Source organism: Lissotriton vulgaris, chromosome 11 (assembly GCF_964263255.1).
Source record: "Lissotriton vulgaris chromosome 11, aLisVul1.2, whole genome shotgun sequence".
Taxonomy (NCBI): domain Eukaryota; kingdom Metazoa; phylum Chordata; class Amphibia; order Caudata; family Salamandridae; genus Lissotriton; species Lissotriton vulgaris.
The window spans coordinates 622,910,322-622,982,410 of NC_141699.1; the positions used below are offsets into that span (position 1 = coordinate 622,910,322).

The following is a 72,089-nucleotide window of genomic DNA, read 5'->3' on the forward strand; positions in this document are numbered from 1 at the left end:
CACCACCAACTTGTAAACCATCAGCTGCCACAAGCGCAGCCCAATCGCCACCTAATTCGTTCGCATGATTCTCCTGACGAATCTTTGTCCATACCGGTTGCGGCACGACATTGCCAAACAGCATATCGATATCGGCAAGATTCATTATCGTAGCGTCCACGAGCTGCGATAATTCTTTATAATACCCTGCAGGATTTTTGCGAGGGTCAGGCAAAGATTGCTTCACCTTTAAAACTTCTGATCGTTTCCATGGAAGATGGATCCACACTCTCTGGAAGTGCGGCAAGATCGGAGGTTGAGCGGCAGCATTACCCGGCATCAATACTGGAGGAACCTCACACATGGGATACTGACCAGGTACTCCTAACGGTCCTTCAATGTCCTCTACGAACAATGCTCGAGGCATTATAGAAGGACGAAGAGATAGTAATTGCTCGACTGCACGTCGAACATTGGTACCTATTATCATTCCGCTCGAAAACTGAAGCTGTAGATTAGTCAAGGCAGTCATTACATCATCGGATGCGTCAGCCGATATTAGGTCACGCAAAGCCTTGCACATTTCTTCAAAAACATATCTTTGTGTCGGTATATTGAATTGATCGAACGTTTTCAATACCGCACGCGGAGGATTCCTAACGGGGCATTTCATCCAACCCGTAGCCATATTACATAATGAGTCACGCTCCCTACCACCAGGAAGCTGACTACGTCTTTGAGGACCGTCCGAACCAGCGGACTCAAGAATAGGACCAAGAGAATTGAAGAAGTTAGCAGCTACAGAGGGAGTACGACGTCGAACAGACGGAGACAAAGAATAGCCCAGAGGGGTAACAAGAGAAGTACCAGAAACAGAAGGAACGGCAGGAGAAACCAGAACAGTAGAGGCAGCGGGAGCAGGAGTATGAGGAAGTACAAGTGGAGGAGCAGTAGGGACAGAAACAGGCAGAGGAGCGGGAACAGCTGGAAGCGCAGGGACAGGAGCTGGTTGAGGAGCAGGATCAGGGGGAACCACAGGAACTGCGGTACCCTGTACATACGGAGGTGGTGACTTCATGAGATAAGACATTAAGGGGTCCTCGATACCTTCCTCCTTTTTGTCCGTATCCGCCGGTAAAGCAGGATAGCACCTATCTACAGACATACGTTGCAATCTATCGAAGACTTCCTTTTCCTTTTCCTCCTTATCTCGCTGAAACTGCTCTGCTTTCTTTACTATGGTAGCAACTCCATCTCTCTGACTACGTTTTAACAGCCTGATTTCTCTCTGTTTGGCTTCTTTACGCCACAACCGAAAGGCATCAAACATGGCCGGCCTTGATTTTTTCTTAAACAATTTAGTCTCGAGGTTATCTAAGATCGGGGTCTCGAAACTACCGTGAGGTGGCCAACTAAGGACACCATCTTTTTTAGTATAGCGGATCCAATATTCGTTAAAAGTAATCGGACCTAGTCCGTGCTTGCTGTAGAGCTCATATGTTGGAGTTCCAACCGGAGGTATCGGACACGAGTCCTCCAATCGGGAATCTGTACCACAACGACGAAAACAACTGAACAAAGTACTACGGCTAGGCATCTTGCACACTAGCTGAGTTTCACAAACTTCAAGGGTTACGGGATTTACCAAGTCCCAGCAATGAGCAAAAACCCTCGGTTTTGGCGTCTGCAGGCGTCAAATATTACAACAAAGAACCAAGTACTAAGGACCACAAATGCAATGGAACCATGCAACAACTAAGCAACCACAACTAAGGACTCTGGGAGCGACCCACAAATACTTAACTCAAAGATCGATGGCGTCACCAGGAAGGCCCGTCAATCGTCTCGCTGTACCAAGGTCTACGCCAGGCGCCAAAACAGGTCTACAGTCAGGGCAGCAGTCCATCGCAGCCGTCAGGAGGCGGGAATCTTCGCGGGAAAAGTCGTATGGCCACTTGTTTCGACAACAGGATCGATGAAGCGGGGTGCACCTTCCCTCAGAGATTTCACACGAAGTTCCTCACGATCGTCGGGCTTGGACCGGTACCACTGATGCAGCCCCACGGTGGGCGCCAACTGAAGGACTGGGTTATTCTAAGACCCAGCGGTGCCAGGGGACAACACCTGAAACCTTCGTGGGTAACCTGTTCCGGCGTACAAATGACAGAGACACGGGACACTTCCTTCGGCGTCAAAGATTCGAGGTTTATTTACTGCAGGGAACACAGAAGTCACGTGAAGTACACAGCATGTAGGTTCGCGGGATCTGATTCAAATTGCTACTGTGGGTCGCTCCTTTTATACACATTTCTCTCATAGGTTAACATGGTACACAAAGGTTTACAACTTGGTTCCCATCATTATCCCCAAGAGGGGTCGCTTTGATGCATCCAGGGCCCTGAACATAAGTACGGGAACACTTGGTGGTTCCCAACTGTAAAAACCCATCTTCCCACCATTAGTACATTCCAATCAGCAGTAAACAGATCAAAGAAGGAACAAGGACAGGTGCAGAGGAAGACAGAAACAGTGGGGAGATCTGAAAGGGTGTAAAAGGGGTGGTATCGGGAAACACGAGCTGCAGGCATCAAAGGGACGCGCCTAATGAGATGCACGGCTGAGACAATAGACCGGCACGGCAAGATGTGCCTCGAGCGGGCCATCCGCTTTACAGTCTCATCCCCCTCATCATAAAGACACTTTCAAAGGAACATGTGTCTTCCGCAAGAGTCTTGGGAATCCCAGGGTCGCGAAGCGGACAGCGTCCGTTCGCTGGCTACTTGAGGGCAAGAGACAAAATGGATGCCATATCTAAGATGGAACCCGTGGGCTCGGATGTAGAAACCCACGAAACAAACGAACGGTGTAGGCTAGTACAGCGAAAACGCGTACACCCACTAAACTCGTCATTTGCGGTTCATAGATACCAGACTCGACCATATTCGTGCGAGTCGAAAACATCACTTACGATCGTCACGGAACCTCAGCATTTTGGATCCTCTGTAGCCGGTTCAGGGTGGCCTCAGGAGCACCCAGGTAGATGGAATTGCTGTAGTCGATCCTGGAGAGTATTAGGCCTTGGACCAGTAGTTTTTTTGCGGTAGGAGGGAGTAAGGGCTGGATTTTTCGGATTGATTTAAGAAGTCCAAAGCATGTCCCGGCTACTTTTTTAGTCTGTGTGGCGAACGAAAGGTCTTTTTCGAGCCAGACGCCCAAGCTCTTAATCTCGGGCTTAGGGTCTGGGGGCGGGCCTAAGCAGGGTGGCCAGATGTTCTGTGACCAGATGTTCGGTGACAGGGAGAGTCCCTTCTGACCCAGGAGGAGGATGTCGGTTTTTGAGCCGTTGAATTTGAGATGGGACCGGTTCATCCATCCTTGTATCTGCGTGAGACAGTTGTAGAGGTCCGCAGGTTGTTGAGTTGGGTGAGATAGGGAGACCACTAGTTGTGTGTCGTCAGCGTAGCTGACGATGCTCACTCCGAAAGGAGTGACAACCTCCTCCAGCGGGGACATGTAGATGTTAAACAATGTGGGGCTCAGCGATGAGCCCTGAGGTACGCCACACTGGAGGGGTCTTTCGGAGGAGCGGGTGTTGTTCTCCCAGATTTGAAAGGACCGATGACCTAGGAAGGAGGATAGCCAAGACAGTGCTTTTCCTTCCACGCTGACCCTCCTAAGGCGATGAATCAGGAGTTGGTGGTTGACGGTGTCGAAGGCCGCACTGAGGTCGAGGAGGATCACTGCCACTGATCCTCCTTACACTGAACGATGTGTCCCTAGCGCTCACAGCTGTTATCAACGCTACAGTTCGGTTGGCCGCCCAGATTCTTGGGCTTTATCGACTATAGTCCCGGTATTTAAATAGGGATATCTGGACAGCGCCTCTTGTTACAGGCCCATTTCCCTCTTAGACTCTGTGGTGAAGTTTGCGGGTCACATGATTCTTGACACAGTTGTATCCTGGGCTGACGAAAGTTACTTTCTATCCGAGATCCAATACGGCTTCCGCCCTGGTCGTTACACCGTGGAACAGTGTTTAAATCTATACCAGGTCCTGAATAAGTATACAGTGGCTCGCTCCAGCCCAATACACCTAGCCTTTATGGACCTGTCCTCAGCATTTGACTTTGTCAACAGGTCCAAGCTGTGGCAGTTGATGTCATCCAATGGCATTGACAGTAATATTATTTTTTTCCTGAGGGATCTTCCCCAGGACTCTAGGGTGGCTGTTTGTTATTCTAAGGACTTGAAAGTGTCCAGCCAGTTTAACATTAAGAGAGGGGTGTATCCTAGCACCCTTTGTTTTTAATCTATATATAAACTCCCTAGAGAAGGCCCTTTTGGCAACAAAAGCTGACTGTCCGCAGGTAGGCAAGCGTAGCCTGCCTGTCCTCCTATATGCAGACAATGCAGTCCACCTAGCGAGGACAGCAATGGACCTAAAACTTCCCCTGAACTCTTTTGCCTTATTTATGGAGAGCCTGGACCTGTCGATTAATCACTCCAAATCTTACATTATGCAGGTGGGACCTCATAAGGCAAAGCAGCCTACTTTTAAACTAGGTTGTTCGTTGTCGAAGGGAAGGTCGGAAACAGAAGCGAGGAGGCCGTATGGGGTTAATATTGTAGGTTTCTTAGGGAAGAATGACAGTGGCTAGGGAGAAGGTAATTAGGAAAGAGTTGTCGGATTGGCCAAAACAGGTAAGGAAAGTGCTGCAGGGTTCTTTCTGTTGTCCTCTGTTGTAGGGTCCGGTCTTCTAATCTTCTTTCCCTGGTTGTAGGTCCACGGGGTACTGGCGAGCTCGAAAGAAGAGAGAACAGCAGTCACTATTTAGTTTCCCTAAAGAAGGAGGGGATTGTCCGTCACCACACTGTGCAGCTAAGGGACAAGGTATTTCCAAGGTGAAGGAGGTAGGGTGAGAAATCATACAAGGTTGCTAACCTACTTATGGCAATTAGATTGGGTCGGGGTTTTGTGCAAGGTGAAGGGAGCGCCTATAGCGGTATCAATCAGTGCCCGGTGACCCGTTCCACCACCCACCTCCCAGCTGCCCACTCTCCCACCCTTTTCTTCCTCCCTTGTAACCCAAGGTAACGTTCAAATACCGCTGTTTGCCACAACTCTCCTGAGCTGTGGCGGCTCGTGCATGTCCCCCGGGTTCCACCAGTCTTTGGTTCAGACTTCCGGATCCTCGAGGTCGGCCGCAGCAGCCTTCTCCTTTTCTCCTTCGTTGTCGTCCGTGGTCTTGTTTCCCGGCTTCCCAGCGACGTTGAAGGGGTCCGTTGTAGGTTCGGCGTCTCCTCCCGGCGTTGCAGTCCCAGGTCCAGCGAGCGCGCCTACTGCATTCTCTTCCGGCTTTTTCTGCCCCTCCTGATTCTCTCATGTCGTTCCTGATTGGGCCGTTTGCCAGGGTCCGCCTTCTGGAATGACCGCTTCCGGGTCAGGCGCTGCGTACTGTGGGGCGGGGAAAAGAGGCTTAGTTACGGAACAAGCCGACTGATAGAAGTTGCCGTCTTGATTGTCATCTGGGCGGTAAGGAATCGAGCATGTATTCCCCACTACTTCCTCACACTCATCAATACCCAAGACCAATGTTTTCTCCTACTTGGGAGTAGTGTTTGATAATTCCTTGAGCTGGTACCCCTTGCTGAATTGGAAGAAAGGGGACCTACACTGCAGCTGTCTTTAACGTTGCCAGCAGAGTGGGAGGGAAGCCAATGGGGGCCCTCTTGAAGATTTATCAAGCCAAATGTATCTCAAAGGTTAGTTACGGGAGCAAGATAGGGGGCCACAGTGAGTTAGGGACTATGCAAAGTGCTGAAAACTAATTTTTGAGAAGGGTTCTTTCCGTCCCGCAATGCATCCCAGCTTATGTTGTCCATGAATAATTTGGGATGTCTTTCCTCTCAGATGAATTGGCCTTCCAGCCCTTGGCTTTGTGGCTTAAGATTTGGGCCAAGCAAGAGAACACACTTAGTAAAGACATCCTTTGGGATTGCCTTTCTCTTGATCATGTATCACGTATCCGATGGCTCCAGTACATCAGAGTCGGCCTCGTCAGGCTAGGCAGAGTAGAACTATTTACGAACCCTGAGCGTACATATAAGAGGGACCATATTTGGGCCCAAGGGTGTTTTTCTAAGAACGCGTCATTTTGAATAAGAGGGAAAAGAGCTGTGTAAGCTCAGTGTACGTAAGTACATTACGCTGAAAACTGTGCATACTACAGAGCCATATATCATAGGGCTTAAAAGCATTTATGATTGTTTTTTATTGATGAGGTTTTGGCTTGACCTCTTCAACTACCTATTGGCAAACACCCGTGGTTCCCACAGAGGTCAGTGCCTCATGCCCTGCAGCTGCGATGGTGAGTCTCCTCAGGACATGATGCACTTTTTAATATTTTGACGTTTTTATGCTGTTCCATGAAAGTTATGTATTATCCCCATTCTTAAAAAACTGGGCTTTACGAGAGTGTGACTAGCTTTTGTTTTTTTACAACTCATCTCTAGTGATACTGTTTTGTACACTCGTAACTTTTTTACTGGTCGCAGTTAGACTCAGGGCAGGTTGTGATTAATTTTCAGTATTGCAAATCATGCATTTTTATCTAGATTACCCGGGACTTATCATATTGTCAAACTGTACCCTGAAAGATGTTTCATTGATGTTTGTATCATTTTTATGGTTTTACTTTTAAAGCCGAATAACGTTTTTTGATGATGATAAACTGGTATCGAAATAACAAAGTCATTGCTAAAATGTCTATTTTTTCTTATATCAAAAACACAAATATCACAACCAAATACATTTTACTTTTAAATAAACATATACGTCAAAAATATTGATTCACACAATATCAACTCCAGTAATATTCAAACAAAATAAATTATCATTAATAAAAATACAAATATAATTTTTACGTATAACAATTATTTGAAATAAACCCAAAACATTTTATGCACATGTTTAACGTGTTTTCCCAATTACATTTTCCATAGGGACCTTTAGGCACGGCTACAGTCTGAACTGCTGAGCGGAACTACACCAAATTTGGCAAAAAGGTAGAGTCTGGTTCACAGTTCATGCTTTTTGTTAAATGGTGTAAATCCGTGCAGTAGTTCCTGAGAAAATCAAAAGTAAAATCATAGATATATCAATGGGCATTTAGGGTACGCCTATCCTCCAAGTACCATTACGAGCACGAGCTGCATGCTAATTGGCTGTCAACTGTCTGTCAACACTCCAAACCTGGAAGTGTTGGCAGCCATCTTGTGTCTCGGTAGAACCGAGGCACAAGAAAACTGAAAAACAAGTGCGCAAAAGACGCAAAGGGGGCATGTTAGAAACATCCTGACCCCTAGGCCTGCTCAGGGGGTCCCACAAGGGGGATGTGGGATGTGGGATGCGCGTAGGATACGTGTATCCCGTGAAAAAAACAAAAAGAGCTGCTTTTTTTAAAATTGCCCCCGGGTGGGACAAATCCTGGGGGCAATGTATTTAATTATACCGCCACCCCCAGGACTTTAATGTTATGTATGCGGGGGCTCACAGCCCCCCTGCAGCCCCGGGGACTGCCACCCCCAGGGCTTCTTTTTTTTAATACTAATGGGGGGCCCCCCAGCCCCAGGGACCGCCACCCCCCGGGGCTTTATTTTTTCAAAATTTAAATTAAAAAATCCTGTGTGGAGGGTTCAAGCCCCCCCAGGGACCACCACCCCTGGGGCTTTTAAATGTTGCACAGGGGCCAGGCGGCCCCCATTCCTAGAGCCGCGTGGCTGCCCTGGGGACCGCCACCCCCCAGGGCCGGATCTTGCAGTGTCCCAGGGCACCCACCCCGCGACACTGTAGTTTGCTATGGTTTTTGGAAGAGAGAGCAGGAAACCTGATCTCTCTTCCAAAAACCAAAGACTATTGCTTTTCTACATGGGAAGCAGCATGTTAGCTGCTCCCCATGTAGAAAAGCAATGCCGGCCCCTGCAGGATGCTGGTAGCCGGCAAGGACCATGGGGGGATTGGGGACTCCCCACGGTCCCCACCAAGAGGCCAGGCCCCGGGGGGTTGGGGTCCCCAGAGCCAAAAGTGGCCCGGGAGGGGGGCCATGTGGCCCCCCTCCCCAAATTGAAAAAACAAACAAAACAAAGGCCCGCCCCGGGGGATGGGGTCCCGGGGCCATAAGTGGCCACAGGAGGGCCACAAGTAATGTTTTTTAAAAAACGAGGCAGAGCCCCGGGGGATGGGGTTCCCAGGGCTAAAAGAAGCCCCAGGAGGGGGGCCAGGCAGCCCCCCTCCCCATTTTGTTATTTAAAAAAATGTAATTAGGGGGTAAGTCCTGGGGGATGGAGGTTCCCTGGGGGCCAACTAGACCACCAGGTACCTCCAGTAACACATAATCCAACACCAGTACAATAAACCAAACAGAAAATTTCATATAACTGAAAAACTTTTTCTACAAAGAGCAAATATATATATTTATATACATTTACAGCATTCAAATGAACTTTATCAAATTTGCACAAATCCTTTTGTTAAAAAAAAACGAGGCAGAGCCCCGGGGGATGGGGTTCCCAGGGCTAAAAGAAGCCCCAGGAGGGGGCCAGGCAGCCCCCCTCACCATTTTGTTATTAAAAAAAAAAATTAGGGGGTAAGTCCTGGGGGATGGAGGTTCCCTAGGGGCCAACTAGACCACCAGGTACCTCCAGTAAGAGCCACGGAGCTGCTGTGCAAACACGCCTGTGGCGTATTTTAAATTGGGGAATTCCTTTTTTTCAATACTGATGGTCCCTGAGGGCCAAATAGCCCAGTACTGATCCTGAAAAGTAATTCCAACCATATGTACAGTAACTTGGATTTCCTTCCATAGGCTAACATTAACTGGTTTCACTTGGAAATTCTTCTAAGTGTGGAGTTTTGGAACTTTAAAATATTCCTATAAAATCAGCCGAACTACGAATTCAGATTTACTCACCTGTTATCAGGAGAGACCGCAGTGCTGCATCTTTCAGCTCACGACTGATCCTGAAAAGTAATTCTAACTGTACTTACCAGTGACTTGTATTTCCTTCCAAAGGAATCCATTATGTGGTTTTCAGCAGAAAAGTTTTCAAGTGTTGATTTTTGAAACGTACAAATATTCCTCTAAAATCAGCCGAACTACGAATTTCGATTTACTCAACTGTTAACAGGAGTGACCTCAGTGTTGCTTCTTTTAGCCCACCAATCAAAAAACAATTGCCAATACTGCTACAAATTACTACACTGAATCGATAATGATATAAGAACTGACCATCACTATATCATAAAACTCATGAATTGCTTTTAATTGTGTACTCTTATTTCATTTTTTAGAAAAACCTTTGTCAATTTTTACATACACATAATACATTTAAAAAAAAACCACAAATTAACTGTACACAATAACACATAATCCAACACCATCACATCAAGCATTCTTCTTCAAGCATACATCATTCATAACCATACCCTATAATACATCAAGTACAATAAACCAAACAGAAAATTTCATATAACGGAAAAACTTTTTCTACAAGGAACAAATATATACAGTTATATACATTTACAGCATTCAAATGAACTTTATCAAATTTGCACAAATCCTTTTGCTATAAAAGATAACCCTTAGTGCACACAAAAATGGTTTGGTTTATCCTAAGGTCTACGCGTTTCAAACCCCTCCGGTTCTGGGGGTTCTCATCAGGACCAAAACTTCACTAAAAAAGAACAAGAAAAAAAGAAAGCTAATCAGAAGATGACCTTCTTTATATCATTGCCAAGGCTCAACCAGCATGGGCGCCAACAACAGCTTACCTTTACGTGAAGTCAATTAGGCATGTGCCCACTAGTGGCACGAGTTGAAAATGATGATTTCTATAAAATCAAAATAAACAGAAAAGAAGAGGGAAGAAGGAAGAAAACCGTCATGTTTCAGTGACTTCCCTATAGTCAATAAACGGTGGTGAGGACTCCAACATTTGGATATACAAGCACATACGTGGAGCTTTTAGGCCATGCGGTATAGAAAAATGAATTTGTTCGAACAACAGTTGCCCAGCGTCTACAAGTAAAAGAGGCTCACATGAGAGCAGGGTTTTTTTTAAATATAAAAAGAGAAAACTGAGCGTACAACAGTACAGCATTTAAACCCGAAGGCACAATGATGGCACGGTTTACCTGATTCTCGCAATCTATTCTATCCTCTGTTGTAGGAAGGACTCAATCTCCTGAAAGACACCGAAGGCTCGATTAATTACTTCGATTAATTCCAGCAGTACAGCGGTCTGAACGGGTCATGAAAGTATAGCGTGTGCTTACCGAAAAGAGACCCGGAAGCGTCTCTGACAATCACCGCACATATTGGCCAATCAATGCGCCTCATGGGGCTACCTGAAGAACGTCTATTAGACCGATTTTAGTCGTCCCTCGTGGATTGATGGGACATGTACTTTTTCAATATAAGTACTTTATTGTTCAATTTCCGGGTGCTTCACATAACCGGGCTTATTTTATTACAATTTGTGAGAATGAGTCCATAAAAATGTGTGCATTTGACGATTTGACACTTACCAGAAGCCTTTGCTCTAGTTTATACACTATAAATGGTGACACTGAAAACGGACTCACTACGCGTGAGAAAGAACATTTCTTGTTCGAAACGTTGGTGGGTGGTGGTAGGTGGCGGAGATCATTATGCTGGAATAAAAACAAGCCTTCACGAAGTTCCTGTTTTATGGAGTGCAGTCTTTTAAAGTTTTTGCTTTTGAATTAAATGCGAGGCATTGTCTGGCCTCGAGACCGGCACCCGCTGAAAAAGCGCACCAGCTACAGACGAATTGTTTTTGGATATATATAATAACAGCCAAGTGGTGCCTACAGTTACTTAAGGTAAACAGTAATGATGGACAATTGTTTGTTACCGTGATCAGGGACAGCTTCATGTCCGAAAAGCGTAGGTGGGGAACCTACAGAAAATAAACCAATAATTCAACTATTGAAGTAGTGTGCGGGGTTTTTCTCTTTTGAGAGGTTTTTGCTGAAAACATTTACTGCGAGGGTGTCCTGAACCTTGCCGCCAGCACCAGCTACTGTTGCTCCTCTCATCTTGGGACATTTGCTCGTTGATATATATGTATATATATATATATATATATATATATATATATTACCTACTGGCGTGTCGCCAGTAGGTATATATAGTTAGGATTTTTTCCCTATGGGATTTTTGAAAATTCTATGTCTAATAACTTTGGCGTTTGTGGACGGAATCGGCTGAAATTTTCAGGAAAATGGCACATTTTGTTTCTGAGCAGCCCCTAAAAATTTGGGGGGGTTTCCTCAAGGGGGGGCCGAGAAAAAAGGGGGGTCCCAAAACGCATTTTCCCCATGTTAATTTCCATAGGGCGGTTGGCCTCACTTTTAGCTCGAACGGCTGAATGGATTTGCACGAAACTTGGCAAAATTGTAGGGACTGTTAGCCCGATGTGCCTTTGCTAGGTCTCAATATATGTGCTCCAGTGGATTTTGAGAAATTACCGTTCAAAACAAGATATATATCTGTAACAGCGCTCCGGGCTGCGCTCCGGTCCGCTTACTTTTCGCGAAACGGAACTTTGCGATGCGAAGCTGATTGGCTCTCCGGTGTCTGTCAACATTCTAAACAGTCCGGAGCGGCCGCCATCTTATCTCTCGGTAGGATCGAGAGAGAAGAAGAGGTGAAAAACGAAGGGGGAATTTAATGAAAGGGGGCAAGGTATACCCCTCTTGACCCCCTAGGAATGTTGTTGGGGTTATTAAAGGGTCCCGTGGGTAAAATAAAAAAAAAATTTATTTTTCACGGTAGAAGCGCTTCCCGGGCCGCGAACTGGGCCGCAAACTGGTAGCGAAACGGGAATTCGCCATTTTGTGCTTCGTTTTCTTTAAATTACTAGGTATAAGGGGGTGCGGGAGACGTATCCTAATCCCTTATGTTTTCTGAGGGTGGCTGAGGAGGCTCATATATGTTGATATATGTCTTCCAGCGGCTGTGCGTGCGCCATCTTGTCTCTCGGTAGGATCGAGAGAGAAGAAGAGGTGAAAAACGAAGGGGGAATTTAATGAAAGGGGGCAAGGTATTCCCCTCTTGACCCCCTAGGAATGATGTTGGGGTTATTAAAGGGTCCCGTGGGGAAAAAAAATTTGATTTTTCATGGTAGAAGCGCTTCACGGGCCGCAAACTGGTAGCGAAACGGGAATTCGCCATTTTGTGTTTCGTTTTAATTAAATTACTAGGTATAAGGGGGTGCGGGAGACTTATCCTGATCCCTTATGTTTTCTGAGGGTGGCTGAGGAGGCTCATATATGTTGATACATGTCTTCCAGCGGCTGTGCGTGAGCTTTTTTTTTTTTGTTATGTTATGTTATGTTACATACATTTGTAATGCGCACTGCTGCCCCAGCTAAGGGGCGTCCAGGCGCATGGCAGGTAAAAATGCAACACCACAGGAAACAGAACAGAAGGGAGAAAAGTGAATTTATTAAAACAAGAAGGTTTTCAAGGCTTTACGAAAGACCAGCAGATCATCTAACAGTCGCAACTCTACAGGAAGGGAGTTCCAGAGCTCGGCTGCGTGCGTGACGTCTGTTAACGTTCGATTCGATGAAAATCAGGAAGTGTTGACCGCCAATTTGTCAGTGCGATAAAATATTTTGTTATAAATGAATCCTTATTGATAAACATTGTCTGCGCCATCTTGCCTTTTTTCCAATGCCACAATTTTGTCGTGCACGGCAGCCATTTTAGATGCCAGGCCGGTCCCAGGCTATCACCTAGCCCTGCGAATGTAGTTTATGGCCCCAGCTGTAGAGAATCCAGACATGCCAACCCTCCCGACTCAGGCGTGAGACTACTGATTTCAGTGCTAGTTACCCGCCTCCCGGGGGCATATTACCAACAACTAGCAATAATTTTTGTCTCTAACTTGTTTAGAGACAAAAATTATCGCCGCACATCGGCGATTTTTATCGCAGATAAACCTTGCTATTAGCAAGGTTTATCGCAAATGCGATAAAAAACGGCCACAATGCATGAATATCGCTGAAAAGTCAGCGATATTCATGCATTATCGAGCAAATGCTCTTAGCCATGTTATCCACCTCCCATTGGATAACATGGCTAAGAACTGCTCAGGGCAGGTGTTAGCTTTTGGAGATATTCGCGCTTAGCGCGAATATCTCCAAAAGTTGGTAATAGGAGATAGCGATGTTAGGGACTGTTTCCAGTCGCTAACATCTTGGCACGCCCACTTTGCATGTCATTAGTGATAAATATCACTGACATGCAAAGCGGGGCCCAAGATGGTCGCTATCTCCTTTTAGCTGTCACTAACTGGTGTTAGCGACAGCTTGGTAATAGGGAGATAATTTTATCTCCGCTTTCTTGGCTTTTAAAGCCAAAAAAGCGGAGATAAACCCCCTTGATAATATGCCCCACGATTCCTCGGGGGTTTCAGCTGACAGGGCTTGGTATTGTGTTACGTGCTAATTCTTCCAGGAAACGTCAGAGGGTCGATGCAGGGGCTCTAGAAGGGGTGATAAACCATTTAAGCCTCATGAACAAGCGCATGGTCTTTTAAAGATCTGTGAAGTACTCGGGGCGGCGGTGTGTGTGTGCCCTCTTTCAGGAGCGGGGGGGGGCACTGCCAGCAACTTGCCAGGCCAGGCAGTGTTCAACACTTGCATCACCCTTTCTCTGCCTGCTATTGCGCTCCATGCTTCGGAAAGGTAAGAAAAAGAACGTGCATTTGAGTTTGAAATGTCCGATCCTGTAGCAGTACACTTGCAAAGCCCACACATGACAATAACCCGATTCAAGGCCCCATTCACCCGATTTTTTAAAAATATATAGCACTCCAACAAAGTAGGATTATAAAACTTTATTAACTTTTAAATATAACAAACGCAACAAAAACTGTAAATACATTTAAACATTTTTTGATAAAAAAAGCAACAATGGTCAAAAGCTGTCTTTTGTGCGAATAGTCCCAAGGCAGCACAACGTGCTGAGTTCTGGACGGCACCAAGGTGATGTCACCTGGGTGCCGCACTGGTTTTTGGTTTCCTACAATGCAGCTCAGAAAAACAGCGTGGGGCGTCCCGGGTGGTGCGGGGGGAGGCCTCGTCAGTAGCGGTCTGTTGTGCGAATAGTCCCAAGGCAGCAGAACGCGCTGAGATGTGGATGGCACCCAGGTGATGTCCAGTAAACTGCCGCACTGGTTTTGGTATCCTACAATGCTGCTCCGAAAATTGGCGTGGGGCGGCCCGGGGGGGGCGTGGGGGAGGCGGCGCGAACGGGCCTCCCCAGGTGGCGGCCATCCAGCTGAGTTGCGCCCGCTCTTGCGGCTACAGCGTCTTGCTCACCATGTAGTTGACTTCCGCCCACTCTTGCAGTGCAGCGATAGGCGGCTGCCACAGGACTCTTAAAATGGCGGACGGCTCTTCGGTTTTGGGCCTGGTCCACTAAAATGGCCCTGGGACACCTTGGAACTCGGACGCTTGCCTGCTAGGGCTTGGGCTCCATTCTCGAAAGCGTCCCCTCAGCCGTGAAGATTCTACAAAAGTCTTGGGGGCCCTCGACTCCGGCAGGCTTCCGGTGGGGAGCGGCTGCCATGATTGCTCGCGGAATGACCACGACGGAGCCACGAGATGGTGGTGCTCTCATGCTGACGCCAGCTTCAGTCTGAATCATCCAGAAACAAGGTGGGGCTTTCATCGTTTGGGAAAAAAAAATGTTCTAAACCAATGAAAAGTGTTATTTTTAGGTCATATGACCAAGCCTTCCATCTTTAGGAAACCAAAAGTAAAATGAACCAATGAAAAGTTTTATAAACAAGTCACATGACCTGTTATGCGGCATAGGGCTACAAAAAGCGTAGAAAATCCGTTGGCACGTGAGGCGGCGTCAGTAGCGGACCGATGTGCGAATAGGCCGAGGGCAGCACAGCGCGCCGAGATCCGGATGGCACCGAGTTAGTGTCCAGCAAGTTGCTGCACTGGTGTGGCTATCCTACAATGCTGCGCCGAAAGTCGGCGTGGGGCGCCCCGTTGGCCTGTGAGGTCACGTCAGTCAGTGGGAGCTGTGCGTCTCCCCCAAGATGGAGGCTCCTCGGCTGCAGTGGGGCGCCCCTTAGCGTTTCACTCACCGTCCAACTGAGTTGCATCCGCACTTGCGGCTACAGTAGGCCGAAGGCAGCACAACACGCCGAGATCCGGATGGCACCGAGGTGGTGTCCAGCAAGTTGCCGCACTGGTGTGGCCATTCTACAATGCTGCGCCGAAAGACGGCGTGTCCAGCTGAGTTGCGGTCACTCTTGCGGTACAGTGACTCGAACGCGCCGAGATCCGGATAGCACCGAGGTGGTGTCCAGCAAATTGCCGCACTGGTGTGGCCATCCTACAATGCTGCGCCGAAAGACGGCGTGTCCAGCTGAGTTCCGGTCACTTTTGCGGTACAGTGACTCGAACGCGCCGAGATCCGGATGGCACCGAGGTGGTGTCCAGCAAGTTGCCGCACTGGTGTGGCCATCCTACAATGCTGCGCCGAAAGTCGGCGTGGGGTGCCCCGTTGGCTTATGAGGTGATGTCAGTAGTGGACCGATGTGTGAATAGGTCGGAACCAGCACAAGGCGCCAAGATCCGAATGGCAAGTCCTGGATGTTGAGTGCCATAGTTGAGAGTTCTGAGCAGTGCTTGTAAGACTGTCTGAAGCTTATTTGCACCTGATGCAGCTTCACTATTGCCCTGGTGTGGCCAAAGATCGCACATGACATAGGCGGCCGGCTCCCGAGGTCCGGCGGAACTTTTTTCCTTTTCCTTTTTGCTTCTTGTCCCACAATCCGTTTCACCTGAAGACACGACCAGGTCCCTGAATGTGTGCAGGGGGACGTTATTGATTGAATCAAAATGGCGGCTTCACACAAAGCTGACTCAAGCGTTGCTGTTGATGCTATACAGACAAAAATTGGTTTTCAGTTTGTACATTCTTCAGGATTTTTTTTTCCATCCAAGGCTGATTGAGAGTTTGTAGAAAAATGGCTTCAGATTTTCCACATACTACTCTTCAACATTCTTCCTAAATGTAACAATGTGAGACTCACTAGGAGAACGGCTGTTTATCTTTCCTTTCAAAATGCTGCCAACAATATTTTCTGAATGGAAGACACCATCTTGTAGCATAAAGGGCCGAAATGGGTTCTGGTCTGGCCGATGGTTGGTGGAGACATTTTGACTATATCTTGCACCTGCCCGGCCTCGCCCAAAATGGCGCCGGTATAAATGGGACTCGTAACTCCTTGTTGGGAACTGGTTGAACAACCTTGATATCACGAGATATGAATGCAGTTTTGATGCTCATGGCGGGCGGGGACGAGAATTGATTGAATATTTTGACATCCCTATTGATATTAAGTTCTGATGTGTTATTGATTACTGTAGTATTGAAAGTTCGAATTAACGTCACCCATGGTACTTGCCCGCAAATGTATATCTAGATGATTTTTTTGTAAGTGGCCCTGTCGTAATTTAATTACAAAATGTACGTCCACCGATTCCGCAACTGTTAGACACCTTAGTCCTTGCAACCTAATGGCCCGCTCGTTACGTTCCTCTATAATGTAAATGTCTCCTCATCATATACGATTTCAGTTTGCTCCGTGGCCGGCCCACGTGGTTATAGGCCCGTATTTGTATACTGACATTTTCACAATAAAGGTTTTTAAAACAAAACATGGTAGTAGTATTTACATTGGTAAAGTTTTTACTTTTAGTCACTGTTTTCGAATCAGTAAAAGGCAAGTGAAATAAAGCAGTCCAATTACATGACGGATAAAAGGTATAATACGTAGGAACGCAGTAAAGATGAATGGTCAAGGGCAGTTGTGTTTTCCACTCCTGCAACATAAAGTGATCGATAAGAATCTGATAATCAGGCGTATCGGCGACTAAGACAGCAGGCCGAGTCTCTTTTACTCAACGGCCCCGTCATGGAACGAAGAAACGCCCTTTTTCTCGAAAAAGGAATATATTTTACTTGCAGGACAGTTGTAAATTTTCCGGGAAAGTACATTAGCCTGTAATATTATAACATATATGTTTAAAAAAAAAAAGTTCGAAATCAATAAAAAGCGTATTTTTTAGGTCATATGACCAATCTTTTCATTATTAAAATAACAAAAGTAAAATGAACCAATAAAAAGTTTTATTAACAAGTCACATGACCTGTTATGCTTACGTTACGCGCTGCGCGCCGCGCCCCGGATCACTTCCGGGTGCGCTAACGCGGCGTGTCATATAACGCATTACGCGACAACGTAGGTCAAGAATATAGTCAAAATGTCTCCACCAACCAGCGTTCGGAACACAACCCCTTTCAGCAGTCCAAAAAGTTCTGTTAAATGACAATAGAGGGGACAGGCAACAAGAACCATCAGTCAAAGAGGGGAGGGCAAGTTCTTCTCTACCGGGTCATGTTGGGGCGCTACCGGAACTGATCGAATTGGTAGTCTACAGTGTTTCTGGATGTTTCAGACTAAAGCTGGCGTCAGCATGAGAGCACTACCATCTCGTAGGTCCGTCGTGGCCATTCCACGAGCAAACATGGCAGCCGCTCCCCACCAGAAGCCTGCGGGAGTCGGGGGCCCCCAAGACTTTTGTAGAATCTTCACGGCTGAGTGGACGCTTTCGAGAATGGGACCCAAGCCCTATCAGGGAAGCGTCCGAGTTCCAAGGTGTCCCAGGGCCATTTTAGTGGACCACGCCCAAATCTGAAGAGCCGGCCGCCATTTTGAGAGTCCTGTGGCAGTCGCTTATCGTTGCATCGCAAGAGCGGGAGCAACTCAACTACATGGTGAGCGAGACGCTGTAGTCGCAAGAGCGGGCGGTAAACAGCTGAATGGCGGAAGAGGCACAGTGTAGCAAAAGCGGGCGGAATGGCAACTAAAACGGTAAAGGGGCGCCCCACTACAGCGTGTCTTCAGGTCAAACGGATTGTGGGACAAGGTCCAGAATAGAAGAGTCATCAAAAGGCAAAAAGTTCCGCCGGACCCCGGGAGCCGGCCGCCTATGTCGGGGGCGATCTCAGGCCAGGCTAAACCGGTGCTATAAGACTTGGGGAGGGGGTCGGAGCCAAGCGTCTTCTCCGAGTCCGTGCCATCACACCGCCCCTCGGGGGCCTCCGTCAAGCGGTTTAGGGAGGTACCATATCACATTGTTTTCAAATGCAGTCAGGTCCACAAACGACCCTCACTTACTTTGAGAATAGTGAAGCTGCAGTAGGTGGAAATAAGCTTCAGACAGTGTTACAAGCGCTGCTCAGAACTCTGAACTATGGCACCCAACATCCAGAACTTATGCCATTTGAGAATGGCAGTGACATCGAAGCAACTCAGGGACCAAAACCATTAACGTACTTTCACGTATGAAAATCTTACTTGGGGAGGGGGCAGGAGCGAACCGCCCCCTCCCAGTCCGCGCCACCACACCGTATGTTGAAAATCTGAAGCCATCGTTCTACAAACTCAACCAACCTTGGATGGAAAAATCTAGAAAAATGTACAAACTGAAAACCAGTTTTGGTCTGCATAGCATCAGCAGCAACGCTTGCTATCAGAGTGCATGAGTTTCATGCTCGATCGATTGAGCTAGCCGGATCGGGCAACAAAAAGTATAAAATAGTTATGTAAATAGTTATTTAATAAAATGTTTTACCCTGTTTCTTTGCTGGTGTGTTGTATATATTTTTAATATTTGCATAGGGTTTGTCGTTATTTTGGGCGGGGTGGGTGACGTAGCCGAGCTGTCTTGCAGCCCTCATGGTGTGGAGCTCAGTTCATCTCACTATTTTCGTATTTCTCATGAAGGGTTGTTCCTAATGTTTCTATTTTAGCGAGGTCAAAAAGAGATCCAATTAGTGGTCTACTGATTTTGCTTGATTACTTTTATTTTTTTACACGATTTTTCACTATCTGCAAAGACTAAACAGAGTATTGCGACTTTGTGCTTGTTTGTAAATAGAGAATGAACCAAAGAGAACCAATTCTAAAATAGTAAATGCTTGGATAACAATCAATCAAATGGAGAGACAAGCAGGCACGACGGATTACAACGGGGGTAAAGGTCTGCGTTAACTACCCTTCACTATCTGCAAAGAGAGAGTACTACTAAGAGAAAAGAGGGGAGGGGGGGGGCAGCGTTCAAAGCACATCAGCGTGCATAAACACGAAAACGTTTTTACCTATCACGTACTTGACATTTGACAGCTTTTGATATTTGCTATTAAAAAACCATTGAAATTCACAGAAAAAACCATAGGTTATAGTCCATATATAGTTAGGAATTTGCATTTACAAAACCTTGAAAATTCACTGAAAAAACCATTGGTTATAGACCATATATAGTTAGGGATTAGCCTTTTCAAAACCTTATTTTACTCGCATAAAACCATTGAAATGAATTCCATATATAGTTAGATGCGCTAACTATATATCGCGCACCCGCAATCCACAGCTGATGATGTCACATATTACATCATTAATGACATGGTTAGTGACATCACTGATGACATCGCAAGAGGCTGTGTTTCCTACTGGTTCCACTTCGGTGTTTTCAGTTCCTGGGTACAGGAACAAGCACAGACCACCACCCAAGCCCAGGACGAAAAGGAAGCGGTGTTGGTGTCACTTGACATTACGCTGGGCGAGGTAATATTTGTAGCCTTGTCCCCGCTTTAAATAATCCTGGTTCAAGGAGGTTGATGCGGTTGGGGACCCGAGAAGGCATCTGACTTTGGGACGGCTGGAGATTGGGGTTCTACGCGACACTGCTCCACCCCACGCATTTCCTACCAGCATAGAAAGGTGCATGCTGGGACCTGTAGGCGCCGGGCTATTGGTGTCTACTAGGAGGTCAAGGCGTTTGGTATTAACCTCAGGGAGCGGAGCAGTCTTTTCAAAAGCAGGATGGGGCAGGACATAAGAACTCTGGGATACTCACCTGCTGTTTGAACGCTACACCCACGGCGCTGATGAAGGCAGATAAAGCCGAAATGCATTCGCCACAGCGGGTGTGCTTGGACTCCAGTTCGCCAGCTGTTTCTGAATAAAGGTGTCTTCAAACGTCTCCCCTGAAGCTGGTCTTTCTTTTCTTCTCGAGGGAAAGCGGATAAACATTTATCAACGCGGTTTCCAGTAACGCGTTTTAAAGACCCCCGCATCGCAAGAGGCTGTGTTTCCTACTGGTTCCACTTCGGTGTTTTCATTTCCTGGGTACAGGAACAAGCACAGACCACCACCCAAGCCCAGGACGAAAAGGAAGCGGTGTTGGTGTCACTTGACATTACGCTGGGCGAGGTAATATTTGTAGCCTTGTCCCCGCTTTAAATAATCCTGGTTCAAGGAGGTTGATGCGGTTGGGGACCCGAGAAGGCATCTGACTTTGGGACGGCTGGAGATTGGGGTTCTAAGCGACACTGCTCCACCCCACGCATTTCCTACCAGCATAGAAAGGTGCATGCTGGGACCTGTAGGCGCCGGGCTATTGGTGTCTACTAGGAGGTCAAGGCATTTGGTATTAACCTCAGGGGGCGGAGCAGTCTTTTCAAAAGCAGGATGGGGCAGGACATAAGAACTCTGGGATACTCACCTGCTGTTTGAACGCTACACCCACGGCGCTGATGAAGGCAGATAAAGGCGAAATGCATTCGCCACAGCGGGTGTGCTTGGACTCCAGTTCGCCAGCTGTTTCTGAATAAAGGTGTCTTCAAACGTCTCCCCTGAAGCTGGTCTTTCTTTTCTTCTCGAGGGAAAGCGGATAAACATTTATCAACGCGGTTTCCAGTAACGCGTTTTAAAGACCCCCGCATCGCAAGAGGCTGTGTTTCCTACTGGTTCCACTTCGGTGTTTTCATTTCCTGGGTACAGGAACAAGCACAGACCACCACCCAAGCCCAGGACGAAAAGGAAGCGGTGTTGGTGTCACTTGACATTACGCTGGGCGAGGTAATATTTGTAGCCTTGTCCCCGCTTTAAATAATCCTGGTTCAAGGAGGTTGATGCGGTTGGGGACCCGAGAAGGCATCTGACTTTGGGACGGCTGGAGATTGGGGTTCTACGCGACACTGCTCCACCCCACGCATTTCCTACCAGCATAGAAAGGTGCATGCTGGGACCTGTAGGCGCCGGGCTATTGGTGTCTACTAGGAGGTCAAGGCGTTTGGTATTAACCTCAGGGGGCGGAGCAGTCTTTTCAAAGCAGGATGGGGCAGGACATAAGAACTCTGGGATACTCACCTGCTGTTTGAACGCTACACCCACGGCGCTGATGAAGGCAGATAAAGCCGAAATGCATTCGCCACAGCGGGTGTGCTTGGACTCCAGTTCGCCAGCTGTTTCTGAATAAAGGTGTCTTCAAACGTCTCCCCTGAAGCTGGTCTTTCTTTTCTTCTCGAGGGAAAGCGGATAAACATTTATCAACGCGGTTTCCAGTAACGCGTTTTAAAGACCCCCGCATCGCAAGAGGCTGTGTTTCCTACTGGTTCCACTTCAGTGTTTTCATTTCCTGGGTACAGGAACAAGCAGAGACCACCACCCAAGCCCAGGACGAAAAGGAAGCGGTGTTGGTGTCACTTGACATTACGCTGGGCGAGGTAATATTTGTAGCCTTGTCCCCGCTTTAAATAATCCTGGTTCAAGGAGGTTGATGCGGTTGGGGACCCGAGAAGGCATCTGACTTTGGGACGGCTGGAGATTGGGGTTCTACGCGACACTGCTCCACCCCACGCATTTCCTACCAGCATAGAAAGGTGCATGCTGGGACCTGTAGGCGCCGGGCTATTGGTGTCTACTAGGAGGTCAAGGCGTTTGGTATTAACCTCAGGGGGCGGAGCAGTCTTTTCAAAAGCAGGATGGGGCAGGACATAAGAACTCTGGGATACTCACCTGCTGTTAGAACGCTACACCCACGGCGCTGATGAAGGCAGATAAAGCCGAAATGCATTCGCCACAGCGGGTGTGCTTGGACTCCAGTTCGCCAGCTGTTTCTGAATAAAGGTGTCTTCAAACGTCTCCCCTGAAGCTGGTCTTTCTTTTCTTCTCGAGGGAAAGCGGATAAACATATATATATATACACCAACGAGACCAGGCAGCAAAGGTAACCTCAAAAATATGAATATACTGTGAAGGGTTACTACAAACCACTAAACAATAAGGTACTCACCTCTGCAGCTGTGAAAAACATGCACGAACTTTAAACTTTCATGAGCCTGGTATCTGTCCCCTTAAATCTGGAAAAATACTGACTTTGGTCCTTTTTCAGTGTCTAGAAGTTACGTTGTTTTAAATTCACAACGAACCCACTGGTGCAGGAATTACTGGCATTTGACAAAGAGTCATGGGACTCGAAACGCGTTATGCCCGAAAACTTTTTAACTTGAATAAAATCCTTTGAATGAGTATTGCTGGTGTGGCCTGGATTGCGTCGCAGAAGCAGCGCGTAATGTTGTTTGCATTCAACAGAAGTGTCTGACACACTTCAGGATCAGGCCCACGACCCGTGAGGGGAGGCGCTCACTTGTCAGGAAGGAGGGACAGAAGCGAGGAGCTTTTCTTTTGGGCGCCACCCGGCTGTAACAAGCTACAGGACACTAACCTGCTGGATGAGGCCACCGTGTGAGGCCCGCCTTGGTCGGGCGAATGGAATTTGGAACAGCCAGGGTATGCGGAAGAAGTTTCTGAAGCACAGCAATCTCAGCGTGTTAAAAGATAACCTACATCAATGGTCGCAAAACTGAACTTTCACACTGTGGCCGGGATATGGAAATGTCCTTATTACTGCGTGTCTCGCACTCGGCACACGCTGTGTAATTGAGGCTTTTGCCATCATCGACACTGAAATCCGGTGAAGAAAATGGGACAGGTAAAGAGGACTCTGGGAACTGTAGTCCCATGTAACTGAATGATACACCAACGAGACCAGGCAGCAAAGGTAACCTCAAAAATATGAATATACTGTGAAGGGTTACTACAAACCACTAAACAATAAGGTACTCACCTCTGCAGCTGTGAAAAAATGCACGAACTTTAAACTTTCATGAGCCTGGTATCTGTCCCCTTAAATCTGGAAAAATACTGACTTTGGTCCTTTTTCAGTGTCTAGAAGTTACGTTGTTTTAAATTCACAACGAACCCACTGGTGCAGGAATTACTGGCATTTGACAAAGAGTCATGGGACTCGAAACGCGTTATGCCCGAAAACTTTTTAACTTGAATAAAATCCTTTGAATGAGTATTGCTGGTGTGGCCTGGATTGCGTCGCAGAAGCAGCGCGTAATGTTGTTTGCATATATATATATATATATATATATATATATTACCTACTGGCGGTCGCCAGTAGGTAGTTATAGTTAGGATAATTTTCAATGTTAAATCTCAACATTCTATTTTGAATAACTTTGGCGCCGGTTGTCGAATCTGCCTGAAATTTTCAGGAAAATGGTCTCATGGCGGTCCGGTCCTTCCCTGAAAGTTTGGGGGGGATTCGTCAAGCGGGGGCCGAGATAAAAGGGGGGTCCCAAAACGCGTTTTCCCCATGTTAATTTCCATAGGGCGGTCGATTTCACTTTTAGCCCGAACGGCTGAATGGATTTCCACCAAACTTGGCAAAATTGTAGGGACTGGTAGCCCGATGTGCCTTTGCTATGTCTCAAGATATGTGCTTCAGTGGATTTTGAGAAATTAACGTTCAAAAAAATATATATATCTATAGGCGCTCTCGGGTGGGTCCCAAAACGCGTTTTCCCCATGTTAATTTCCATAGGGCGGTCGATTTCACTTTTAGCCCGAACGGCTGAATGGATTTCCACCAAACTTGGCAAAATTGTAGGGACTGGTAGCCCGATGTGCCTTTGCTATGTCTCAAGATATGTGCTTCAGTGGATTTTGAGAAATTAACGTTCAAAAAAATATATATATCTATAGGCGCTCTCGGGTGCGCGCACCCGTGAGCGCTCCCGGCGCGACACGCGACTTGCGCGCTGAAAGCTGGTTGGCTCTCAGTTGTCTGTAAACATTCTAAACAGTCCGGAGCGGCCGCCATCTTGTCTATCGGTAAAATCTAGTCATAAGAGGTGGCAAAAACAAAGGGTGGAATTGACCATAAGGGGGCAGGGTAGACCCCCCCTGACCCCCTAGGTTTGATATGGGGGCCATTAAAGGGCCCCGCGGGGCCTCAAAAATTTTTTTTTTTTTTTCGATTTTCGCGGGGGAAGCGCCTGGTGCGCGCACGGGGGAGCGTATCGGGGAGGGTACTATGGAAAAATAATCACTTCAAAAATTGTATGTTTATGAATTGTTTTTTTTTTTATTTGTTTATTTTATGTAAGTACTTACATGTAGGTACTAATGAAGAGACTTAAATTTAATGTTCACCATCTTCTTTGTAGACATCTTGCATGTTGTTATTGTATTTTTTGTGGTATAAGGAATTCATAATATAGTCTGTCTGGAAAGGAGAAACAGATCTTTTAAGCACTCCCTGAGAATTTCTAGGGGATCATGAGTAGTCTGTCCTGTTCACTTATGAAAATGAGGTGTAAAATATTCATATGAGATAATATAGTGGGAGAAAGGTAGTAACTATGAGTAAACTTACTATGTAACAGAAAAATAGTTGAACAGTATACTATAAGTCTCACTTTATATTTTAAACATTTTTGGTAATACTTCATGAATTACATATAAAAAAGAATATTGTCTGAAACAATTGAAATTATTAAAGATAAATTTATTCCTCTGATTCTTTTTCATAATTTAATAAAAATTTCTAACATAATATTGTCCGGAATTTCCTCATAATTATATGTACATGATTCAATTTCTTCCAAACATTCTATAAACTGTTCATCCAAAGAGTCATCCATGAAATCAACTTCTTTTTTTTCATCTTCTGGTTTTTCCACCTTTACTTTGATAGAAGTATCATTTGCCTTATTTTCTCCTTCCATTTTCTTTCTGAAAATTGCATATAAATTAACTATATTAGTAGAGCTAGTATACCAGAGAAGCCTAACTCAATCCATAACTATTACAGAGAAGTCTATGTCTATCTCTAACTATTAAAGAGGGATAGCATATCACTAACAGAATATTTTTTAAGAAATAAACTTAACGTGTACAATATACTTCCATAATTAGAAGTTACCTTAGAGAAATTAGTTGAAGTTGACAGTGAAATTTGTTTTCAAGTGTACTTCAGGAAGCAGTAGTCAAAATGGCTGTGTTTCCCTCTCTTCTTTTATATATATTGTTGTACTTAACCAATCAAACGACAGGAAAAAATCGTAGAAAATGAGAGATACTTTTTAATTGGTTGTAAATTCTAACATTACAAGTGTGTTTTTGTCATGTAATTTACCTCAGGATATTTAGACAGGCCTGTAGCCTAAATGTCTCAATGGAATTTCACCAAATTTGGGCAAATGGTAGGGACTGCTATGTAGTAGGGCGTATTCTATATTTGATGAAAGTGTCTCCATTGGGTTTTCCGTAAATTACTTTCCCACCTTTTTTTATTTTGCGCTTACTAGTGCGCGCTCCAGTACGCGCACGGGCAGCGTAACGGGAGCCATCCATTTTGTGTTTCGGAACAATCGAGACACAAGATGGAGGGTAAACAATGTTCGGAATGGATAGAAGGGGGAACTGTAGAGACTTCTTGACCCTCTAGGTTTTCTGAGGGGGGCTTAGGAGGCTCATAAACGTAAAAAAAAAAAAAAAAATTCTTTAATTTTCCACGGGGGGAGCGCCCGGTGCGCGCACCTTTAAGCGTACTCGTACGCGTACTTTGGTGAAAAATAGTGAAAAAAGTTAGAAAAAAATAAACGCTTTGAATGATCAGAGTTAGGGTAGCTCTGAAAAGAGCTTTTGGGTTCTGTGGTTGATTTAGGTACCTACAAGTAGGTTCCAATACACATTCTTAAATTCAGGAGGAATATTCTATTCCCCTCATCTGAGAAGTGCACTCCATCTCCTCTGTAGATGTCTTGCATGTTGTAACGCAAGTTATTATTGTATAATGAACCCATTCCATAGTCTCTCATGTAAGCAGAAACAGATTTATTTACATGTTTCCGTGCTTTCTCAAATTGTGGACCAAATTGGTTGGACCAGTTCCATTTCTGTCTTTGGCATATATTGGAATATACCAAGGCAGTGTGGGGAAAAAGTATCATCAATTGATGAAAGGTGTCCTTTAATAGCATTTCCAGACCTACCCCAGTTAATGTGCCTAGATCGTTTCCACCACAGTGCACAATTATAAGGTCAGGTTCTGGCAGATGCAAAAAGGTTTTCACCAATGGTATCAATTGGTGACATTTTAATCCTCTGTGGCCAATCCACTTGATTTCCACATTTGATAAATCAAGGTTATGAAAATTTCTGCTAGCTGCATACCTTTGAGCCCAGTGGATGTAGCTATGTCCAATAACCCAAACAGAGTACATGATGTGAGAAGGTTCTGGTCCAGTCAGATGAAGTGTGGGAATGAAATGGCAGTTGGAACAGTAGGAGTTCACAAAAAAATAATTGTGGAGTTTCTGTGCTCTTGAATCACTAGCAATGATTGGTGGATTCAGATAGTTGAAAACTGAAAGTTAGGGTGTATGGTTATGTTGTGTGAAAGAAGCAATTTGAATGGTTTAAAAAAAGTCACCAAAAGCAAAAATACCCTGTATAGGCTGCTGTATTGACAGGTCAAACATCCTTGCTGAGTTAATTTGCAACATTGTAAGATAAACTTTTGAACCTTAGAGTTCAGTTAGGAGGGAGTTGCTATGGTAACAGATAGAAAGGTTTGAGAGGGGGATGGGTGTTGGTTTGAAAATAGTGAGGGAAGAGTTTTCATTGGTTGAATTAAGGCATATGTGTACAAAGATAGAGATTTTCTATGCCAGTCTTGGTTTCAGTGTATTGAGAGCACACCTTTTCCTCTGCTAAAGAAAAATTGGTGTGTGTGTCTGACACTGTTTTCAATCTCCAAAAGCATTTCTAAAGGTAAGTAATGATTCATTTAATTTAGATAGAGATTTATTTTCTCTATGGAGAATATTTGGAAGCAGATAGTTATGTTTTAGAAGTGAAATTGTATGTTAGTATATAAGTCCTGCGCAGTGTTTTTTACATGTTATTTAAAAATCGATTTTGGGTGCAAATGAATGGTATTTTTATTTGGCCTTTTTTATGATTGCCATGTGCAGTTGATGCATGACTTTAAACATGGGTAATAAGTGATGCACTGGTGGCGCCAGGCTTTTATAAATGAGGCCCTGACTTTGTTTGATGATATTGAGTGGTTGTAGTTAGGTTCTGTGCAGTGTTTCTTACATGTTATTGAAAAATCGATTTTTGGGTGCAATTGATTGGTATATGTATTTGGCCCTTATTTATGAATGCCATGTGCAGCTGATGCATGACTTTAAACATGGGTAATAAGTGACGCACTGGTGGCGCAAGGCTTTCATAAGTAAGGCCCTGACTTTGTTTGATGATATTGAGTGGTTGTACTTAGGTTCTGTGCAGTGTTCCTTACATGTTATTCAAAAATCGATTTTTGGGTGCAATTGATTGGTATATGTATTTGGCCCTTATTTATGAATGCCATGTGCAGCTGATGCATGACTTTAAACATGGGTAATAAGTGACGCACTGGTGGCGCAAGGCTTTCATAAATAAGGCCCTGACTTTGTTTGATGATATTGATTGGTTGTACTTAGGTTCTGCGCCGTGTTTCTTACATGTTATTGAAAAATCGATTTTTGGGTGCAATTGATTAGTATATGTATTTTGCCCTAATTTATGATTGCCATGTGCAACTGATGCATGACTTTAAACATGGGTAATAAGTGACGCACTGGTGGCGCAAGGCTTTCATAAATAAGGCCTGACTTTGTTTGATGATATTGAGTGGTTGTACTTAGGTTCTGTGCAGTGTTCCTTACATGTTATTCAAAAATCGATTTTTGGGTGCAATTGATTGGTATATGTATTTGGCCCTTATTTATGATTGCCATGTGCAGCTGATGCATGACTTTAAACATGGGTAATAAGTGACGCACTGGTGGTGCAAGGCTTTCATAAATAAGGCTCTGACTTTGTTTGATGATATTGATTGGTTGTACATAGGTTCTGCACAGTGCTTCTTACATGTTAAACAAAAATCGATTTTTGGGTGCAATTGATTGGTATATGTATTTGGCCCTTATTTATGAATGCCATGTGCAGCTGATGCATGACTTTAAACATGGGTAATAAGTGACGCACTGGTGGCGCAAGGCTTTCATAAATAAGGCCCTGACTTTGTTTGATGATATTGATTGGTTGTACTTAGGTTCTGCGCCGTGTTTCTTACATGTTATTGAAAAATCGATTTTTGGGTGCAATTGATTAGTATATGTATTTTGCCCTAATTTATGATTGCCATGTGCAACTGATGCATGACTTTAAACATGGGTAATAAGTGACGCACTGGTGGCGCAAGGCTTTCATAAATAAGGCCTGACTTTGTTTGATGATATTGAGTGGTTGTACTTAGGTTCTGTGCAGTGTTCCTTACATGTTATTCAAAAATCGATTTTTGGGTGCAATTGATTGGTATATGTATTTGGCCCTTATTTATGATTGCCATGTGCAGCTGATGCATGACTTTAAACATGGGTAATAAGTGACGCACTGGTGGCGCAAGGCTTTCATAAATAAGGCTCTGACTTTGTTTGATGATATTGATTGGTTGTACATAGGTTCTGCACAGTGCTTCTTACATGTTATTGAAAAATCGATTTTTGGGTGCAATTGATTGGTATATGTATTTGGCCCTTATTTATGAATGCCATGTGCAGCTGATGCATGACTTTAAACATGGGTAATAAGTGACGCACTGGTGGCGCAAGGCTTTCATAAATAAGGCCCTGACTTTGTTTGATGATATTGAGTGGTTGTACTTAGGTTCTGTGCAGTGTTCCTTACATGTTATTCAAAAATCGATTTTTGGGTGCAATTGATTGGTATATGTATTTGGCCCTTATTTATGATTGCCATGTGCAGCCGATGCATGACTTTCAACATGGGTAATACGTGACGCACTGGTGGCGCAAGGCTTTCATAAATAAGGCCCTGACTTTGTTTGATGATATTGATTGGTTGTACTTAGGTTCTGTGCCGTGTTTCTTACATGTTATTGTAAAATTGATTTTTGGGTGCAATTGATTAGTATATGTATTTTGCCCTAATTTATGATTGCCATGTGCAACTGATGCATGACTTTAAACATGGGTAATAAGTGACGCACTGGTGGCGCAAGGCTTTCATAAATAAGGCCTGACTTTGTTTGATGATATTGAGTGGTTGTACTTAGGTTCTGTGCAGTGTTCCTTACATGTTATTCAAAAATCGATTTTTGGGTGCAATTGATTGGTATATGTATTTGGCACTTATTTATGATTGCCATGTGCAGCTGATGCATGACTTTAAACATGGGTAATAAGTGACGCACTGGTGGCGCAAGGCTTTCATAAATAAGGCCCTGACTTTGTTTGATGATATTGAGTGGTTGTACTTAGGTTCTGTGCAGTGTTCCTTACATGTTATTCAAAAATCGATTTTTGGGTGCAATTGATTGGTATATGTATTTGGCCCTTATTTATGATTGCCATGTGCAGCCGATGCATGACTTTCAACATGGGTAATACGTGACGCAGTGGTGGCGCAAGGCTTTCATAAATAAGGCCCTGACTTTGTTTGATGATATTGATTGGTTGTACTTAGGTTCTGCGCCGTGTTTCTTACATGTTATTGTAAAATTGATTTTTGGGTGCAATTGATTAGTATATGTATTTTGCCCTAATTTATGATTGCCATGTGCAACTGATGCATGACTTTAAACATGGGTAATAAGTGACGCACTGGTGGCGCAAGGCTTTCATAAATAAGGCCTGACTTTGTTTGATGATATTGAGTGGTTGTACTTAGGTTCTGTGCAGTGTTCCTTACATGTTATTCAAAAATCGATTTTTGGGTGCAATTGATTGGTATATGTATTTGGCACTTATTTATGATTGCCATGTGCAGCTGATGCATGACTTTAAACATGGGTAATAAGTGACGCACTGGTGGCGCAAGGCTTTCATAAATAAGGCCCTGACTTTGTTTGATGATATTGATTGGTTGTACTTAGGTTCTGCGCCGTGTTTCTTACATGTTATTCAAAAATCGATTTTTGGGTGCAATTGATTGGTATATGTATTTGGCCCTTATTTATGATTGCCATGTGCAGCTGATGCATGACTTTAAACATGGGTAATAAGTGACGCACTGGTGGCGCAAGGCTTTCATAAATAAGGCCCTGACTTTGTTTGATGATATTGATTGGTTGTACATAGGTTCTGCGCAGTGTTTCTTACATGTTATTCAAAAATAGATTTTTGGGTGCAATTGATTGGTATATGTATTTGGCCCTTATTTATGATTGCCATGTGCAGCCGATGCATGACTTTCAACATGGGTAATACGTGACGCACTGGTGGCGCAAGGCTTTCATAAATAAGGCCCTGACTTTGTTTGATGATATTGAGTGGTTGTACTTAGGTTTTGCGCAGTGTTTCTTACATGCTATTCAAAAATCGATTTTTGGGTGCAATTGATTGGTATATGTATTTGGCCCTTATTTATGATTGCCATGTGCAGCCGATGCATGACTTTAAACATGGGTAATACGTGACGCACTGGTGGCGCAAGGCTTTCATAAATAAGGCCCTGACTTTGTTTGATGATATTGATTGGTTGTACATAGGTTCTGCGCAGTGTTTCTTACATGTTATTCAAAAATTGATTTTTGGGTGCAATTGATTGGTATATGTATTTGGCCCTTATTTATGATTGCCATGTGCAGCCGATGCATGACTTTCAACATGGGTAATACGTGACGCACTGGTGGCGCAAGGCTTTCATAAATAAGGCCCTGACTTTGTTTGATGATATTGAGTGGTTGTACTTAGGTTTTGCGCAGTGTTTCTTACATGCTATTCAAAAATCGATTTTTGGGTGCAATTGATTGGTATATGTATTTGGCCCTTATTTATGATTGCCATGTGCAGCCGATGCATGACTTTCAACATGGGTAATACGTGACGCACTGGTGGCGCAAGGCTTTCATAAATAAGGCCCTGACTTTGTTTGATGATATTGAGTGGTTGTACTTAGGTTTTGCGCAGTGTTTCTTACATGTTATTGAAAAATCGATTTTGGGGTGCAATTGATTGGTATATGTATTTGGCCCTTATTTATGATTGCCATGTGCAACTGATGCATGACTTTAAACATGGGTAATAAGTGACACACTGGTGGCGCAAGGCTTTCATAAATAAGGCCCTGACTTTGTTTGATGATATTGATTGGTTGTACATAGGTTCTGCACAGTGTTTCTTACATGTTATTCAAAAATCGATTTTTGGGTGCAATTGATTGGTATATGTATTTGGCCCTTATTTATGATTGCCATGTGCAGCCGATGCAAGACTTTAAACATGGGTAATAAGTGACGCACTGGTGGCGCAAGGCCTTTATAAATCAGACCCTGACTTTGTTTGATGATATTGAGTGGTTGTACTTAGGTTTTGCGCAGTGTTTCTTACATGTTATTGAAAAATCGATTTTTGGGTGCAATTGATTGGTATTTGCATTTGGCCCTTATTTATGAATGCCATGTGCAGCTGATGCTTGACTTTAAACATGGGTAATAAGTGACGCACTGGTGGCGCAAGGCCTTTAAAAATAAAGCCATGAGTTGCTATTGTATAAACTTAAATATGTTGCAATTTATTGTTTATATTGTTTGCTTTTTAACATTACTTTGTTGTTTGCTAATAGTGGTCTTTCATGTGTTTTTTTAACAGAACAACAGATTCAAATCAACTTCTGAAAAGCAAGCAAAAATGCCTTCAAGGCAAAGAAAAATCAAAAATACCATACGGAAAAGGAGAACATCAACAACAGAGTTTATGGAATCCTCTTCAACAACTACTTCAAAAAACACCAGAAAAGCTTCTGGTAAGCCAATTAAGTCTTTTCTTCGTAACATATGTCGTAGGAAAAAAAATGAAATTGCTAATGTGAATATACAGAAAAAGTCAACAAATCTAAAAAGGAAAGAGAAGCCCACAAAAAATGTTTCCATTGGACCAGGAGAGAAGAGAATGGTTAGCAATAGAAGGGTAAATGTTTTTAGGGACATTCGTAGGCGAATGTTTCGCAATAGGGTAGTTTTAAATTTGCTAAAAAATGAAAAGAAAAGTAAACTAAAAGCTGCTTTTTACAAGAAAAAGAAAAGTGTAGAAAAGATTGTTGATCAGGCTTTTGAAGTTAAGAAAAAATTATTTATTTTAATAATCAATAGAATTAGGATACTTAATAAGGCAATGGATGTTTTCAAATCGAACAGTAGATGGAAAAGAATTATTAATCGGAGTAATTTTTGTGAAGTATTTTCTGGTGAATGGATGCATAGTTCAAGTTCTGAGCCTTTTTTTAATGAGGAGAGTTACTTTCAGGAAAATGATTTGGTGCATGCGGTTGACACCAGTGGTCGTGCCTATGAGGTGAAAGATAGTTGTGTGATGGAAAAAGAGAAACTTGTACCTAGAGATGCAGAAGAGGTGTTAGCTGATGAAGTTTTAGGGAGACGTACTAAGGGTCCAGTGTACACATGGAAATGCAGTAGTATTTGTAGTGTGCGACAGGAATCAATTGATTTGCTTCGAAATTTCTTACGTACATATAGTAAAAAAAGTCTCAAACAAAAAATGAAGATCCTGCAAGAGTTAGATCCTTGCAGAGTGAGAGAAAGCACAGGTTTGCAAGGGCATTCACTAGCATGTCTTTCTAGAAAAGTTTGTCGGAGTGTTTTTCATCATTTTAGGATGTTAGCAGTGCATCATAATAACGTAAGGAAATTAGTGAGGAAGTTGTATTATGCAAAAAGTCCTGCACTTAAGCTTAAACAGTTAAATAGTGCTCTTTTGCATGGATCTGAAGTGGATGTGAAGACTATTTGTGAAGAAATTGAGTTTTGTTATTTTGGGAACAAAGAGGACAGTGTAGAAATAGATATAGTAATGGATGGCAATGCAGAAGATAATGGACAAATTTCAAGTATTGAAAAGTTTGATGAGGAAATTATCAAGTTTAAGGTGAAATCAAGTGAGAGGCCTAATGTAACTTGTGTGTGTTGTCGACGGACTCATTATAAAATTCAGACTAGGTTAGTTGATTTATATGCAAAAAGTGAATTGGAAAATAATAGTGAATGGGAGGATTTTGTAAGTTATTTGTTGGTGGAGAATTCTTTTGATTTGAGTTTGGATCAGCGTATTTGCACTTATTGTTTGAAAAAATTAAATGAAAATAGAATGCCTGCAAGAGCAGTTTATAATAATCTTCAGTTGATAGATATTCCTTCTGAATTGATGGATCTAAATACTTATGAATCTATTTTGATTCAATGTGTCCATCCTTTTCAGGCTATTGTACGCATGGAGCCTAAGACAGGGAAATTGCCTCCATCAGATTTACTGAGAGGATTAAAGGGAAGAGTTGTTTATTTGCCTCTAGATGTAAAGAAAAATATTAATACAATTGGTGTAGAAAGAGTAGAAGAAGATCCTTTAGTTATTCTAGTTAATGGGGTTCCAACAAAGAGTAAGAAAATTTGGCAAGATTTAGTGGATGTTAAAAAAGTCAAGAAGGCAACGTTGTATTTAGTTAAAAACAATGAGTACTACAAACATGTAAGTGTTGGAGTTGAGGAAACAGCTACAGAAGAAGATAGTGATTCTTCAGTTGGTCAAATTGAAAAAGTTGATGTGTCTAGAACTGAAGAAATATATGAACATTATACTGTTCATCCTTTGCATTCCAAAGAAGTAATGGGAAATGCAATTGACTTGTTTCAAATGAAGGCAGCAAAAGGAAGTCCCATTAGTGTATGGGAAGAAAGTTTGGAAGCTCGTTGTTTTCCACAATTATTTCCAACAGGTTGTGGTGGACGATATGATGATCGACCAGTTCAAATTCCTGCAGCTGAATACCGGACTCTAAGATTATATGCAGAAGATCCAAGGTTTCGTCAATGCATTCCATATTTATTTCATCTACTGTTTGAAAGTGATTTGTCTGGGCTTTCTTATGCAGTTAATCATATATTAAAAAGTGGACCTCATTTGCAAAATGTATGTGCAAGGGACTTTATGGAGAAAGTTAATCTGCAAGACAGTATTTTGGAATCTCAGCTAATCAATCTCATGGCATGTCAACGTGGAACCAATGAGTATTGGTTTCGTCGTCATGGAGAATTGAAATGTATGCTAAGAAACTTAGGAACTCCTACATGGTTCCTCACTCTTAGCTGTGCTGAGTATGCATGGGACGATTTACTTCAATTTCTACGAGAGGCAAATGAAAACATACCAAATATAGAATTGAAAACACCAGGAGAACTGTGTTCTTTAGATCCAGTGAATGTTTGCAGATATTTTAATCATAGATTTGAAGCTATGATGTCTTTTATTACCAACAAAAAAAATCCTCCCCTTGGAGAGGTTTTGGATTTCTTTTGGAGGAAGGAATATCAAGCGAGAGGTGCTCCTCATATACATATGTTGTTGTGGATTAAAGATGCACCCAAATTTGGAACAGATTCAGATGAAACAGTGATGAGTTTCATTGAAGAGTATTCAACATGTGCTGTTCCAAAATCTACTGAAGAAAACAATTTAAGGCAACAAGTTTTACGTTTTCAATCTCATCGTTGTGGAAAGTACTGTCGTCGAAAATTTAAAAACAAGGAAAAGTACTACACGAAATGTCGTTTTGCATTTCCTCGACCAGTGATTTCTAAGGGAAGAGTAAATAATTTGATGTCATCTCTACGACATACTGTGACGAGAAAATCTCCCAAAAACACATATAATTTGAAAAGAAATGAAGAATCTAAGTACATCAACGATTACAACCCAGTGATTTTGTCCATGTGGAATGCTAACATGGATATTCAGTTCGTTGCTGACAACTCTATTGCTGTGGCTCGATATGTGACATCTTACATCACCAAAAAAGAAAAGACAGAACTGAAGGAAATGTGGGAGGACATTTCACATGAAAAGAGTCTAAGCAAGAAATTATACAGTTTCAGTCTGAAGATGTTGTCGCATCGAGAAATTGGAGCATATGAATGTTCTGATCGGTTATCATCAGCAAGTCTCTATGCCAAATCAAGAACAATCATTTGGGTGAGTCTTGGTCTTGCTGCCACACGAAACCGAGTTTTGAAATCTGTACAAGAAATTGAATATTTGGCGGAAAAAGAACCAAACAGTACAGATATTTTGAAGACAAATATGTTGGATACATACTATCCAAATAGAAGTACTCACCTTGAGAACACATGTTTGTATGAAGTTCTTCAAAACTACAGTTATAAGAGGAACATCACAGAAGATATCAATAATGGAAAATATGCACTCATTGGCTATGAAGGATGTCTAGTGAAGCAGAAAAAAGGCCATTTGATTAATCATCGAAAATTGAGTTGTGAAGTTCCAGACAAAAGAGAATTTTACTACTTAGCTCTTTTGCAACTCTTTAAGCCATGGCGTACAGAAGAGGAACTACTTGGAGATTTTCTCTGTTATGAAGACTCTTTTAATGCAACTAAGGATACCATAGAATGTCCTATTTTTCTAAATTATCTGCAAATGTTGAATGAAGAAATGGAGCAAGAAACCACAATTGCTGAAGAGATAGCTAGAAACAGTTCTCAAGATAGTCAGAGTTCTACTTCATTGAGCCAGGATCCACTAGGAGGACCAATTATCCAAAATGAAGCTGCCACTGCCATGGATGAGGTGGAAAGAGCTATGGAACAAGCTCAAGAGGATGGAGTTAACTTAGAAGATTTGGTAACGCAACTAAACATTGAGCAGAAAAAGATATATGATGAAGTCACAGAGCAGATTGAACATGGATTCAGACATGAGAAAAAAGAGTGCTCATGTATATTATTTGACCCTGTCCGACTGTATGTAAGTGGAGAAGCGGGGACAGGAAAAAGTTTTCTAATTAAAGCCGTTGCAAGTTATCTGCAGAAAAGGACTGATTCACCACTGTCTTGTGTTGTAACTGCTCCAACTGGTCTGGCAGCACATAACATTAAAGGGATTACTCTACATCGTTTATTGATGCTGCCAGTTGAACATGATAATAAATTGCATTACAACAAGCTATCTGGAGATGCGTGTTCTGAAGTTTCAAGAGTCTTGAAGAAAATGAAACTTCTTATCATAGATGAAGTAAGCATGGTCTCAAATCTAATGCTTGCTTTTGTGCATTTGAGAATGCAAGAAATTCTTAAAACAGACTATGATGTGTTATTTGGAGGAAAACACATTATTGTTTTTGGAGATCTATTGCAGTTGACTCCAGTAAAAGGACAACCAGTGTTTAAAATGCTCACGCATGAAGATACCAGGAAGTCCCTTGGAAGCATTGGAAATGTTAATATATGGCTAAATTTTAAATATGCTGAACTGCTTCAAAATATGCGACAGGCCAAGGATGAAGATTATAAAAATATTCTACAAGATGTAAGAATTGGAAAAATGACTGAGAAAGGGAAAAAAGCTTTGCATAGTCGATTAATTTCAAATTTGTATCCAAATGAAAACATTCTTCCAGAGAATATTTTTAAAAAAATGACTGAGAAGAAATCTGGGATATGTTTGATGCCAACTCTGCAAGAATGTTCCATCTTCAACCAAAAAATGTTAGACTTAGAAAATGAAGAGATTGTGAAACTAGAAGCAATAGATAAAATAGAGCATATGGGTGCAACAATTGTTTTGTCAGAAAATTTGAAAATTAAATTGCATTCATTGGAGAAAAGTATTTCAAAAACAGCTGGTTTTGAAAAGACTCTGAATGTGTGTTTAAATTGTCGTATCATTTTGAGAAGGAATTTAAATGTTGAAAGCGGTCTGGTAAATGGAGCAATGGGTTATGTTGTTGATTTTGTGAATTACAGAAATAGAGATGGAATTGAATTTTTAAAAATAAAATTTGATGGCATTGAACAAGTACAACAAATAAGTCGTTGTTCTGCTAGATTTTTACTTGTAAAAGACTTATATGTTCGCCGAAAACAGTTTCCTGTTTGTTTGGCGTATGCAGTGACAATTCATAAATCTCAAGGTTTAAGTGTAGATAGTGCATTGGTGAACATTGGAAGATCTGTGTTTAAAGAGGGTATGGCATATGTGGCATTATCTCGAGTCAGAACTTTATCAGGATTGTATTTGATTGCATGTGATGAGACAAATATTTCTGCCGATCTAGATTGTGTTAAAGAATACAATAGGTTAAGAAGAGAGTATGCTCCACATTTGCCTCAATATCCTCTGTTTGAAAAACGTGTGGTAGGCCGAAAAAGAAGAAATGAGGATAATTGTAGTGAGGTAGTTGCAAAAAGACAAAAAGTAGAGAAAACTGTAATTGAAAACAGGAAGAAAAAGAATTGTGGAGAAAATGTTGTTGGATTTCAGTTTGAAAACAGTTCTGGTGTCAACTGCTATGCTAATGTAGTGGTTAATGTTGTTTTTTTTCTTAAAAGTTTACAAGAACAGATTGTTGAAAATCGGGATCAAAGATTGTGTGGTTTATTGAATTCTGTGTTTCAGAAATGTAGCAGTGTTACAGCACAAATAGAAAGTGTAACAGAAATTCGAAATATTTTAGATTTCTGTTCTGGTCAAGATAAATTTTCACAGAACATTCAGCAGGATTGTCAGGAATTTTTAATGTATATGTTTGGTGTTTTGGAAGATGAAGGTGTAGATGTAGATAATCTTTTCAGTCTTTCTTATCAATGGCAGCATGACTGCCACAATTGTAGTTTATCAAGTACTACTACAATAGACACTGAAAGATTTATATATTTGACTTTACCAGACTGTAAATCAGTGTCTTTTAAAAATCTAGTTAAAGCAGCAGATCATAATATGGTGTGTACCCAATGTAACTGTACAATGCTGTCCACATTATTTATACAAAGGTATGGGCAGTATATCATTTTAGTTTTCCAACGATGTAGACCTGATGGAACTAAATTGACAACTTCTATCAAAAATTTTGTGGCTTCTCAGTTATCAATTTCTGGAAGGACCTTTACAACTGAAGCTATTATTTATCATGATGGACCTTCGACCACCTCAGGACATTATACATGCTACTTAAAATCTGAAAATGGATGGAGTTACTGCAATGATTCTCATTTAACTTATAAACAACGTTTGCCTTATGACTCTACAAATTCTTATCTAGTGTTTTTAAAACCAAAGTTTTAGTAAAGGGAATTGGCCTTTGAAGACGGGAATAGTTAATAAAAGTTAGTTAGTTAGTTAGTTAATCTAATATTTGAAATTATTTATCTCATGTAGATACTTTAAGTGGATCTCAAAGTAAAAAATACCGATATATCAGACACAAATTGGCCGTGAGGATTGTGTATGGTATGATGTTTTTAGATCTTTTTTCATAGGAAGTCGATGAAATGGAACTCATAAGGAACAGCAGACTTTTTTTCTACCAAAAGGACCTTCACTATCTTCTACTTGGCCTCATGGAAAAGTAAGTGAATCAAAGATTAGTGTACATATATGAGATGTATGTTTGAATGGGTTTTTTTAAACACAATCTTTTAGATTGTGTTTTTTTTTTCCCGCTGTTATATGATGAAGACTTTGAACTCACTAATTTAAGTGGAATTCAATATATTCTGAGAACAGCAAAAATAAATAATGTAACATATTGTAGAAGTTATTGTGTAGTTTGCATTATGTAATTTATATTGTGTTCACATTGTTATGCACTCATTTTCTTTTTCACCCTTATTTACCTCTCTTTACTAATTTACACTCTTTTTTCATTGCTGTTTCTTTACTGTACTTCATTCACAACTTCTTAATCTAATAGGAACTATCTGCATTTCCTCAGTTCCTTCCACCACTTTTTATCTTTTTTATATTCTCTTAGTACCACTGCTTTAGTTTCCTAACCCTCTTTCTCTTTCTCCATTTTTTTTTCTTTCACACTCATTGTACTGTAGTTCAGTTAGTTCTTCCTTTTGTCTTTCTTTTACTCTCTCTCTTCTTTCTCTCTATTACTCCCCATGTGTTGCCCTTATTCACTTATATGTACCCTCTTTCACCCCTCTTTACTTATATTCACTGATATTTACTTTCCCTCAATCGCTGCTATTCTTTTCCTCTGATTCCGTCACTACCTGTCATTCTCATACTTAACTGTCCTTCTTTTTACTTTCAATGTCCATTTATATTCTCCCTTAACCTCTACTTTAGTGTTCTTCCTATTTCTTCTTTCTTTTGCTCCCTTATTCATTTTTCTTTTCTCAGTTACTTCCTTTTACACTTTTTATCTGTCTTACTATCTATTACACAGTCCCTCCTTCATTTTTTTTTTCTTTTTTTTTGTTAGTGCGCTGACGGTACGCGCACCGGTGCGCGCACCGAAAGCGCACCAAAGTGAAATATAAAAAAAAAATATTTTAAATTAAAAATATTATCTCAATATACATTATAGTGTTCATTTTTACAAAAACATACTTTAGCAATTCACTAAAAAACACATAGGTATGAGTCTGTATAAAAAGTTAGGAATTAGCATTAAAAAAACCTATGAAATTCACTGAAAAAACCATAGGTTACACACCAGTTATAGTTAGGAATTAGCATTAAAAAAACCTATGAAATTCACTGAAAAAACCATAGGTTTCACACCAGTTATAGTTAGGAATTAGCATTTAAAAAACCTTACAAATTCACTGAAAAAACCATAGGTTTCACACCAGTTATAGTTAGCTGGAAATTTTACTGATATAAAACCATTGAAATTCCCACGTTATAGTTAGTCGGACTCACTATAACTTGCGCGTACAATGCACTGCTGATGACGTCACATATTACATCACTCATGACATGGTCAGTGACATCACTCATGACATCACTGATGACACCATCCTTGTGACAGAGTGACAGACCTAATTTCAGTGTAATGTAACGCTTGAAACACATATTCAAAAATAGAAACAAACATTTTCGAAAAAATGGAGATACCCAAACCAGTAACAACAACCAATTCAGTAATTCCACCATCTATATACACATCCACTCATTCACCAACAGTTCTATATAGTCACTCATATATACTCACTCATCATATGTAGTGATACACCTATACATCCTGTTACACATCAGCAGTCATCCAAAAGTTACTCACACACATACTCACACATGCAAATAAACTATTGAACATCCATTTATTTGCATATACATTTATACACACACTACCACCTTACTTCTAAGGAAACTTACCCATACTTACTCTCCTAAACAATCACTTATAGAAACACATACTTATTTAAACAGGAACTTCTACAATCTCTCACTATATATACTATACTCACTTATATACATCAATACTCACATATACTAGATTAAAACATATGTCGTTACTAATGAAGACACTAGTGAGACAGTCATTCACTCACTAACACACACATATACACACTCATCCACCCATACAGTCCTGCACATATGCTGTCTTCAAAACACATACAAACAGTGAGTCAGTCACCAACCCCTGCAGCCACTTATACACAAAGAGAAACACTGATACAAACATTTAAATATTTAAACAATACTCGCTAATATATGTATTCACTAAGATACACGTAATAAGCCAGTTACCCAACCAATTTTTTTTTAAAAAAACATCCATTTACACACGTATTTAAACATTTATTCTTCCATCGACCTTTACAAATACATATATAAAACAAAGTTATTTTTCAGAAAGACACACATTCACTGGATGGTGTCATCAGTGATGTCATGAGTGATGTCATGAGTGATGTCACTGACCATGTCATGAGTGATGTAATATGTGACGTCATCAGCAGTGCATTGTACGCGCAAGTTATAGTGAGTCCGACTAACTATAACGTGGGAATTTCAATGGTTTTATATCAGTAAAATTTCCAGCTAACTATAACTGGTGTGAAACCTATGGTTTTTTCAGTGAATTTGTAAGGTTTTTTAAATGCTAATTCCTAACTATAACTGGTGTGAAACCTATGGTTTTTTCAGTGAATATATATATATATATATATATTTATATATTCAATGAAAAAAACATTGGTTTTAGGCCATATATAGTTAGGGATTTGCATTTAGAAAACCTTATTTTACTCGCATAAAACCATTGAAATTCCATATATAGTTAGAAGCGCTAACTATATATCGCGCACCCGCAATCCACTGCTGATGATGTCACATATTACATCATTCATGACATGGTTAGTGACATCACTGATGACATCACTGATGACATCTCAAATGACATCACTGATGACATCACTGATAACATCTCATTTGACATGACTGATCACATCACTGATGATATCATTCATGTGATAATACCATGAACCTCTTCAGACTCTAATATAACCTTAGATACAATCAGTGTAAACAGACAGTCACAGACTGTCACTCATTCATGGAGTTACTCACACACCTAGTCAGTTATGCCAAAAATCAATCACACCTCCATTTTCTCAACTATACAGTTATACACACCTTACTTATTCAAACATATACTAACACATATTTACTTTACTCTCTTATACAATCTCTGATACATGTTCACAATGATCCATACAGCCACTCACACATTCACTGGCTCTTATGCACAGTTATTTATAGATGTCAACTCTCACATGTACTGTGTTTTACATATGTACTTAATTTGACATGTAGCACTGAGATATCCATTCACTCACTAATACACTCATGCACAGTCAACCGCCCATACAGCTGTTTCCACATGCACTTTTGAATCTATACATATAGTGAATCAACTACTCACACATCTATGTACAGAGTCACACACCTCCCAGCCACCCATACACACACACTCAGTTTCCCATACTAATACTTGGACAACCAATCAATAACCCATACAGTTACTCATATAGCTACTGATCAACATATGCAGCAGTTTGTAGAACAACAGATATAATGATGCACAAATTAAAACAGTTTAGTCACTAACCCATGCACTCAGTGAGACACATTTAATCACTCACTCAATCACTCAGTCATGCACCTAGTAAATCCTTCATCCAGACACTTATATATCTACTCATTCTTCAATATGTAAAACATATTTTAACTTTACAGAAACATACAGTCACTGGATGTTGTAATCAGTGATGTCATCAGTGATGTCATTTGAGATGTCATCAGTGATGTCATCAGTGATGTCACTAACCATGTCATGAATGATGTAATATGTGACATCATCAGCAGTGGATTGCGGGTGCGCGATATATAGTTAGCGCTTCTAACTATATATGGAATTTCAATGGTTTTATGCGAGTAAAATAAGGTTTTCTAAATGCAAATCCCTAACTATATATGGCCTAAAACCAATGGTTTTTTCATTGAATTTTCAAGGTTTTGTAAATGCAAATTCCTAACTATATATCGACTATAACCTATGGTTTTTTCTGTGAATTTCAATGGTTTTTTAATAGCAAATATCAAAAGCTGTCAAATGTCAAGTACGTGATAGGTAAAAACGTTTTCGTGTTTATGCACGCTGATGTGCTTTGAACGCTGCCCCCCCCCACTCCCCTCTTTTCTCTTAGTAGTACTCTCTCTTTGCAGATAGTGAACGGTAGTTAACGCAGACCTTTACCCCTGTTGTAATCCGTCGTACCTGCTTGTCTCTCCATTTGATTGATTATTATCCAAGCATTTACTGTTTTACAATTGGTTCTCTTTGGATCATTCTCTATTTACAAACAAGCACAAAGTCGCAATACTCTGTTTAGTCTTTGCAGATAGTGAAAAATCGTGTAAAAAAATAAAAGTAATCGAGCAAAATCAGTAGACCACTAATTCGATCTCTTTTTGACCTCGGTAAAATACAAACATTAGGAACAACCCTTCATGAGAAATACGAAAATAGTGAAATGAACTGAGCTCCACACCATGAGGGCTGCAAGACAGCTTGACTCCGCCACCCACACCGCCCAAAATAACGACAAACCCTATGCAAATATTATAAATATACACAACACACCAGCAAAGAAACAGAGTAAAACATTTTATTAAATAACTATTTACATAACTATTTTATACTTTTTATTGCCCGATCCGGCTAGCTCAATCGATCAAGCATGAAACTCATGCACTGATAGCAAGCGTTGAGAGTTTGTAGAACGATGGCTTCAGATTTTCCACATACGGTGTAGTGGCGCGAACTGGCAGGGGGCGTTTGGATTCTACCCCTTCCCCAAATAAGATTTTCATACGTGAATGTTCGTTCATGCTTTTTGTCCCCGAGTTGCTTCCATGTCACTGCCTTACACAAATGGCATAAGTCCTGGTTGTTGAGTGCCATACTTCAGAGTTCTAAGCAGCTCTTGTAACACTGTTTAAACCTTATTTGCACCTGCTGCAGCTTCACTATTCAAAGTAAGTGGGGTCCATTTGTGGACCTGACTGCATTGGAAAACAATGTGATACGGTGCCTCCCTAAACCGCTTGACGGAGGCCCCCGAGGGGCGGTGAGATGGCGCGGACTGAGAGGGGGCGCTTGGCTCCTGCCCCCTCCCCAAGTCGTGTTGCCCTGGTGAGGCCTGAGATCGCCCCGGCATAGGCGGCCGGCTCCCGGGGTCCGGCGGAATTTTTTCCCTTTTGAAGAATCTTCCATTCTGGACCTTGTCCCACAATCCGTTTGACCTGAAGACACACTGTCGTGGGGCGCCCCTTTACCGTTTTAGTTGCCATTCCGCCCGCTTTTGGTACTCTGTGCCTCTTCCGCCATTCAGCTGTTTACCGCCCGCTCTTGCGACTACAACGTCTCGCTCACCATGTAGTTGAGATGCTCCTGCTCTTAAGATTTAACCGAACTTTTTGGACTGCTGAAAGCGGTTGTATTCCGACCGCTGGTTGGTGGAGACATTTTGACTATATTCTGGACCTGCATTGTCGCGTAATGCGTCATATGACGCGACGCGTTAGCACACCCGGAAATGCTCCGGTGCGCAAGGCGCAGCTTCCCGGAAACGATCCAGAGCGCGCCGCGCAGCGTGTAACGTAAGCATAACAGGTCATGTGACTTGTTAATAAAACTTTTCATTGGTTCATTTTACTTTTCTTTTCCTAATGATGTAAGACTAGGTCATGTGACCTAAAAATAACACTTTTCATTGGATTAAAACATTTTTTTCCCAAACGATGAAAGCCCCACCTTGTTTCTGGATGTTTCAGACTGAAGCTGGCGTCACCATGAGAGCACCACCATCTCGTAGCTCCGTCGTGGCCATTCCGCAAGCAATCATGGCAGCCGCTCCCCACCGGAAGCCTGCGGGAGTCGACGGCCCCCAAGACTTTTGTACAATCTTCAAGGCTGAGGGGACGCTTTCGAGAATGGAACCCAAGCCCTGGCAGACAAGCGTCCGAGTTCCAAGGTGTCCCAGGGCCATTTTACTGGACCAGGCCCAAATCCGAAGAGCCGGCCGCCATTTTAAGAGTCCTGTGGAAGCCGCCTATCGCTGCACCGCAAGAGTGGGAGCAACTCAACTACATGGTGAGCGAGACGCTTTAGCCGTAAGAGCGGGCGCTAAACAGCTGAATGGCGGAAAAGGCACAGTGTAGCAAAAGCGGGCGGAATGGCGACTGAAACGATAAAGGGGCGCCGCACTACAGCAGACAAGCCTCCGCCATGTGCTTCAAAACTGCATATGTATCTCGTGATATCAAGGTTGGGCAACCAGTACACAACAAGCAGTTACGAGTCCCACTTACACCGGCGCCATTTTGGGCGCGGCCGGGCAGGTCCAGGATCTACTGAAACATAACAAATGAGGCTGACATCTCTGAAGCAGTTGACGAACAGCAGGACATAGCAAATAAACATGAACTCTCTAAAGCTGTTAACTCACTGCAGGACAAAACAAGTAAACCTGAAACCTCTGGAATAATTGTCGCACAAAAGAACAACACACAAAACTCTGTAGAGCCTGAAGAAAAAAAAAACAGAAGGGCACTGTAGTTTTAGACACACTTAACACTAATGACTAAACAAAGATATCGTCTGTTTATGAAGCAGTTATCATCTTCACAGAATTGACAAAGAAGTGTACAGACACCAATGCTATTAAGAAACACAAGGAAATCCTAACGCATCAGCATTCTCGGAAGAGGTTGACACAGATAACATCTTAAGGAACAAAGAAAGACCTGTTCACTCTTGACACCCCAGGTGCTGTGTATGTTGCACTATAGTGCTGCATCGAGAAAACGGACAACCCTATTGATGTGGATTTTTCATTATTGATTATTGTAAAGAAATGGCGACTCCCCCCTTTAGCAGATTAGCTAAATGTTTGCGTAATTTAGGCATAAAAGTTATATTATTGTTGTTGTTGTTGTTATCGTTATAGTTCTGGTTAATTTAAAAAAATGGTTAAATATATTTACAGTTTTTGTTGCGTTCGTTATATTTAAAAGTTAATAAAGTTATATTATTGTTGTTGTTATCGTTATAGTAATAGTTTTCTTTGTAGATGTTTTTCCATCACCCACCCAGGATATCACCACTGTTCCCCATGTCATAAAACTTTAGGATGTTCAATAACTGAAACAGCTAATATGGGTTTACTTACAGGGGACATCTTTTGTTCTGTTTTATAAAGTAAAACTATTGTGAACGCAAGTATTATACATAGTAAGTGTTTAATATAGCATTTGTCAGTCATTGGTTAAGCAGGTAGGACCTGTTCACTCTTGACACCCCAGGTGCTGTGTATGTTGCACTATAGTGCTGCATCGAGAAAACGGACAACCCTATTGATGTTGATTTTTCATTATTGATTATTGTAAAGAAATGGCGACTCCCCCCTTTAGCAGATTAGCTAAATATTTGCGTAATTTAGGAATAAAAGTTATATTATTGTTGTTGTTGTTCTTATCGTTATAGTTCTGGTTAATTTCAAATTTTTTTAAAATATATTTACAGTTTTTGTTGCGTTCCTTATATTTAAAAGTTAATAAAGTTTTAAAATCCAACTTTGTTGGAGTGCTATATATTTTTAAAAAATCGGGTGAATGGGGCCTTGAATCGGGTTATTGTCATGTGTGGGCTTTGCAAGTGTACTGCTACAGGATCGGACATTTCAAACTCAAATGCACGTTCTTTTTCTTACCTTTCCGAAGCATGGAGCGCAATAGCAGGCAGAGAAAGGGTGATGCACGTGTTGAACACTGCCTGGCCTGGCAAGTTGCTGGCAGTGCCCCCCCGCCCGCTCCTGAAAGAGGGCACACACACACCGCCGCCCCGAGTACTTCACAAATCTTTAAAAGAGCATGCGCTTGTTCATGAGGCTTAAATGGTTTATCACCCCTTCTAGAACCCCTGCATCGACCCTCTGACGTTTCCTGGAAGAATTAGCACGTAACACAATACCAAGCCCTGTCAGCTGAAACCCCCGAGAAATCATGGGGCATATTATCAAGGGGGTATATTTCCGCTTTTTTGGCTTTAAAAGCCAAAAAAAAAGAGGTAAAATTATCTCCCTATTACCAAGCTGTCGCTAACACCAGTTAGTGACAGCTAAAAGGAGATAGCGACCATCTTGGGCCCCGCTTTGCATGTCAGTGATATTTATCACTAATGACATGCAAAGTGGGCGTGCCAAGATGTTAGCGACTGGAAACAGTCCCTAACCATCGCTATCTCCTATTACCAACTTTTGGAGATATTCGCGCTAAGCGCGAATATCTCCAAAACCTAACACCTGCCCTGAGCAGTTTTAGCCATGTTATCCAATGGGAAGTGGATAACATGGCTAAGAGCATTTGCTGGATAATGCATGAATATCGCTGACTTTTCAACGATATTCATGCATTGCGACCGTTTTTTATCGCATTTGCGATAAACCTTGCTAATAGCAAGGTTTATGTGCGATAAAATTCGCCGATGTGCGGCGATAATTTTTGTCTCTAAACAAGTTAGAGACAAAAATTATCGCTAGTTGTTGGTAATATGCCCCCGGGTTTTTCCTTGCAGGAATCGGGAAGCGAAAGACTAGCACTGAAATCAGTAGTCTCACGCCTGAATCGGGAGGGTTGGCATGTCTGGATACTCTACAGCTGGGGCCATAAACTACATCCGCAGGGCTAGGTGATAGCCTAGGTCCGGCCTGGACAATCGGACACAGAGGAAGAGGAGTGTCAGAGGGTGCGGTAGTGAATAGGGTGAAAGGGAGGTGTCGGGCGGGCACAGGGTGTGATTCTCAGAGAAGAGCAGCGCAGATGGGGGAAAGTATATGGCCCATGCATGAGAGAGAGAGCGGGGGTGACCAGTGCGTGGGGGAGATGCTTGCGAGGGTGGGGAGCCATGCTGAGGATCGGCGGCGTGCAGAGAGTGGCCCTGGTCAAGGCATCTAAAATGGCTGCCGTGCACGACAAAATTGTGGCATTGGACAAAAACGCAAGATGGCGCAGACAATGTTTATCAATAAGGATTCATTTATAACAAAATATTTACTCGCAGTGACAAAATGGTGGTCAACACTTCCTGATTTCCATCGAATCGAACGTTAACAAACGTCACGCAGCAAAAAAAAAAAAAAAAGCTCACGCACAGAGCAGTTTTTAGCCATGTTATCCAATGGAAGGTGGATAACATGGCTAAGAGCATTTGCTGGATAATGCATGAATATCGCTGACTTTTCCGCGATATTCATGCATTGTGGCCGATGTGCGGCGATAATTTTTGTCTCTAAACAATTAAAACGAAGCACAAAATGGCGAATTCCCGTTTCGCTACGGCTGGGGCCATAAACTACATCCGCAGGGCTAGGTGATAGCCTAGGTCCGGCCTGGACAATCGGACACAGAGGAAGAGGAGTGTCAGAGGGTGCGGTAGTGAATAGGGTAAAAGGGAGGTGTCGGGCGGGCACAGGGTGTGATTCTCAGAGAAGAGCAGCGCAGATGGGGGGAAGTATATGGCCCATGCATGAGAGAGAGAGCAGGGGTGACCAGTGCGTGGGGGAGATGCTTGCGAGGGTGGGGAGCCATGCTGAGGATCGGCGGCGTGCAGAGAGTGGCCCTGGTCAAGGCATCTAAAATGGCTGCCGTGCACGACAAAATTGTGGCATTGGACAAAAACGCAAGATGGCGCAGACAATGTTTATCAATAAGGATTCATTTATAACAAAATATTTACTCGCAGTGACAAAATGGTGATCAACACTTCCTGATTTCCATCGAATCGAACGTTAACAAACGTCACGCAGCAAAAAAAAAAAAAAAGCTCACGCACAGAGCAGTTTTTAGCCATGTTATCCAATGGAAGGTGGATAACATGGCTAAGAGCATTTGCTGGATAATGCATGAATATCGCTGACTTTTCAGTGATATTCATGCATTGTGGCCGATGTGCGGCGATAATTTTTGTCTCTAAACAATTAAAACGAAGCACAAAATGGCGAATTCCCGTTTCGCTACCAGTTTGCGGCCCAGTTCGCGGCCCGTGAAGCGCTTCTACCGTGAAAAATCATTTTTTTTTTATTTTCCCCACGGGACCCTTTAATAACCCCAACAACATTCCTAGGGGGTCAAGAGGGGTATACCTTGCCCCCTTTCAATAAATTCCCCCTTCGTTTTTCACCTCTTCTTCTCTCTCGATCCTACCGAGAGATAAGATGGCGGCCGCTCCGGACTGTTTAGAATGTTGACAGACACCGGAGAGCCAATCAGCTTTCTGCGCGCAAAGTTCCGTTTCGCGAAAAGTAAGCGGACCGGATCGCTGCCCGGAGCGCTGTTACAGATATATATCTTGTTTTGAACGTTAATTTCTCAAAAACTACTGGAGCACATATATTGAGACCTAGCAAAGGCACATCGGGCTAACAGTCCCTATAATTTTGCCAAGTTTCGTGCAAATCCATTCAGCCGTTCGAGCAAAAAGTGAGTCCAACCGCCCTATGGAAAAATGAATGGGAAAAACGCGTTTTGGGACCCCCCTTTTTTTTCAGCCCCCCCTTGACAAAACCCCACCAAATTTTCAGGGGCTGCTCAGAAACAAAATGTGCCATTTTCCTGAAAATTTCAGCTGATTCTGTCCACAAACGCCAAAGTTATTAGACATAGAATTTTCAAAAATCCCATAGGGAATTAATCCTAACTATATATACCTACTGGCGATAGCCAGTAGGTAATATATATATATATATATATATATATATATATATATATATATATATATATATATATATATATATATATATACACATTTATGTTCAAAGCTATACAAATTTATATCATACATTACAAATCAAACTAAATTAGCGTTTACCATAGAAGGACACAACTGATCAAAAAAAATCTAAGCCACACAATAAAATTAAAGCATAAACAACGTTAACCAATTAAATCAGACAAACAATTAAATCAACAATTAAAAGGCACAGAAATTTAAACAACTGAATACTTTAAAACCAACAAATCCTGCAAGATGAGGAAAATGTGATGGATTTTCTAACCAGACCATTTATCTCAACAACTACCTAACCAAGTAAGTAAAACTTATATTTAAACTAAAGCATACTTGTTAATAAACTTAAAAATAGCAAATAATTAATAAAGCACTCTACATAAACCTCCTCAAAAGAAAAAAACAGCAAAAGGTTATGAGAAATTGAGTATATATAAATTAATAAAAAAATAAAAACTCACCGAAATAGTGAGTACAAATAAACCCAATGACCTCAACTTCTTCAAACTATCAACAAATTAACATTCAAAATTAAACTGAAGCTTATTTTTCATCCAATGGAAAAGAGAGCACCTGCTTCTCATTACAACACTTTAAATGGAAATACTGCAAAACAGTGTGAAACATCTAAACAGAACATGCGTGTAAGTATGCAAAATTGATGTAGTTGCATTTTACATGTAAATAAACTTTAAAATATTGCATATATTTAACCTATTCCACTAATTTCAGATTCATCAGATGCACCTTAATGCATAACATCACTGAAAAGAAAGCAGTTACTTAATCACGTGAGCTACACCTACAGTCCAGAAAATGCATCAACTGAGAATATACTTTGGAAAAATATTGTTTTAATGCACACCTTGGGAGGGCAACTGCAAAAGATTATGTTGTAATTCATGCAAGAGAGCGCCACTCCCCCAAATATATATATATTTTTTGTTATTTTATCTTATATGCAAGGAACAGAAGTGATACAGAAACAATAAACACCCAGCATCAAGAATACAATTTAAACAGCGAAAACAATATAACAAAAGGAAGGATTACACAATTCAACACTTCATAAAAATAAAAAAGAGAAAAAATCCAAAGAAATACAATTCGTGTTTAACCAAAGTCAACAAAAAGAAAAAAAAAAGCGAAAACAATTCAACAATCCATTAAATCCATTCTGTTATGGGGGCCCATATTTTTTGCCCTCTTGTCCTCTTATGAGTATTCTTAGTTTTAAATATAGCAACCTCAATATTATACATGGATAACAACTGAGCCCTCCATGAGGAGAATACCGGAGGGTCTGGGAAGATCCAATCCTTGGTGATACAGGCACGCAGGACAGCCATACAAATAAAAAGAATGGCACCAATTGCCTGCGGTCTGGTTTGCGTATTAGAATCAGTTCCTAACAGCACCAACTCTCCTGAAATACAAATTGGCAAACCCAGTATTTCCACCAGAAACTGTTGAATAGATGTTAAAAGAGATAACAGCTTAGGGCAAGAAAAGAACATATGCTGCGCATCGGCAGCGTAGCAACCACATCTGCTACAGCTAACTCCATCTCCAGTACACCATTTAGAAATTTTTCTGGGAGAGTAATATAAATCATACAAAACCATATAATATTGTGCTCACATCCTGCCTGAAATCAAAACTTCATTAGCCAAAGTGATGGAGGGATTACGGTCAATTGTCCCTACATTTAAATTTGTTCTCCATTTATCTTGACATTTTTCTAAATCATCTGGCAATATCTGAATTAGATTCGAGTTAAAAAAAACGATCGACATACCTTTTCCAATCCCCTCTATCAAAGGATATTTCCTAATCCGAGAATTATTGTTAAATTCAGTAAAATAAAGATGATGGGTCCTTGTTGTAATGTTCAAGTAGTATATTTATTCTTTGGATTAGATAGTCAGGTACAGCATTAAAGTAGAAATGTAGTCTGGTAAGAAACCCCACCGGGAGCAGATAACTTCCTGCTCAGCCTCCAGGTAACTGATAAATCCCTTGAATAGCAACAGGTAGAATCATGGATGACATCACAGAGACATGACATGGACAAGCAGACACTAACACTAAGAAGGGACAAAGAGAGAGGAAGAGCAGGATATAACAATTATTTTGCCCCAGCATGCTATAGTAACTACCAATTTGTAAATATTTTTAAAAATCCTCTGTAAAGAACAGAGGTTGCAGATCTTGAAACAAACCCCCCTAAACACATGATACCTAACTGGCGCCACTTCCTGGTTTTGAGTCTCGGAAAATGATAGGAAGAGTACCATCTGCTTTGAAAGGGGTATAGCCATTTATATGAGGTAACCCTAGATGCCGCTTAATTTGTCTCCAGATAGAAAAAGCGGCTATCAGAACTTTACATTTGTTTTTTTTATAGTAGCTTGGTTCCACAACTTTCAGCTATTAGCTTCTTCCCCAATCCCGAATTTGTATATTGAGGGGTTATGCATGGCAATGATTTTGCTTTTTCACCTACAACTAGGGGGGAAATGAACTGCAGGACAGCTGCCTAATAATAGAATAAAAAATAAGGTATACCCCAACCCCCACTAGCTCTGGGGAGTACCATTTTTTTAAAAGCCCTTCTGTGTCATTTGTACCCCCAAAGAAATCTAAAGGCGTTATTTTCCAGCCTTTTAAAACAAGGTAGAGGGAATTCTAAAGGGATAGTTCTGAATAAATAAAAAAATGTTGGGAGGACCGACATTTTTAATACATTTGCTCTTCCATATAATGATAAGTGGAGATGATTAAGACGCTCTAAAGTAGAATTGACTTTATCTATAACTGGGATAATGTTAATTTCCGGAATCTTATTAATTAGTGAAGTGATTTTAATTCCAAGATATGTTGCCTCTGATACAATTCTTATAGCTCTCGGGGGGTCACCCCCCACATAAAGGTTCTGTGTCTTGTTCATATTTAACTTATACCCCGAGAATTGACCGAACTGCCCAGCCAGATCTTCAGTGGTCTATAGGGCCAGCGGTAGGTCGGTAGTTATGATGACAATATCGTCTGTATAGGCAAGAGCTCTATATTCAACATTGCATATGCTTACTGGTTAAATACACATGGATTCGTTTAATTTTGCCAAAAAGAAATCAATATATAACGCAAATAATAAAGGTGAAGTGGGGCAACCTTGCCTTGTTCCACGTCGAATCGGAAAGGGTTCAGACTCTCTGCCTGCTAGACAAATAGATGCCATGGGGGATTGATATAGCGTTCTGATTGCCTGAAGAATTCTAGGTCCGAACCCCTTCAAACGTAGCACCTCCCATAGATAAGGCCAGGCAACCCTGTCGAATGCCTTCTCGGCATCCAACAGGGTAACACCTATAAGGGTTTTTGTAGCCTCTGCCCAATCCAGCAGAGCAATAACTCATGGTCAGTCATATCACGGCCGGAAAAAAATCTCTGCTGTAAATGTGATACCAGGGAGGAGATCATTGAAGAGAGCTGAGTAGCTAAAATTTTAGAGTAGACTTTACTGTGAACATTAATTAATGAGATCGGCCTGTACGAGGAAGGTGAAAGGGAGGGTTTATCCTTTTTTAGTAACATAGTTATTATTGATTTCTGCCATGAGATCGGCGGTGAGCCTCTTTGTGAAATCACACAAAGTTTCAGCAATTGTTACTTCAGGATTGGGAAGAAAGTTTGACAGAATTCCAACGGAATCCCGTCGAAGCCGACCGCTTTACCTGGCGCTAAGGATAAAATTGAAGACTCAAGTTCCTCTGCTGTGAAGTCGACCTCTAAAACTTCAATCTGAGAATAGTAATCTTAGGGAACTCCTGGTCCCCGGGGAACTCTGCAAGCTACTCTACAGTATCAGGGGAATTCTCATTTAAGTAAAGATGGCTATAAAACTCCTCAAATGTTCTGAACATTTTTGCCGGATCAGTGTGTATTATACCATTTGCATCTTGTATAGCCTCTACTTTTCTGGCCACTTCCTTCTGCCTTAACCTTTTGGCTAGTAATCGTCCCAAATGTTCTCCTACCTCATGCACATCAGCACGATGGATCGCTATTTGCACCCCTAATTTATCAGCAAAGCATTGATGAATTTTCATTTTTTGAATAGCAAGGTCACAAGCCTTCTGTTCATATTCTTGGTTTGTGCTATGTGTTTGCATCAGTTCAATCTCTAAATCGCGTAATTTAGTCGGCTCCTTAACTTGTTCCGCCTTTATCTTGACGTGTTTATTTATTGAAAAGCTTAATGTTTCTCCTCGGACTCCAGCTTTGAAAGTGTCCTAAACTATGCCATCTGAGGTGGAGCCAGAATTAAACAAAAAAAACTCAGGAATCCACTTAGCCATATGTTCTACGTAAGCCTGATCCACCAGTAGCTGACGCTCAAAAGTCCATGAGTTCCTATTGGGCCGAGACAAAATATCTAATGTTAGTTCGAGAATGATTGGGTTATGGTCATATATAATATTAGGGAAAATATCAATTTTAGCATTGGTTAATAGTTCTAGAGGGGCAAAAAAATAATCAATACAGACGTGCTTTTGATGCGGGCGGAGAAAAAAGTATACCCTGGAGCTTCAGGATTTTTAAGCCACCAAGCATCCACCAATCCAAACTCATTAATAATGAGCCTTAGTAGCTCTCAAGACCATGGGGCATATTATCAAGCCTGTGCGCTAAAATTATCGCCGCTTTATCGGCCGAAAACGGCCAATAAAGCGGCGATAATGGGCTTGATAATATGCTCTGTGGAATTCCAATCGAAGCCCATGTTAGATGTCTTCACACCGATAAAGCGGCGATAATTTTAGCGCACAGGCTTGATAATATGCCCCCTTGTTCTTTCTACCCGCATAGCAGGCGTTATTACGGATGTCAAAATCTCCGCGCAAGTGCACATTAAAATCTCCACAGAGAATAAGGGGTGATGGCCAAGAAGCAAGTTCTACTAATATCATTAAGCATATCCAGGTCATCCAGATTGGGACCATATAAGGAACAAATCGTGATTGGTGAGCTATCGACCTTAAGTTCAATAATCACCCATCGCCCATGCTGGTCTGCTTTTGTACGTTTACACTCTCCCCAACCATATTCTTTTAATATGGCAACCCCTCTAGTTGTCGAACCCTGTCGTGTACAGGCCAGAACTTCAAAGCCCAGATCTCTCAACCAAACCCTATTATTCCAGAAAATGTGTGTCTCTTGAATACAAAGAAGCTCTACCCCCATAGTCTTAAGAATCTGTACCATCACGCCTCTTTTCTTTCTATTATTCAACCCACAGACATTCCATGAACAAATAGAGAATCTACACATTGTCATACAAGTAACAAATCATAATAGCTACAGCTTTATTATTGCACCAGTTTTGTTTCAAATTTAGCTTGCTCAGTTTCACATCTCTGTTCCTTCTGCTCCTTGCCCCCAGAACCCACTCCTCACCCCCACCCTGAACACCCTTCCACCCCCTAATCCCCCCCAGAAACCCACCAAAACCACCCAAGTGAGGCAAAGGGACTGAACAGTCCCTATAAGTGATGGCAAGAAAGGAGTGAGTACCCTCCATCCCACATCCACCGCACTAGCAGCAGAAATCATACTTCCAAAAATACAACAAAAGAGACACATCATATCAAACATGCCAACAAAAGAAGGTAGGCTCGAGTGATTTACAGAGAGACAAATACAACAGAAGTTGCCTGTTCATTAGAGAGTATCTAAGAACTCCTTAGCCTTAATCTCGGAAGTGAAGAATACAGTTTTATCTCTAGAGATAACCTTGAGCTTCTTAGGGTTTAATAAGAATGCTTGTGCCCCCTTTCCTTGGAATGAAGAAATGAGTTGGCGCAAGTGCCATCTTGATTAAACCGTAGCCTGACAGTAGTCAGGGCGAACAAAGAATTCACAACCCTTAGCCTTACGCTTGCGGTCTGGTCGGGCCAAATCATATCAATGCTCATGTAGTACAACATTTTTAAGGCAGATGAGAATTTCCCTTTGTTTACCCTCAGATCCTCTTGACCCCCCCCCCTGAATCTGGAAGGGGAATCTGTGAACCCTCTGGAGCTCCCATTCCCATTTCCATTCCTCTAGCTCAGGAACGGCTTCCCTACACAGCTCAATAACAAATTGGCGAATATCTTTCCCATCCAAATCTTCGGGAACCCCCAATATTCTGAGATTATTTCTCCTCGCCCTGTTTTCCATATCGGTCAGTTTCCAGTTCATATCGTCCCGGACTGAGTGTAGGGCTGAAACATTGGCTTTGCAAACAGAAAAATCATCCTCAATTTTACAAATTCTACCTTCAGCCTCAGCCACTCTAGTAGAAAGTTCAGTACATGTTTTTTTGCAATACGACGCACAGAGTTCTGAAGCTTGCGCACAGCCCCATGAATACGAAGACTCTCAGCCTTCGTCGCCTCCCGGTGTGACATAATAGCCTGATAAATCGTGGAGAAAGTGTTATTACTGTCCGTTCCCTCATAAGGCATCCTTTGAGCCTCTATGTCCCCATTAACATTCACATTCACATTCGCATCAAGACCCTGCACTGCTACCCCGGGATCCAATAGAGGAGAGCCTTCATCGATAAAGACCTGTAATGGTCGAGTATTACAGATCTCCTGTACCGTTAGTACCGTGTTATCACCCCGGGTGATATTAAAAAAAAATCCTCTTCCTCCATAAGAGCAGAACTAGCTAGGCTTCTGTCGTCTGCCCAGTAAAGATCAACACTTTCACTCTCTGAACCCCCCAAAACATCAGACATTGAATACAATTTCCCCCCTGAGTCACACGAGTCCAGATCATTCATATTTTCTTTCTCCTGGAGGGGGTTCAGCACATAACACGTCGTACTTGCATCAGGATGACTACTAGGAGCAGACTCTGTCCCGGGAAGATCAGGGAAGCGGTTAATCAGAGAATGCTGAATGTTTTTAGTCAATGTACTGACAATTCTATTAGCTGTTTCAGCAGCAGTCACCAGCTCACTCGTATCCTTGCGAACCAGATTTGTTTTCTAATTGAAAATGGCCGGAATAATTACCTTTGGGGGCTTGAGTAGAAGCTTTGGGACCGACTGTCCCCCCCCCCAAATGTAACAGAAATATAGATGTAAAGGAGGTATTGCAGGATATAAGAAAGGCAAACGTTAGCCCCCAGGAACCGACAACAAAAATCCTTAAAGGTATGCTGACTAAAGTCCCCAAACACATCACAAGCTAACTATCACCTATACTGACTTTAAAAAATTTAATTGTACAAACTAAAAAAGTACTCAGCAATACTCCTCCTGCCCCTAGAAGATACCCAGAAATAGAAATACACGAATATCTAAAAAATACACATAACGAGAAACATTTTATTTTACATGAAACACATCCTAATATTCTCTACAGGAAATCACTAACTAAAATTAAGCGATTGGTAAACCTGGATGTTGGATTGGACCATCAAAATTTGTCCCAAACCATTCACTCAATATACACCATACAAAGAGTATATCAAAATACAAACATCCCTTTTATATATGCCCTACTTCCAAATAAAGCATATGGAGACACCTTCAACAATCTGCACAGAGGGCCTTATTACAAGTTTTGTGGTCCAACCACCTGAACATTGCGACTACGGCCGCCAGGAGACTGCAGCACTAGTGACCTTCCCATATCTGTATTATGAGTTTTCTGTATTATGAGTTTACTGTGGTGCCACCAGTGTGGCTGTTGAGATTTTGCAGAGGTGGTGCTTACTTTTCCATATCTATTGAAGCCTGTGTGAGCATTCCAACTGCATATGTGTCAGATGCACATATACGCCTGATACCACCTACCCATTGTCGGAGTTGGGCCCACATGTGGGCAGTCCAGGTAATGGGTATATGGTATAAAAAGGATAGACCTGTACATCGCCACACACAGGGTCGTAATCCTCAGGGTGAAGATGCTGCAGTGAAGGGGGACCGGAAGAAGGGGATTCACATCAAACTCTGACTGAAAGAATAAGTAAGGGGTAAGTACACATCTCAAAACCTTTGTTCCTCTGACTTGAAGCTGGCTGTCTAACCGCTGCAATCAGCTTATGGCAAAGCCAACTCATAATACAGACAGCAGTGAAACTCCACTGCACTGCCCTATGGTAGCTGCTTTTCTCCTACCCCAGTGGTCTGCAGTGTGCTGCCTGTGTCGGCGGTTCAGCCGCAGTCTTTCCAAATGCAATCTGCACACCTCATATTATGGCAGTCGGACTGCCGAGTTTGCGGCAGTCATTTGGTGATCCGGAGTACGGCGACTCTTGGACTGCCAAACTAATATTAAGGCCCTTAGTGTAGAATTTTCTACAAACAGCTAATTTGCCTTTGAAATAGAAAATGTATAGCACTACTCTATGTCCTTGTCAAATAGGTAGCTAACCACTACAAGTTACAATAGGAAGCCCTTTCTACCAACAAAATGAAGACACACTAGCCCTCTACTGGATTATTTTGAAGGCACTTGGGTTGACAGACTGCATTGCTCTGGATGCACACAGCAACCCAAATTCCAAATATCATGGTGGAATATCTATGACAGCACCTAAGCACATGAAGCCAAAAAAACAATGCAGTGGAAAGATGGCACCATGCCTTCCTATCCACACTAGGCAGAACACAACCTACACACTATGGGGCCGATTCACAGAACTAATCTGAGACAAAATCTTAAATTTACTACTTTTGGTATTTACAGAAGGCATTTAGTAGTAGTAAAGTTTGGATTTTGTCTTAAATTAGAATTTTGTCTTAAATAAGGATTTTGTCTTACATTAGGACTTTGCCTTAAACTAGGATTTTGTCTTAAAACTAAAACTTAAGACAAACTTAAGTTGAACTTGAGTTTAACTGAAGACAAAATCCTAGGTTAAGACAAAATCCTAAAAAAAATCCTAGCTTTACTACTACTAAATGTCTTCTGTGAAATGTAAAGGTCACCAACCAAGAAACTAAAAAACAAACCCAATCCATCACGTAAATTATTTACAAAACTTTAATCACACAATTCCAAATTACAATCACATACTATTCACACAGACAATAAAAAGTCACATTTCCCACCTAAAAGAAGTAAAATAAACAAAACATCCTATTCTATTTCTGTAGATCTTCCTCTGTATCCACGTAGTCAAAAATAGAAATCCACTAAAAAAGGAAAACGTTTTGTCCAAAAAACTCCCCAAAAAATGCAAAACTAAAAAAAATCCAATAGAGATCCCTCAAAGCAATCCAAAGAATCTAGGAACCATAAAAAAAACCTGAAAAAGTGTTAAAAAGAAGAAATGCTCCAGGCAAAAAAGTGTTTGAATATTATAAATCAAAATTGATGTTCTTTAAAAAGAAACATATACAGATCAACAAGAGAGAGAGGACTAGATAAGCTAGCCTGTATCCCCAGTATTATATATATCAATCAATATAGGCTAGCTAGTTTAAGGGAAATATTTGGGTGACTCAGGTACGTCAGCAGTGTAAATGAGGAAAAAACACTGTTTTCCTTTGAAAGCCCTCACCCACCGACCTAGTCGGTGGCATGCTTCATCATCGGGCCCACCACAGTGGCACCGAATGTGCCCCGGGTGTGCTTCAACGCCAGGTGACTGCGGAGCTGGTATATTGCTGAGTGTGCAGTGAAGGGGTGTGAAGGTGAAAACTTAAAATGCTATCCAGGAGGTCCCAGCACCCGAGGGTTTAGCAATATTTAATGAACTGGGCCTCTGTTAGCAGGTTAAAAAAGGCAAGAGGACGTTTAAATCTGCTATTTCTGCATTTCGGGCGCCGCGGATGGACGAATAGGTCCCAGGAGGAACCAGACCGAACTACTCGGTCTCTTTCTCTGCCAGGCGACCCATGAGGCTTTTTACTAAGAAATAGCAGAAAAAGCTTGAGGGAATCCCCCTCTAACAGTTACAGCGCCTTAGCGTGCGCAACACATAGACACAAACAACTCTCACTTAATATAGTTTATTATAATTTTGCACCTTTCACATTTCTCTTTGGTCCTGAGGAAAGCCAGCTTAGAATATAAGGCACTGGCTGAAACATGTAGACCACACTGGACGCTGGAGGTCATTGTAACTCTCCCTTAAACGTCCTCTTGCCTTTTTTAACCTGCTAACAGAGGCCCAGTTCATTAAATATTGCTAAACCCTCGGGTGCTGGGACCTCCTGGATAGCATTTTAAGTTTTCACCTTCACACCCCTTCACTGCACACTCAGCAATATACCAGCTCCGCAGTCACCTGGCGTTGAAGCACACCCGGGGCACATTCGGTGCCACTGTGGTGGGCCCGATGATGAAGCATGCCACCGACTAGGTCGGTGGGTGAGGGCTTTCAAAGGAAAACAGTGTTTTTTCCTCATTTACACTGCTGACGTACCTGAGTCACCCAAATATTTCCCTTAAACTAGCTAGCCTTTAAAAAGAAACGGCAACTCCCAATGTCCATAGGACACGTTCATAGACAAAAACCTATAACATAAACAAGAAACCCGACTCACAAGACACATTACATTCCAAAAAGTACATATATATCTCACTTAATCCTCAAAATATAGGTACAATTTTGCAATTTAACACAACATGGCAATACATTGATAAAATAGTATACGAAAAGCCTGTACTACAAACTAGTGAAAAACACTACTATTAATACAGCTATATATTCAAAAACCCACTGACAACACTATAACTAACTTCTAGACCTACCCCCTATAATCTGCCTACCCTCAAAACCCTTAAAAACTCCTTAAAAAGAGGAATTAACAGGAGAGTGGCCAAGATGGCGAGCCGGTAGGACGTGTTCCCCTGAGTCTCCCCGCTCCTCGCTGACGAAATACAGCAATTTCCCACCCTCGGTCCTGCACAGAGTGACCTAGCCACTACAATCACCACTGGTGGAGTCTGACCGGAATGACGCTACACCGGTAACCAGCTCGGGGCAGAAGAACCGAAGTCCCAGCGTGCCGAGTAGCTAAGAAAGGCAATGGTGGCCAAAACTTACCTGGACCGCTAAAGAAGCAGCTTGCTGATTGTCCGGCCGTGCTGATTCCGACGAGGTTGAGACTCCCCCGGATGCAGGTGTTGCAGAGGAAGTGAACAGAGGAGTGGGAGCCGTTGCTGAGCAGAAGGTACCAGTCCAAATCCAGTGAGGAAGAGACTGATGGGAGGCAGATCGGGCCCTGGCCGTCGGTGACCCGCCCCAACGGGGGTCAGGAGTATGTGCAGAGCAGCCACCCCAGGACGAGGAGCATCGGCCAGGTAAATCAACTGGCAGGGGCTACGGAGACACTTGGCTGGCCGCCGTAGGTGGGGGGGCAGGCAGATTAAGCTCCAGAATTGTACGGTGAGGAGGTGCATGGCATGCCAGACACCGCGACTACTACACAGTGGAGTAGGCCCCGAGCCAGGGATTAAAGGCCCGCATTGTCGCGGAGACGCTGCCCTTGTACTGACATGGCCTAAGGCAACGAGCTGGGGCTGGTGCACCCATGGGTGCGGACGTAGGCCTGCATGAGAGGGGGCAGTGGAGGCAGAGGTTCTGGGTCGTTCCTAGCAAAGTCCTGTTGAGGTGAGAGCTGGAAGAGAGAGACACCGCAAGCCACATCTATGCTAGGGATGGCCAGTAACGGAGGCGAGGGCCTGAGGAGGTCGCAGGTGTGAGGGGCCATATGGACCCACGCGATGGCGTTGCACACGTATTAGTAGGGTCGGACCTAGTGAGGATTGGACCTGCAGTGACTTAACAGGACACCCCAACACAGCGTCCCAAGCGGCAGACGAGCAGACTGGCCCAGTTGGAGGTCCGCCTCATGGCGCATCGGCGAGGGTCTTTGCCTGGCAGGCAAGGGCCTAGGAGCGACTAGGGAGGCAGTGTGGCTGGAGCGCGGAACGGTCAACTGAAGGGCCACCATGGGCAAGCGGGAACGCAAATGTGTGGTCAGACATACCAGATGGTGTTAGAAGCATACAGAAACAGTCTGGAGGCTGTGTAAGCAGCGAGGAACCTCACGTAGCCCATTTCAGTGTTTGAGCACAGGCCTGCAGTGGTGTCCATTGATCCGCGCACTGAGACAGTGGACGACGGGTAGCGACGGTGGATTGTGGCCTGGCAGCATAGGGGGAGTAGTGGAGAGGGCCCACACCAGAGCGTGCATTGGACACCACAGGCATGTCCTCGCTGAGGGGGAAAAAGAACAGGTTCCTGAGGGACATGTTGACCAAAATGCTACAACTGGGCACAGGAGGATGCCGCGTTACCCCGCCGTTACATTGCTCTCCTGGAACGGAGGCCCCAATCACGCTTACCTTCCTTGAGATACTGTTCAACAAACTGCGGGAGGCCTTTCAGACCCTAAAAAACGAGGTGGCTGGTGAGGTGAAAGAAATTAGGCGTGATAAGGACGCCATTGGTGAAAGAGTGACAACCATGGGAGACCATGAACAGCCTATAGAGGAAGAGGTGGCGCAGCTCCAGCAGGAGGTGACAAGCTTGCAGGACCAGCACATCGACCTCCAGGTGCATGCAGAGGACCTTGAAAGCCGCTCCGCGTGAAGGTTGTTCCTTTGGATGAAGAGGAGGCAGACATAACTCAGTGCCTGCAAGACATGTTTCGTGACATTTTGGGGCTCCGCCAGACTTTGATATCCGCATAGACCGTGGGCACAGGGTGTGGTTGGGGAGAAAAGCCCTGGTGCCCCCACCAGACATCTTGGCCATCCTCCCGGACTTCCCCCACAAAGAGCGTATCCTGCTGGCGGCCAGAGCTAAGCAACCGGTTCACTATAAGGGGCACTCTATAGCCTTATATCACGACTTGGCCGCCATCATGCTACAGAAACGAAGAGAGTTCAAGGAGGTGACTACGCATCTGAGAGATATGGGAGTGGCGTACTCTTGGGAGCACCCTTTCAGACAGATTTTTAGATGAGATGGCATGCTCCAGCAAATCGGATCCATGCAGGACGCTTATAAGATTCTTGGTCTGAAACAGAAGAGCTAGGAGGCTATGGCTAGTCAGGAGCGCAGGCCACCACAAGAGCGCTGGCAGAGAGCCGGCTGGAGGCACCCATCTGCTAATGCAATGGGGCCAGATCCCACAGCCATGGCGCAGAAAATACAGTCTAACCTAGAAACAGTCCTTAAGGACTCTCATTGCAGGACAGCTCATGACCTGTGTAGGTATGCCACATGCAACCGAGATAAGCATGACCAGAGTGGGCTGCGAGGTCGGGGGATGGGGAATTCCTGGCCACAAGATGCCCCATCTAACCTTTTCTTACCAGGCGCTTGCGACTAAGTCCGATGGACACTGGACACCGTGGCTGCGTACTGCAGCTCTTGGACAATACCTTGGGGTAACTGTTGTTGGGGTGGTTGGGGTTAGGGAGGGGGGAGGGGGAAGTCCATTGTCCAAGTCACACACCTATCCAAGGTCCCTGAATTCTCCAGAGTATCCACGCCAGGGTACACACACAGCCCAACTTAACTTCGGCCCACAGACCGACGGTTCCCACACAGCGGAGGACAAAATACACCATGGTAGCCAACACAGCTCAGTCCACACCCCCTCGTTATGGCTCACCATTCTCTCATACCTAGAACACGCAAAACTGATGTATGCCTCCTCCAGGAGATGCACCTCCTTGCTAAGGACTGCCACCACTTATGCTCGAGGGCGTTCCCTCAACAGTACTTCTCTTCCACAGGGGAGAGGAAAGCCAGAGTAGCCATTCTTATATCTAACCTTTGCAAAGGAATAGTGAGGAAGAAAGTATCTGAATTAAAAGGGAGGCTCCTGACATACACTATTCAGTTTGGTATTCAGACCCTCGTAATAGGCTCACTCTATGCCCATTACTCAGGACAAGATGGATTCCTTCAAACGGCTTTAACGGATCTCATGACCCCACAGAACCGCATGAAAGTGGTGGGGGGACCTTAATTTGGTCATGGATTCGGCCAGGGACAGAACACACACTTCCGACTTCACAAGGGAGAGATGTCAGGTGAGGGCAAGAAATGGCTGAAAGAAATGGGACTAGTGGACATTTGGGGGAGGCTCACCCCAACTCCACACACTATACATTCTACTCTCACGCCCATAAGTCTTATGAACGCCTAGACTACTTCCTAGGAAAGGGAGAGATTAACAGGTTGGTACAAACAGTGACTATTGAACCTGCAGCCCTCTCAGACCACGACTCACTGTCCATACAGATGCAGATAACACAGGGCCCACGCCACGCTAGAAGCTGGAGACTTAAAGAATCCATGCTCCATTAGAAAATGGTAGCACAACAGATATCCAAATGCATTACCGACTACTTCCCTCTAAATGACACACCAGGTATGGTTGCCACCACAGTATGGAAGGCCATGAAAGCAGTAGTACGGGGAGAGCTAATAGCAATCTCAGCAGCACACAACTGAGAACGCAAGAACCTACGGGCCAATTTAGCAGCACATGTGCAGTAATTGGAGCGGGTGCACAGTAGGACAGAGGCGCCAAGAGTTTGGCGTCAACTGAAAGCACAGCTAGCTGGTATTGACTTAGATAGAGCGGAGTATGCCGCAGTCTGACTGAAACACTCCTACTACGTTGGAGGCGATCGTACGGGCCGACTATTGGCAAACAGGCTGTGGGCCCAAAGAAAGAAGACAATGGTCTCCTCCTTGCATAGGAATGGCCAGACGGTCACCATAGGGGACCAAGAGATAGCCCACACTTTTCAAGAGTTTTATGAGAATCTCTATGCCGTGGATACACCAGCGAAACAAGACATCACAGAATATCTGCAGTCCGTCAAAATATCCTCACTAACTCCAGATCAGGCAGCAACTTTAGAAGCCCCCATCTGCATAGAAGAAGTTATCTCTGCATTTTGCGTCTCAAGGTACTGAAGTCACCGGGCCCAGAAAGGTTCCCTGCCCTTTTTTACATGAAATGTTGTTTCATCCTAGCCCCGGTGCTGATGAGGCTGTTCAACTCCCTCAGAAGCACAAACCAATCCGCGGCCTCGATGCTGGCAGTGGCAATAGTGGTTTTACCCAAACTGGCCAAAGAAAGACAGCACTGCGGCTCCTACCGCCCAATTTCTCTACTCAACATTGACTTCAAAATTTTTACTGGAACACTTGCCACACGCCTCTGCCCCCATATGCCGCACATAATTGAACACGACCACGCTGTGTTTATTCTGTCTCACCAATGCAGGGACAATACAAAGCGGATACTCCACCTTATAGACAAAGCCTATCAAACACGAATTAGTGCACTTTTACTAATGGTGGATGCTGTAAAATGTTTGACAGGGTGAATTGGGGATTCTTGGGGCAGGTGATGACTAAAATTGGTTTGGGAGAGAAATTTCGGAATTGGGTGCGGACAGCCTCCATCAGAGTTAATGCCCCACCTTGCGACCATTTACTATTCCGAGAGGAAGTAGACAGGGGTACCCGCTGTCCACGCTCCTATTCGCACTGTACATTGAGCTAGTGGCACAGAGGGTCAGGGACAGCCCTGGAATTAGATGCATCCCATTTGGGGGGGAAACGCACCCCGTAAGCCTATATAGCGGCACTATTTGAACCAAAGACTTCACTAACTATGGGCAAATTTTGCGGATCTGTGGTCTGTGAATTTGCGCAAAATCAAAAGATATTTGCGAATTCGCGGATTTTCCAGCGAACTCGCGGATTTTTTTCGATTTGCTCTGGAGTACTTTCTACTGGCGAATCCAGTAAGTGCTACCTCGTTGGGTAAATGTATAGTGCTTTTCCTACATTGCAGTTGCGTAAAGGCCAGATGATTTGACTCCACTGAACATGTGTGCCGGTAACTTTTGCACCATGCCAAAAGGCGCCGAGGTCCCTTGAGTGAGCTGTCCATCATAGATGAGAAAGGGCGGGAAGACGTTTGATACCGCTAGTGTGTGGTCCGGGGCCAAACGGGCGGGGCTTCTATGCCTGTCAACATGCCTCTTGTGTATGGGTCAGAGAGCGAGCAGGGCAGCAGGTGAGGAGAAAGCAGCCTCCTGGTCACAGTAACTACACAGGGATTGCGCTCGAGAAACTCATGGATTCAAAGACCTCCCTCGAGTATTACAGCTAATTTTCGATTGCAGATATGGGGTTAAAGCACACTTGCCCAGCCTCGACCGTGCTCACTAATGTTTTGGGCTGATTAAAACATTACTGAATTTGAGCTTCAACTCGGGCACCTGCTTTATTTATATCTGTAAGTGCTTCCTGTTGAGGTTTAATTTTTGTGACAGGAGCCTCGTGCCAGAATGAATCCTGGAAAGCATAGTTACCCACGAAGATGCCACCGTTTTGTCATGTGCAATACCTCTACTCAACTGGAGTACTTTCTACTGTCTAATCAGTAAGTGCTACCTCGTTGGGTAAATGTATTGTGCTTTTCCTACACTGCAGCTGCGTAAAGGGCCAGAAGATTTGCCTCCAGTGACCGTATGTGCCTGTAACTTTGGTCCCTTGAGTGAAATGGCCATCAAAAAAAAAATATCCGCCCGCAAGCGAATTTGCTAATTTTGCAGCAATTTTGCGAGATTCGCAGATCGCGAAATTGCCAAAAATCCACAAATTTCGCGAGCGGAACAGATTTTTGGCCCATGCTTAGACCTCACTCCCCGCTTTTCTAGAAGAGTTAGAATCATTTGGTAAGGTTTCTGGTTTTCGGGTCAAATTGATCCTAAATCTGAATCCAACACTAGACACACCGGACACAACCGTGGGATCGCTGTCTGGCATTAAAGTAGTAGAGTCTATCCCATACCTAGAGCTGGAGTTAGCAGCCACAGTACGCCAGACAGCTTGCCTGAATTATGCTAAGCTACAACGTCAGGCCGGAAAGAACCTGGGAGCCTGGAGTAAACACTGTCTTTCCTTATTAGGGAGGGTAGCAGCAGTTAAAATGTCGCTGGTGCCAAAGCCACTGTACTTGTTTCAGACCCTGCTGGCAATGCCCCCGAGGGGGTGATTGTGTCACTACAACACAGTATCAGCAACTTTGTGAGGGTGGTGGTCGGCCCTCGAATGGGCAGGGCATTAGGGTACATGTGCCCCGAAAACGGGGGCCTGGGGATACCAGACCTCCTAAACTACTATAAAGCGGCAAAATTGAGATATCTTGTGTAGTGGGCGAGACCAGAATCCCAAAAAACGTTGGTTATTCCAGGATCGGGCGCTGGTGGGTAAAACTGTGGAAGGTCCCCTTCCTGAAAAGGCAACTGCGCCCTTGCAACTTGATGGGCTCGCCGATCACCAGGTCTGTGCTGAAAGTATGGGACGGAGTAGCGAGCACAAAGAAGCTCACAACATTCCCATCTCCCTTGACCCCCATATTTGGGAACAGTGATTCACACCAGGAATGTCAGATAATGTGTTTGTGGAGTGGCGGCAAAATTTGTGCTGTTCGGTGAGGCACCTCTTCGACATCTCAGGCATACTCTCATTTCCTCAAATGAAATTAGAATACGGAATTTCTGAATCCGAATGATTTAGATATTTACAATTAAGACAATGGGTGCTCCAGGAGGGGATGAGGGAAAAGGGCAGCCGCAAATCGACTAAGTGCGAAAAATGGCTAATCACCAAACTCACTGACAAGGGGCTAATCTCTGAAGTGTATGCTATGCTCCGCTCCAGCCCGCTGTCACAGGCCACACTGAGCCAAAAGACATGGGGGAGGGAACTAGGGGCAACCTCACATGATAGGATTCAGAAGGGATCTATTACAGAGCAAAATACACAGCCCATAACGAAGCCAGTATCGGACTAGCTATGAAAATAGCTACTCATTGGTACCTCACACCGGCGCGCCTTCACAGAGGCAGCCCAAATAGGAGGCCCACCTGTTGGAGAGGGTGCGATAACGAGGTACACTTGCTCCATATTCTATGGGAATGCCCAGTGCTGTCCAATTACTGGACTAAAATCCTAGATGAGGTGGATGTGCTATTTGATACAGAGATTCCGTGGCTCCCAGTGTATGTGGTTTTGGGTCTCCCTAATCCACTCACATTCCCACTCAAAAGCATGAGAGGCCGTCAGATGGGGCTGGCATTGGGGGCAGCTATGCAGAACATACTGACACAGTGGGGGGCATCCACACCTCCCACAGTAGGCTGGCTGCACCGGATGTGGCACATCTTAGGGATGGAATGCATATCGGCCACAATGAATAACTCAGAAGCTGTTTTCCAAAAAGTTTAGAACCCCTTCTTGAAACTGCTCTCAACAGAGTTCAACGAAAGAACTCAGCCCAAATATCTGAGATTGCTGCGGCTCACTGACTCGGGGATGGAATAATGAGCGTCCCAAGTGGGCCAGTAGGGGACATTAAGGTTAAGAGGCAAGGATGGGATAGGCGTGGACTACGGGCCATCGGACAGTGTGGGGGGCGGGAGGTGTTCAAGTTTTTGTTTCACAGTACTAGGCTGACTCTCCAACTAAGTAATTAATGTGCCGCTCTAGAACTGATTGCATCAATTGACCTAAGGCAATGGTACACTGTCCAATCTAGTGCAAGAGCATGTGAGCATTGCACACCTAGCAGCAAATTAACGCCTATGTCTGTGTATCGGTTTGTTTTACATTCCAATAAACACATTTAAACATTAAAAAGTAATTAACAGTTCCATCAAACAGCAGCACCTGATCCCAGGAAAATATACTAAAAATAGATTACAAAACAGAAGGTGACTCTAAAAAAAAATCTGACAAATGAAACTAAACAAAAGCTATCCCCTCCTTAGAAATGAATGGGAAATAATATAAAAATGTTGATTAAATGTATGAACAAATGTAAAACATTATTAAACATGTCAAATATGTTGTAAAAAAGAAGAAACATTGTAAAGTATAATTTAAGTAATAGTATTAAATATATACAATTATGTAATATATACTGAACAAATTTATGTTAAAACAGTTTTAAAAAATATTAAAAAGTGTCAAACAATGGAACATAAAAGAGAAACATATACAACATACAATAGTATTAAAATGTAATTGTTATAATACTTGTCCTTTGGTTCATTCCTTTCCTAATCCTACCTCCCTTTATTCACACCCGGGAGCCTTCCTTTCTTCCAAATGCCATTCTGAACATTCCATGTGTATCTGACAGGATTTGTGATGGGGTTAGAGGGTAGCAAATAAAGCGGACTTTATAATACTTCTTTTCATGGGATTCCTCTTTGCAACAATGGCGACAAGCATCTTTGCCTGTGTGGGGACAGCAACATTCTCACCAGCAAACTAGTACTTCAGTAGTAACACCAACCTTAACCACTAGACACTGGAGTGATTCTTTCCACAATTAACTGCTAAGGTACCCTGCTGATTTTATGATTCTATAATATGTGATGTGCTTTCTCCTTTAATAACAAATAATATCTGCTTAGCAATATGCTGCAGGAAGAAATTCCAAATCTAGGAGGCATAAATATGAGCCCTGTTACGTTGCTCTTGCACCACGCAAAGTGATGCAAGAGCGATGCAAATGCATTATGAGATTTATGAAGCCACACAAGGCCACCTTGCAATGCCCTGTGTGGCGTCATAAATTTTGAGTAATGTAAAGCATTGCATATCACTGTGTTGCATTACTCTGCACCAGGGAGGCATTTCCATGGGTGTTGATTGGGTCTTCCCATGCAACATCAATGATTTAGATGCATTCCCAGATTTACAAGCACTTCTAAACCTGGGAATGCACCAAAACGTTATGCCTCCCCAGGAGAGGCGTAGTGAAGAGAAAGATCTTTATTTCTCCTCGTTCTTTCCTCTTTCTATGTGTGCTGCATTCTGCAGCTTACATAAAGAGAGGAAAAAGCCTCTGAGGAATTCTTTTTTTCAAGAAAGTGCCCCTTCCTGCACTAAAACAATCCAGCATGAAGTAGGGCTTATTCCCCCAAGTGTGTAACCAACACAGCAGCCACAGCTACTTACTGAACGTTGATGACAGTTCTGGCAAATGGAAAACCTATACTTTTGCTTTAAACTTTATGATTTACAAGGGGCTTTTGGAACTTTAAATTCCCATTCACACCTTCCTCTGCTGCACCCTGCAAAAAGGTTTGAAAAATCCAGCACACACCCAGGACAGCCAAGGCCCATTACCTGAACACAGTCTTGGGGCAATTTGAAAATAAGCACCACTGCTTCACATATCGGATATCATGTGGTAATTTCTCATCACATGCTCTGCTACTAGCTGTGTGGTGATGGCCAGACATGTATTTCTGATTTTGCCAACTGTGGAAAGACATTCCTCACCTCGCAAGGATCCTGTGAAGGTGGCCTTCTTCTAACGGCACCTTAAATCTGTTGTGTTGTGTTTCCCCTCATGTGAATGCAGACCACGCCTTGGTGGGAGAGGAATACTTCACCTCACAAAAGTAGAAACAGGACAACATGTTTCGACATGTCTGTAAACGAATATTTATAGCAACCTTGTGTTTCTTACATACATTATAGGTTGTGACATTCCATATTGCATTTGCGTCTGAAAAAAAGACCTTTAAGAGCAAGGTGCAAAGTTCTTATGGGTGCCTTTTAGTTAGTATGTTATAAAAGGTGATAAAGGAGGAACCCTTATTTTGGAAAAGGGATGGGAATGGACACTTAAACAAAAAACAAACTTCCCTTTTCCTTTTATTATAGAGGGAAAAGATTGATATCTTCAAACCCAATTGTCTATCCAGCAAAACTGGATCAACACAAGTTTTTCAGATCAAAGTTTTGCAAGGTCTAGTCTTACCAGGTTGCCAAATTTACACATTTATTTATGCAGAATTCCCTATAGTTGTAAACAATGCAAATTCGAAAGAATGTTCTATTATTCTATTTCATTTGTCAATGAATTATTATATACAAATCATAATATTTTAACACAACCCATGTTAAAAACAATTGATCATCAATTTTGATTTAAAACATACATTATACACGATATAAAGAAAAAAACTGTTGACGCAGCGTTTTGGTGTGCGAAAGGATCGTCACCTTCTTCAAGACAATAATTTCAAGTTAAAAAATAATCTGAGCTAGTACTATATGTGCCCTTTTCAATTGGCTTCAATAGTAGATAAATATTTTTTTCGGTTTAATTTAAAAGGTACTGGTGAGTACTTGATGTTGGGTTTGTCTTTACCAATCAATCTCATTTGGTTATGGATTTCTTGCTTTCCTAATCAGTCAATTCAGATACACTTATATATTTTAGATATCTTTATTCAAGGTTACTCCTGGCGAATATTAGTTTCTCTTATTCATCTTTATTTAATTAGGTGAACTTAGATTAAAACTTCAATCTTGTCACTCCTCCCACTGTTTTCTATTGTGGTGTGTGTCCCAGCTTGATATTACTTTGGACCATAATGTCTGAGGGTTAAGGATGCCAGGAGCAAACGTCCGTCTTGCTAGCCTTCCAAATCGGATCTTGATATACAATTGGGTTTGAAGATATCGATCTTTTCCCTCTACAATAAAAGGAAAAGGGATGTTTGTTTTTCGTTTTAATTAGTAAGTCACAGCTTCCTCCATTTGTAAATGAAGCAGGAGACCAAAATCCTCCATGGAAACAATGGAAAATATTGTTAACACCGTATCTCATTGCAATTGGGGGTGAGAAATTCCTGCTACTGCTCACACAACACATCCTACTTCATAGTCTGAGTGTTGATGGCCGGGATACATATGATTATATTTCTGAGACCAGGGAAGAAAATGGTGATGATGGAGAGGACTCCTGGGATGTTTACCAAATAACTTTTAACCAACTTGAACAATATTTTGGGAACAAAATAAATGTTGCACTTTGAAGACATGTATTTTTAGCAAGAACTCGAGGGCAAAAAGGGAAAATCAATACATACATTGCTGCCCTAAGGGGTTTTTCTAATGTGTGTGAAATTGGCCTAGTAGCATATTCCTTCATACAGACCAGTTGGTTAGGTGTACTACCAATCCCAGAAAACAGGAGATATTACTAGTAAATAATCCTGACTTAAACCAAGCCATAGATATTGCGATGAGTGTGGTACACACAGCTGACTGCATAAAAGAGATGAAAGTATGTACAAAAACGTCACCTGGAGTCAACATAGTTAGTAGGTAAGAAATTAATATAGAAGTCAAACTTAAGAATCAGATAATAGGTAATGATAAGCCTAAATGTTATTGGTGCTGCAGATTAGGGCACATGGCCAACAAGATAATATGCCAAGTCAGAGGAGTTAGTTCCCCTTCCCCACCTTCACTTTAGATCTCTCTTCTGAATATCACCAGGTAGAATTGCATCCTTCTTCATGTCACCTCACATCCTTTTTTACCCCCTTAGGTACATATCAATGTATATGCATGCCATTTGGGCTCGCTCTTGCCTTCCTAAGAATAATGGACCATGTACTGAAAGAGATTCCTAAAATAATGTGTTTTCAGGATGACATTTTGGCCTATGGTAAGGATGAGAAGGATCATAATACTGCTTAGAGAAAAGTTTTATCAAGAATTAGGTT

The 72,089-nt window shown here is 42.7% G+C and overlaps 1 protein-coding gene across 1 annotated transcript; it reads left to right on the top strand.

Moving 5' to 3' along the window:
- The first annotated feature begins 26,970 nt into the window (after positions 1-26,970).
- LOC147683247 (uncharacterized) lies at positions 26,971-54,498 on the top strand. The gene is made up of 3 exons (XM_086942508.1): positions 26,971-27,075; positions 31,968-37,700; positions 54,361-54,498. The coding sequence occupies exons 2-3, from the start codon at positions 32,007-32,009 to the stop codon at positions 54,496-54,498; spliced, it is 5,832 nt and encodes a 1,943-aa protein (XP_086798634.1). The 5' UTR covers positions 26,971-27,075; positions 31,968-32,006.
- The last annotated feature ends 17,591 nt before the right edge of the window (positions 54,499-72,089 follow it).

Coding starts and splice junctions, on each gene's coding strand:
- LOC147683247 (XM_086942508.1), top strand. CDS start 32,007: ATGCCTTCAAGGCAAAGAAAAATCAAAAATACCATACGGAAAAGGAGA. Junction 37,701..54,360: donor GTGTCAACTGCTATGCTAAT/GTAGTGGTTAAT, acceptor CTACCCGCATAG/CAGGCGTTATTACGGATGTC.